At 34.9% G+C, this 72,089-nt stretch overlaps 1 protein-coding gene and 1 pseudogene across 2 annotated transcripts; both read left to right on the top strand.

Annotated features, from left to right (window-relative positions):
* The first annotated feature begins 7,962 nt into the window (after positions 1-7,962).
* On the top strand, positions 7,963-9,237 carry LOC134700072 (N(6)-adenine-specific methyltransferase METTL4-like; annotated as a pseudogene).
* Positions 9,238-14,374: 5,137 nt separating this feature from the next.
* On the top strand, positions 14,375-42,942 carry LOC134700100 (uncharacterized). 2 transcript variants are annotated; one of them, XM_063561468.1, is made up of 4 exons: positions 14,375-14,511; positions 21,551-21,634; positions 39,377-40,275; positions 42,708-42,942. In XM_063561468.1, the coding sequence occupies exons 2-4, from the start codon at positions 21,609-21,611 to the stop codon at positions 42,887-42,889; spliced, it is 1,107 nt and encodes a 368-aa protein (XP_063417538.1). In that variant the 5' UTR covers positions 14,375-14,511; positions 21,551-21,608; the 3' UTR covers positions 42,890-42,942. The 2 variants fall into 2 exon arrangements, with proteins under 2 accessions (XP_063417538.1, XP_063417539.1); XM_063561469.1 differs by lacking the exon at positions 14,375-14,511 and adding an exon at positions 16,437-16,528.
* The last annotated feature ends 29,147 nt before the right edge of the window (positions 42,943-72,089 follow it).

Here is a 72,089-nt window from a genome sequence, read left to right as displayed (position 1 = left end):
TTCTTGACGTAAAAGATTCATCAGGCTAAAGGAACTATTGTATAGAATAGTGTTCCATCTATGTAAAAATCTGTTTGACTTATCGCCTGTTGTAAGTGGCGAAGCTTTTAAAACTAACCCTTTTGGAATAATTCCTTGGTCAATGTACGTTTCTAAATTTGAAATATGATGTTCTGTTTTGATAATTTTGATAGTAAAAGATCTTAATTTCTTAAAATAAAATTGCAAATGCATGATGGAATAAGCAGTAAGAATATCGGATCGAGTGAGCACACTCAATGCAAACTACGAAAAGGTAAAAATATTAAATGACTGAATAAATAGTCAACGATAAATCTTACGGGGCGATGGATCATATAAACATGATGCAGTACACTACATAATATAATATATAACAAGTCTAAAAGAATACAACATCGCCAAAAACACAATAAAACGAATAATATGTTAGATATTTCGGATAACAGATATCCTTCTTCGGTAATTGCACGATGAAAAATGAATCATGTCAATTCAAATTAAGACTCTATCAAAATCTTGATTTATATATATATATATATAGCAAAGTTAAAGTCTTATATATACGTCACTGAGTAATGTATATATATATACGTCCCTGAGTAATGTATAGTTATATAAATTGACAATGAGGGTCGATTGAAAACAAAACTTTACTACAAAAGAGATGATTTCAGCTTTCAAATTGTGAACTTTCCATTTATATGTAGAAACATTCCAGCAGCACCTGCGTACAAAGTATATATCTACTAGTTGATATGTTATTACAGGGCTCAGGGCTGTGTTTCCTATCAAGATATGTTACTTATAACAAGGAAACTATTAAATCAAGTGGTGAAGTTGAGGTCATCTCTTTGTAAGTTTGAGAACTCCATCACGAATTGGTTTACCGATATGCATGGAATATCTGTATCACAGATGATAGTGTATATGTTCCAAATGTCGTAAGAACAAACGCTTCTCCTTTTCCCGAATATGACCTACTGAATTAGACTTATTACCGGATGTGTACTTACTGAGCTACACTAAGGGTCCCACATGTGGAGCAGAATCTGCTTACCCTTCTGGAGCATCTGAGATCATCACCAGTTTTTGGTGTTGTTTGGGTTTCTCAATCTTTAGTTTTCTGTGTTGTATTTTGTGTTCCGTTGTTTGTCTTTTTATCTGTTTTTTTTATCCATGACTTTGTCAGTTTTGTTGTTTTTTACTTAGTGATTTATCCGAAAACAGCTTCTGAACTATTCTTTGCTGTATGGCAAAACGTTGGAGCCGTGTAAGATTGCACCATTATAAAATGCAAAGTTCTTGTTTGTCCTAAGTTTAAGATAAACTTTACATTTGTTGAAAAATATCTTAACCTAAAGCAGTTTTGAAACCTAACTCTAAACTAAAACAACCCAGTTTTAAACTAATACCGAAAACTTAAACCAGTTTTTTTATGTAACAAATACGCCTTATATATAAGTGACGAATGTTTATGGGACCATTATAAAATGCAAAGTTCTTGTTTGTCCTAATTTTAAGATAAACTTTTCATTTGTTGAAAAATATCTTAACCTAAAGCAGTTTTGAAACCTAACTCTAAACTAAAACAACCCAGTTTTAAACTAAAACCGAAAACTTAAACCAGTTTTTTTATGTAACAAATACGCCTTATATATAAGTGACGAATGTTTATGGGGCGATACTGAACACGAGATACAGCTGTTTTATGGACGCTGATTAAAGTAAATCTGGAGAAACTGGTTGAAAATAATGAATTAATGAAGTTTTCTTTGACTTGGTAGCTAGAAAATTTAATGAAGAGTTTACATGCAAATAGGCTCTGCACACTCAAGTATAATATTTAAAAAAAAATTTGCCAGATTGAAAAAATAAACAAATTTCAAAATATGTAAACAAACTATTATAAGTTTACATTTTATAAATAACCACAGTGGCTTGTTTACTGAACTTATTTATTGGTTCACATGGTTAGTTTACCCGGTAAACAGTAACAGGTCCCTGAGTAATAACCCCAAACATAAATTTTTAATTATGTTCTAAAAAACAACCCTGTACGACAAACCCTGTATAATTATTTCACTTATTTTTTAACATGTTTAAGATTTTTGTTTTCCTTTTTGAAAACTATTTATGGGCTATTGAGTGTTTTATACTATAGCACTATTTAGTTTTTGAATAGGTTGCATTTTATCAAATTGATATTTTTCAATGAAGAAGATAAAATATTTATTGATGTGATTGTTTTATATGTTTTATTAATAAAACATCAGTTAAGTTTGCAAAACCAGGATACTGATAAGAAATGTAACCAAAGTTACCGAACTTGCCAAACTGGGGTATAAACAGAAATCAGAAATGTTTGCATAACAAGAGTACTGATATGAAATGTTACCGAAGTTACCGAACCTACCGAACCGGGGTATAGATCAGGATCAGCAATGTTATCAATCATGCAAAACAATAGAACTGATTTGAAATGTTACCGAAGTTACCGAACCTGCGGAACTGGGGTATAGTTCAGATATCAGAAATATATGTAAAACAAGAGTACTGATATGAAATGTTACCGAAGTTACCGAACCTGCCGAACTGGGGTATAGATCAGGATCAGCAATGTTATCAAAAATGCAAATCAAGGGTACTGATAAGAAATGTTATCGAAGTTACCGACCCTGCCGAACTTGGGTAGAGTTCAGAAATCAGAAATGTTTGCATAACAAGAGTAATATGAAATGTTACCGAAGTTACCGAACCTACCGAACAGGGGTATAGTTCAGAAATCAGAAATGTTTGCATACCAAGAGTACTGATATGAAATGTTACCGAAGTTACCGAACCTGCCAAACTGGGGTAGTGATCAGAAATCAGAAATGTAATGAAACATGCAGACAGGAGTACTGATAAGAAATGTTACCGAAGTTACCGAACCTGCCGAACTGGGGTATAGTTCAGAAATCAGAAATGTTTGCATAACAAGAGTACTGATATGAAATGTTACCGAAGTTACCGAACCTGCCGAACTGGGGAAGTGATCAGAAATCAGAAATGTAATGAAACATGCAGACAGGAGTACTGATAAGAAATGTTACCGAAGTTACCGAACCTGCTGAACTGGGGTATAGTTCAGAAATCAGAAATGTTTGCATAACAAGGGTACTGATATAAAATGTTACCGAAGTTACCGAACCTGCCGAACTAGGGTAGTGATCAGAAATCAGAAATGTAATGAATCATGCAGACAGGAGAACTGATAAGAAATGTTACCGAAGTTACCGAACCTGCCGGACAGGGGTAGGGATCAGAAATGTTACCGAAGTTACCGAACCTGCCGAACAGGGGTTAGGACCAGAAATGTTACCGAAGTTACCGAACCTGCCGAACAGGGGTAGGGATCAGAAATGTTACCGAATTTACCGAACCTGCCGAACAGGGGTTAGGATCAGTAATGTTCCCGAAGTTACCGAACCTGACGAACATGGGTAAGGATCAGAAATGTTACCGAAGTTACCGAACCTGCCGAACAGGGGAAGGGATTAGAAATGCTACCGAAGTTACCGAACTTGCCGAACAGGGGTAGGGATCAATCAGAAATGATACTGAAGTTACCGAACCTGCCGAACAGGGGTAGGGATCAGAAATGTTACCAAAGTTTCCGAACCTGCCGAACAGGGTTAGGGATCAGAAATGTTACCGAACTCGGCGAACTTCGGCGAACGTTACCGAACTTTTCCCCAATCCTGTACCTGCCTGTCTTTTCATGCTTTAGTGGACCGCAGACTTTCTTTATTTCTATTGGTCATAATATTTTGGCGCTATATTTCTTTTGTTCTTTTATGCTGGTCATCACTTTCTATATACTGGTTGACATATTGATTTGTGCTTGATGTAATTCTAAGTTTGAACTTGTATTCTTTCTTAGTTTTCTATATTCTGTATTCAGGTCAGTTATATTTCTCTATTACTAATTGTACGTTAATAGTCCAGATATTTATTATTTTACCTAGAATGACTGTTTAGAATGAAAGGGCCGATGTGTAAATGTTGAATGCGAGATGAATGCTTTCAAACGATAAAAAAATATTAAGTACAGTACAGTATTATCTGTTTGATAACATTGTTTAAGAGACTTTTTTTCATATTTTCATAAATAAAGTACTTTTAACTAATTTTGGAAATTATTAATTTGTATCAGAATTCGAGTGTTCTGGAATGAATGTGTTAAATACTTTCAAAGGTAAAGATATAAACATAATAACAGTTACGTGTATTGATTGATTATTTCAGCTAAGAGTACAAATCGTAAACAGGTGGTTTATTACAGTAACACATGGATTACAATTTGTGTATTTGTTATTCATGTATATTTTAAGTAATCCTGGGAAGATGTGAATATTTCTAATAGATAAATCAGGAGGCCTTTGCACCTTATGCGAGGTAAGCTAAGAGTGATTTTTGTAATGTTCGTATTTTTGTTTGTTGCTATTTTTTGCCTACGGCATTCATACAGCATGCAGCTATTGATTTTAGTCTTGTTAATTTGCTTATGTTAAAGTTCGTGTTAACCGCATTAGTTATTTTCGTATATAAGACTTTCTTATTTAATACAAGTCGTTAAGTGCATATGTATTAGACTGCCAATCACGCTGTCAGTAACGCTCAACAATATAAGCATATTGTTGTAAATACATGCAGAACAGTTATTATTTATATGTATAATAGTTAAAAAATTGTTTATCATAACACATGGATAGAAACCTATGTACCAGATTATTTATTTGATGAACAGTCAGAATCTTACTATTGAATTTATTTTGGGGGTATTGTCATATATATTTGTTATTATCCAGAAATAAAAGGAACCACCTTTAACAAAAGTATTGTGTTTTAATAAGCCATAGAAAGTGCTACTACATTTGTATACCATCTGTTTTTATGATTAATTTTGATATGGGCGGAAACGGAGTGATAATAATTTACACTATTTCCTTTACATTGTGTCCTTCAGGAGTGTATGATGAAGAACTTATCTCAAATTAACTTAAGAACAAAATAATTGTCAGAAAAATACATAAACTCATTTTCTTACGGTAGGGTCTTCTAATCGTAGAGAAATCTTAGTCCGCCATATTGGTTCTATGAACGAGAAACATCATGGTTACAACTGGGTTTGAATATAGCCATTGTATAGTAAGGGTAAAAACCTTAAAAGACTCGGACTAACAGGTGCCATACGAGCTCCACCAGCTGTTCACTGGGGCCAAGTTCGGATGGAACTCGAGTTCTGACTAGAGTTTCATATGAACGGTACATAATTTTGAAGAGTAAGGTCTCTGGATTACCGGAAGTACACGCCCTTAATCTGAATATGTTTTCATTCAAATTTAATTGGATTGACGTCATAACATCCGGGATATCGAGTCGATCTCTAGGACCCCTGTCGCAACCCAGGGCTCCGCAAACTCCCTGCAATCTAAAATGTACGTCATTCAGAGTTTGAGGCGAGACAACTTTCACTTTCGCTCCCTACACATTCGCCCTCAACACTTTTGCACGTAAACGTTCGCCCCATTGGTCCTTCGCCCCCTATATTAATCCAAATGTCATTTATATTTAAAGATATCTTTATGTGTATATGAATATATATGTATTCCTGATAAAAAATTGTTGATTAAAAATCAGTATTATATGATTTATTTTTATTAATTTTATGATTATAGTTATTAAACATGTTAAATGTTAATTATGTATGATTTAACTGTTAATTGGTATGTGTTTGAAAATCATGATTGTTGTTAAAACAAGCTTTAATGTATATTTATACTGCATGTAGTTCGCTTGGTGTGAGTAAACATGTTAAAAACAGTGGACTTTAAATGAAAAACATGAAAAATATATTGATTCACACAAAAAACGTTTTCAGAATGCGAACAAACTCGTGTTTTTTTTTGGCAAACACACCTGGAGTCAGTTTCACAAAAAAAGTCATGGACGATTCAGTAATATTTACAATCAATCTTAATCGCAAGCTTTTTTGGGGGAATCGACTCCTGCATTCCTAGACAAATCACATAAAGAAAACTCAGACCGTCTTAAACATGTTAGTGTTTAAAGACAATTTAGACTATCTAACTGATATTATGTAGTTGTCGTTTGTTAATGTGGTTCATAAGTGTTTATTGTTTGTTTGTTTTTTATATAAATTATAGCCTTGGTTTTGCTGATTGAACGGTTTTAAGCTAGTCATTTTCTGGGTTCCTTATAGCTTGCTGTTAAGTGTGAGACAAGGCTCCGTGTTGAAAGCCTTACTTTGACCTATTATGGTTAACTTTCACAAATTATCTTTGATAAAGTGTTGTCTCATTTGAATTCATACCACATCTTCTCATATCTAATAAATCATTTAATAAACGAATTTTACTTTTCATTTAAGACTGGAAAAAGACAAATAACTGCCAATGAGAACCCAAAAGTACATATTCTGAGTTTTGAACAAATGTTTTATCACAGATAGACATTCTTTTAATTAGCTTGTACTGTGAAGTGATGAGCGATCATTAGCCAATTGTTCCCTAGGCTTCATATTGTTATTAGCAGGGCACTCAGGATTGTTTTAAATAACAATTTGTATATGACAGCAAAACATTTATATGATATAATATGCTATCATGTCGTCTGCGTCGTCGTAGTTGTCTGCGTCGTCATTCGAAGATACATTTAGTGTCCAGACAATTACTTTAGTTCTAGTGAATGGATCTCTAAAAAAATTAACCAAAAGGTTCAATACTACTCAATCTTATTAAAATAAGTTCTCATCTATTGTAATAAATTGAATACCACTTAATGAAGGTTGTGATTGATTTTGGGGTTATGGTTCTAGAAGTTTAGGAATTAGGGGCCAAAAAGGGGGTCCAAAATAAGCAATTTTGTAGTTTTCAAACAAATGTTTTGGAATTCGGGGCAAACATAGGGGGAAAACTAGTGTTTTCTGGTCAATGGACAATTAAGACTATTTAATAGTAGTGTTAGGAAGGTAGTACAAAAACATTTAACATACAATGTTGGGTATGTTCGGATTTACCTCTCTTACACTACTTGTAAATTATGAATAAAGAAATGTTAGGTTTTGACTAATTTCCAAATTTTTGAAAAGTTTAAAGAAGAAATCTTTAAATGCACTTTGCGCAATAGATTTGTAAGATCTTGACATTTGTTTTGTGTCAGAAACTCATATTATGTCAAAAACTTGATCACAATCCAAATGTAGAGCTGTATCAAGCTTGAATGTTGTATCCATACTTGCCCGAACTGTTCAGGGTTCGACCTATGCAGTCGTATAAAGCTGAGCCCTGCAGAGCACCTGGTTTAGTTTAGAACAAACAGCTTTCAGTTTAAGACTTCACTTGCAAATGTGACTGTTTTAAGATCCTTGCTTGGTATGTGTTTCCCATGTTTACAACCAAATACTTTATTTGCCTATTAAGTCGATCAAAGCTGAATAATTACAATTATAATTTTCAAACATTAATATTAAATAAAAAGAAGAAAATAATGCACTTAAATAAAGTTCTGTATTTACAATTAACTTATTCATGTTATCAGACGATCACTAAGACATGGCATTTAACTAATTAGATTTGACTCATAATTTGATATCTTTATATATTTATTTTCAGATATGGTTGACAGTTTGATGTAAGGCACATGCATTGACTTTCAAGTCCATAACTTCATAAAGAAACCTCATGTGGAAGTTAACTTTCAGAAAGTGACATACAATTGTCCAGAATATGTTATGATTTATAAGAATGGCCATTATATATGAGAATATGTATGGCTGGATACTTGATCATTGTCAGCTTACATGTTGATTCTCTAGACGGTACTGTGACAGATTTATAATACAAAGAGGAAATGTTTGAAATTAATGGCCAATTTATCATGGATAGCCAGTTTGAAAGTAAAATCATGGTACAGGAAAGGGTTGAAGATATATTTGCCAAGCGTAAAAAGAGAAAAAGAAAAAGAAAATCTGATTTAAATGAAGGAGAAATTAAAGCTAAAACATATCATGATAAAATTATAGAAGTTATTTTACGTTCCTATAAATCTTTACTCGATGGTTCCAAAGATTCGAAGCTTTTTAGAGATCTTGGTAAATCATTATATAATAATGTTGCTGCAAGGAAGATTGCTACCAACTCTGGACCGGGAGGCAAACTGACGGAATTGTGTTATACCGACATCAACGACCTTGACATTGACACTGTGACTTTGAAACCGCAAGGTGTTTATGATAATTTGTGTAATAAACTAGTGAAAAATTGCAGCAACTCTCCCATAAAAGTAAAAATTAAGTATGACTTTTACATTTTACCTGCTGAATGTTCTTTCATTATGGGTGACACTGTTAATTTAAACTATTTTTCTACAATTTTAGGCAGAAATGAATTTGACTTTATTTTACTTGATCCCCCATGGGAGAACAAGTCTGTTAAAAGAAAGAAACAATATTGGACTTTGGATAACAAAGAATTGTTTAAAATCCCAGTTCCTGAGTTATCTGCCCCTGGTTGTGTTATTGGTGTGTGGGTTACAAACAAAATGAAACATAAGGATTTTGTTATACAAGAGTTATTTCCACTTGGAATGTAGATTTTATAACAACATGGTATTGGATTAAAGTCACAAAGACTGGCAGCTCAGTATTAGACATAATGTCCGAACATAAAAAAACCATATGAAATTCTTATATTAGGAAAATGTAAACACACAGAAATGAGGGATGTATCCGATGAAAAGATAGACTTTAACACAGAAGAAGAACATACGAAAAATGACATTTGTAAAAATATGAAATGCAAAGAAAACTTAAGTGAAAAGATAAGTTCTAAATCTTTAGATGGCATTTGTAATGAGAGAACTATCCTACCTGCTTCGTTAAACAATGACAATCTACCGATAGACATGACAATGATGAGCGTGCCTAGTAGTATTCATTCTATGAAAATTCCATTACAAGATATCATGAAACCTTATCTTCCAGAAACTCCAAATTGTTTGGAAATATTTGCCAGGAACTTGACGCCAGGTTGGTGTTGCTATGGTAATGAGGTGTTTAAACATCAGCATATGGATTATTTTGAAGTTTTTACCAAAGATACTAGAAGAATTCCATTAGACTCTGATGTGAAATAAATAAATGTTTAAAGCAGGCATCCGACACTTTTTAAATATTTAAGGTGCATTGTTCATGCTTTTGTGCACACATTTAAGTACCAATTCCAAAAATATTTGTACACATTGTACAACCATCATTGTTGTTATATATATTATATTTTAATACTACTAGAAATGGTATTACGTAATAAAAATTATCTTATCTTATCTATATATTGATATTTTTTGTCTGTCACTGAAACCAGTTGAAACTGTGATATATGACATGTATGATGTTCAGTAGTTTTTCAGGAATCTAATGTTTTAAGAGAAGTTGTCGTTTGTTGATATGGTTCATAAGTGTTTTTCATTTCTCGTTATTATATAGATTAGATTTTTTTTCCATTTGAAATGTTTAACATTTTTTTTGTTTTTTTTTTGTTTTAATAATTATTCAGTTTATAGTCAATTTTAGGGTTCTTTATAGCTTGCTGTGGTGAGCTAAGGCCCTGTGTTGAAGGCTGCTCTTTGACCTATAATGGTTAACTATTATAAATTCAGTGGCGGATCCAGGAGGGGGGAGGGGGTAGGTGAGGTTGGAACCACCCTTTTTTGGGGCCGATCAATGCATTTGAATGGGAGCATATAGTCAGAATCCCCCTTTTTACGATGGGTTGGGAAGCCCCCCTTTTTAAAATGGCTGGATCTTCGCCTGTTAATTATGACTTGGATGGAGTGTTGTCTCATTGGCACTCATATGAAATCTTCGTATATCTATTTAAATTGTGAGTTCAGTTGGACCTATAGGTACATTTTGTCCTGATGCTTTTTAAACCCCTACTTGACAGAAGAAGTATAAAGGAATACTAGTACTTTATGATAAATAATATTCTACCGGTATATCATATGTGATTTTTTTGTTCGAACTTTTTGAACAGTTGAGCAAAGATGGACACAACATTTTAGCCTAAAACCGCTCTAGCTCTAAATTTGATTTGTGATTGATAATTGATACAGCATGTAGATTTGTTACCCAAAATGAATGTGGTGAAAGGACAGAAGACATTGAAATTTTACATTTACCTATTATGGTCCAATATCAAAAATCTTTTTAAATACATTTTTAGAATCAGCATGTCAAAGAACCCCCAATTTTTATGCCCCACCTACGATAGTAGAGGGGCATTATGTTTTCTGGTCTGTGGCTCCGTTCGTTTGTTCGATCGTTCGTCTGTCCGTCTGTCCATTCGTTCGTCCGCAGGTTAAAGTTTTTGGTCAAGGTAGTTTTTGATGAAGCTAAAGTCCAATCCACTTGAAACTTAGTACACTTGTTGCTTATGATATGATCTTTCTAATTTTAAAGCAAAATTAGACTTTTGACTCCAATTTCATGGTTAACTGAACATAGAAAATAAAAATGGGAGTTTCAGGTTAAAATTTTTGGTCGAGGTAGTTTTTGATGAAGCTAAAGTCCAATCCACTTGAAACTTAGTACACTTGTTGCTTATGATACGATCTTTCTAATGTTAAAGCAAAATTAGACTTTGACCCCAATTTCACGGTCCATGGAACATGGAAAATGATAGTGCCAGTGGGGCAGCCGTGCACTTTGGACACATTCTTGTTGTTTCTAAATTAAACTATTTTTGTTCAAAGGGAAATAACTCAAACTTATTTACCTGAACCAGTTATGTGATGAAACCACTTCTCTAAATATTAGATAATTATGATATTTACAAATTATAATCAAATAAAATTAACAGTTCACAATATTTTTCTTTCAATTATCACAAACTAATTTAGATCTGCAACTTATCTTTCAATGTCAACAATTTTATCTACACAATGTACTGTTATGAAATATAAATCCTTTAATAAAAATAGTATCTTATGAAAATGATATTTGCAAATCTGAACCCACAAACAGGATCAAGTCAAAATAAATATCAACACACAACAACATTAATACATTACAAAATAACAACTATGAAACCACCTTTAAAACGCAAATGACTTTAAAAAACCCAGTTAATAATGGTTTTAACTTTTACAAATTATGACTTGGATTGTCGGAGAGTTGTCTCATTGACACTCATACCACATCTTGTTATATCTATAAAATTATTTTTTTAATAAAATTATTTTTTTAACAACTCCTGACTAATCAATCAAAGAGAAATAATCTATCTATACAAAAACTTATTACTTTCTGCTCAAAAAGTAATAACTCAATCATGCATAAATATAGTAGGAAATAAAGAATTAGAATAACTTATTACTCCAAAAGGGTCCAAATTTTAAGAAGGTGAAAAGGCAAAAAAAACTTGCATGTTGCACCTAAAAATCTACTTTTGATCAAACTTTTAAATTATTACATTCTACACGACACCAGGTAACTAAATTTGCGATAGTAAAACTACCGATGAATGTTCTTAAAACAAATACAATACAGTTATCTCTTAATTGATCTTCATTAATTGTAGTCACAGGAAACAATATTTTTAAATTTAAAAAAAATAGTTTTCATGTAAATGACAAGGTTTGCCAGCTCATCACCAGTATTTCACCTAATCAATTACTGATCATGTCCCTTAAAAATAATTGATTTAAAGTCTCGTGCAAACAGGATATCACTTAAATTAAGGATGAAGAAGATACAAAGGGAGCAATTAAAAAACAAAAGTCAAACGGAACGTGCATTTTGACATTTATTTTCTCCGGAATGTTGGATGATACCCCCCCCCCCCCCCCCCTTTTCCCCACTTTATTCAAACCTTTCTGTTTCCTGTATCATCGGAGTAGTATGCATTCATAAACGGACATAATTTGATAACTGAGACACTGCATTTCCTCTGACTGAAGCTTCGTGATAAAAAGCAAGCTGAGTTAAGAATATTGTACTGCCTTTTCCTTTTTTTGCAAATTTATGTTTAATCAAAATCTTTGCTACATGTAAACGAGCTAAAATCCCACTCATACCAGTTTTTCAAATGGAACTCCTTAGATATTTCAGATTGAAGAAGACCTGGCTGATTTATACCTTGTATGCATATACCTAATTTTCAAATACATGTTTTTTGTCTGTCATATTTCCATTGCCCTTGACCTCATTGTAATGGTTCGGAATTGCTTTAAAAATTTAGTTTTTCTTTGTCTTCTGATATACTCACTTTTTATGAGTGATAGCTATATTTTATATATGAGAGCATTTGCAAGGTTTACATGTCCGCTGAGACTGTAGTCTCAGATGTCCGTAAGATAGGTTTCATCTGACCTTGACCCTTTCCGTTGTTAAATGTAACTTTATATATTTCTCAGATGCTATAAGCAATAGGTCATATATATTTGATCAGAGACATATGATACACTACTGGTTCAATGTGTGGAATCGGAAAGATTGCCCACGTGTTCATGGCGTCTGGCAGGATTCACCTGACCTTGACTTTATATGTTTCTCAGATAATATAAGCAATAGGTCATCTATAACTGACCAGAGACATAAGATACAATACTGGTTCGATGTGTGGATTGATTGCACATGTTTTCGTGGTATCTGGCATGATTCATCTGTCCTTGAACTTATTCATTGGTAGATGTAAGATACTATAAGCAATAGGTCATCTATATTTGATCAGAGACATATGCTACACTACTGGTTCAAAGTGTAGGGTCCGAAAGATTGCACATGTGTTCATGGTGTCTGGCAGGTTTCATACGACCTTGACCTTTTTCATTGGCAAATGTAACTTTATATGTTTCATATATACTATAAGCAATAGGTCATCTATATTTGATCAGAGACATATGATACACTATTGGTTCGATGTGTTGAATGATTGCACGTGTGTTCATGGTGTCTGGCAGGTTTCATATGACCTTGACTTTAAACGTTGGTAAATGTAACTTTGTATGTTTCATAGATACTTTAAGCAATACTTTATAGGCCATCTATATTTGATCCAAGACATATGATACACTATTGGTTCGATGTGTTGAATGATTGCACGTGTGTTCATGGTGTCTGGCAGGTTTCATATGACCTTGACTTTAAACGTTGGTAAATGTAACTTTATATGTTTCATAGATACTATAAGCAATAGGCCATCTATATTTGATCAGAGACATATGATACACTATTGGTTGAACCATTCGATATGTGGAATGATTGCACATGTGTTCATGGTGTCTGACAGGTTTGACCTTGATCTTATTCATTTGTGAATGTAACTTTATATGTTTCATAGATACTATAAGCAATAGCCTTTAGGCCATCTATATTTGATCCGAGACATATGATACAATACTGGTTAGATGTGTTCATGGTGTCTGGCAGGATTCATTTGACCTTGACTTCTGGTTATTATTCTTTGGTCAATGGTCAGTTTTCGTAATTATGTCTGTTTCTCGGATTCACTAATCAACAATCTAACTATAGCCGGTGTATGGCATATTTATGTTGCTAGTAAAGGACTTACAGTAAGAAACGGTTAGGGGTAATTTTATTTTTTGAGTCTTCAAAACTTTTCGAACTTTTATGTAATATACTCATCTTTGACGGAAGCTTCGTCGTGTGATAGACAGATAAAAAAGCCATAAAAAACATGATTTAATGATTTAATAGTCTAAGATTAATTTTTCAAAAAAGGGAAAATGGGGGGGGGGGGGGGGGGGGGGGGGGCGTGCTTCTACTCCAACTGAATCTGCCACTTGTAGAACTGCAGCAATATTTATTTAGTTTGTTTTCGATATTCTTAGTTACCGTGACGATTTAGTTTCATGGCTCCAGTTAAAAAATGAATTGATATAGGACAACTTTTTTTATCCAATGGGAACATGTATTTTTTATTTATTTTTCTGTATTTTAATTTACGACCGACAGACAGTGTGCACTAGACCTTTTTAATTTACACTTTTACACTAACAACGAGTTGTCGCAGCGAGACACATGACTTCGCGGAACTCAAATATTTTTGTTGAAGAGTAAATTTATGGATTTTAACACAACATTGAACCTACTGACACATACAGCTTCAAAAATCACTCTCAAAAATATGTCGCAACTTATAAAAAACATATCGGAAGAGAGATAAAAACTTAAAATAGGATGTGAAGCTAAGTGTATAAGATATTTTATAAATATCGGAAACATCAATAATTGTGTTTACATCCTTGTTTTGTAGGATTAAATATTTTAAATCATTTTACAACTGACTGCGCTCAAGTAACTTTACAAACTAATAGTTAAAATCAATACATAGATATCTTCCATTCCATAATATTAAATATCGAGATAAAACATACTAACAGATCAATAGTGACGTACTAAAGAAGGTAAGTAAGATTTATTTTGTGTGATTGTCCCCTTCAATCGATCGAATGTCGTGACTAGACATGGCCACCATTCTCAGGTCGTACTTTTACAGAGATTATTTTTAGAAATATTGTCAGCCTTTTTATACCGTACTTAGCTTGTACACAGTCTGTTCATAATCTGTTCAATACCCTTAGACCGTACTTATACGCTGTCTGCAGGGACGGATCCAGCCAGTCTTACCCTTAGCACGTACTTATACGCTGTCTGCACGGACAGATCAAGCCATTCTTACCCTTAGCACGTACTTATACGCTGTCTGCACGGACGGATCAAGCCATTCTTACACTTAGCACGTACTTATACGCTGTCTGCACGGACGGATCAAGCCATTCTTACACTTAGCACGTACTTATACGCTGCCTGCACGGACGGATCCAGCCATTCTTACCCTTAGCACGTACTTATACGCTGTCTGCACGGACAGATCCAGTCATTCTTACTCTTAGACCGTACTTATACGCTGTTTGCAGGTACTGATCCAGCCATTCTTACTCTTAGACCGTATTTATAAACTGTCTGCACTCATACGCTGTCTGGAGGGACGGATCCAGCCATTCCTACTCTTAGACCGTATTTATACGCTGTCTCTAGGGACGGATCTAGTCATTCTTACTCTTAGACCGTACTTATACGCTGTCTGTAGGGACAGATCCAGCCATTCTTATCCTTAGACCGTACTAATTACGCTGTTTGCAGGGATGGATCCAGCCATTCTTACTCTTAGACCTAGACCGTACTTATACGCTGTCTGTAGGGACGGATCCAGCCATTCCTACTCTTAGCCCGTACTTATAAATACGCTGTCTGTAGGGACGGACACAGTCATTCTTACTCTGAGCCCGTACTTATACGCTGTCTGTAAGGACGTCTTCATCCGTTCCTACCTTTTGACCGTACTTATACGCTGTCTGCATGGACGGATTACGAGCGGGGCCCAACCTAGGAGAAAGAGGGTTTTCAACTACCGTACCCCCCCCCCCCCCCCCCTCCCACTCACACACAAAACTGGAACCGCCACTTTAGAAATCCGGCCAGTATTCTAAAACCGTACGTATACGCCAGTTTGTAAAATATCTTGTCCGTATTCTCAGACGGTACTTATACACCAGTCTGTTCATAATCGGACCACTACTCTTACACCGTACGTATGCTGTCTGTTATTGAGAAATCTGATTAGTTTGTTATTATAATACCGTACTTATACAAGTCTTTAACCGTATGTATACACAGTATGTTCGAAATATTGTCTGTATATATATGAGGTCATATATAGTCTGTTCAAAATCGGGTCATTACATTCAGACCGTATACTTATTTATAGTCTGTTCGAAATCTAGCCAGTCAGTTTTTTCAGACCATGTTAAAAAAGATAAGTCGTGAATATTGCAAGTTGTTGTCCCCCCTTTTTTGTCTTTCTCTCCCTTTCTTTTTCTTTCATTGACAAATATCTTTATATAGTATTTTGTCAATTCACATGACATGCTTTCTGTTGTTTCATTAGATTAACCGAAAGTCTATTTTTATTCCGGAAACACACTACTATGGGTTTGTAACACCTCTCATTGGTTTGAAGATGAACTTTTACAAGGCTATTTCTGTCCCTATCATTTTTACTGTGACAGTTTTATCTTTCGAATGGTTTTAGAATGTAACAACACATAAGTATAGACGACTCACAATATTTCTATTTAGAGTTTTAAAAACCAACAGACTTCGATTAATTTGATCTGCCCCTGATATAGATATCATATTAGATATTTCAAATAATTAAAAAACAAAAAGATTTGAACAACATATTTCGATCGATTGATTTTTCTTGTTGAAGATGATCGTCAATCTTTTGTAAATAAATCAACATGACAATCACGTGACATAGATTGACGTCTTCATCATCTGTTACAGTGACATCAAATAATGTTTCACGATCATTTGTGTTTGTCATGGATAAATACGTGTAAGATTCGATTATAACATGTGAGTTATTTTAAACTACTGTTTTTCTTAATTAAGACACCGTCGAGCTATTTATCTTTTTTTTATAGGTCTTGTTCGCTATTGAAAATATCTTCTTTTTTTTTATTGATAAAGATAAAAAAAAATGTTTTGTTCCGAGAAATATTTCATACTTTTCCCCTCCGCATCTCCCAACAAATGAATGGTTGGTGCATCTTATTCCCCCTCCCGATCCCACAACAAATGAATGATCGGGGCATCTTTCTTTAGCGCCGGCCTGGGCGAATGAGGACGTTAAAAAACCAGTTGACCTCCTGCACCCCCCATCCCACAACAAATGAATGGTTGGTGCATCTTTAATATAATTTTAAAGCGTCTGGACGAATGAGGACTTTAGAAACGAGTTGACCTCCTGTCCTCCATCCCACAACAAATGAATGGTTGGTGCATCTTATAATTAAGCGTCTGAACGAATGAGGACGTTAAAAACGAGTTGACCTCCTGTCCCCCATCCTACAACAAATGAATGGTTGGTGCATCTTATAATTAAGCGTCTGGACGAATGAGGACGTTAAAAACGAGTTGACCTCCTATCCCCCAGCCCACAACAAATGAATGGTTGGTGCATCTTATAATTAAGCGTCTGGACGAATAAGGACGTTAAAAACGAGTTGACCTCCTGTCCCCCATCCCACAACAAATGAATGTTTGGTGCATCTTATAATTAAACGGCTGGACGAATGAGGACATTAAAAACGAGTTGACCTCCTGTCCCCCATCCCACAACAAATGAATGGTTTGTGCATCTTATAATTTAACGTCTGGACGGATGAGGACGTTAAAAACGAGTTGATCTCCTGGCTTATCCCGTAAGAATACTGTCTTTATAGTACGAGGCTTCAGACGAGATCGTATACAAACTGAGTTCTTCGTTTGCTTTTTTTTTGTAAGAGCGCTGCTACTCAGTGACCGAGGAATTGGTCTGGTCAGTACTATCCATATCCATGTGTTTTCACAATAAAACGGTGTCACATAGAGCTACTCGTCCTGCACTCCAAGACAAATCCCCCCCCGTCTCACCCCCTCAAAACATGCATGCACCTTCATTTTTCAGTAGCAGTCCACATTTCCTAACTTCCTTTATCTCTGTCTCATTGCAACCTTACTTATGCAATGGCTGTAGTGTTAAGTTAATGTGTTCTTGTCCCATACTACATATGTTATAATGTAATATTTGCTACTGGACGTTGTTGAAAAACTATCAAATCTTCAAACTAAAGACCCTCAACAATTTTGGAAACTACTTAAATCTCTAAGAAATAATATGAATACCACAGAAATTAATATGAAATCAGATAACCTAACAAACCATTTTCAAAAGCAAGGTCTTTGGAACAAACCTTGCGACAAAGCAGAAGATGAAATAAACCTTTTTTTGAAAAACAAAGAGAGTGAAAATAGATTTAATGAAATAACTGATAGCCCAATAACTATATCAGAAGTAAATAAAGTTATAAAATCCCTTAAAATGAAAAAATCCCCTGGACCAGACTCCATTGTAAATGAGGTGATTAAATATTGTAGTCCAGTAACTATTAAATGCTACACAAAATTATATAACCTTGTTCTTGATTCAGGATGTTCCCCTGAAACATGGCAATATTCTCTATTAGTGCCAATATTTAAGTCGGGAGATTCCAAAGACCCAAATAACTACAGAGGAATATCTCTTATAAATGGTATTGCCAAAATATTTAGCTCAATTTTAAATAAAAGAATAATTAAATATATGGACAACAAATTTAGCCAGGAACAATTTGGATTTCTTCCTAAATTAAGAACTACAGATAGTCTATTTGTATTTAAAACTTTGATTAATAAATATTTAAATTTAAAAAAGAAACCATTATATATTTGTTTTGTTGACCTACGTAAAGCATTTGACTCCATTTGGAGAACAGCTTTATTATATAAAATTTTGTCCCAGGGTATCGGCAGTAAAATGTATCAAGTAATAAAAAATATGTATTCAACCACTAAATCTTCAATAAAGATTAATAATAAACTCACTAACTGGTTTGAAGTAACTAGAGGGGTAAGACAAGGGGATTCTTTAAGTCCCACCCTATTCAATATTTTCATAAATGATCTACCTCAAATTTTTAAACAGGATGACTGTGATCCCTTGAAAATAGAACAGACAAATATTGGAAGCCTCCTATTTGCTGATGATATTTTGATAATGTCGGAAACTAAAGAGGGTCTTCAGTCAAGTTTAAACCATTTGTCTCAATACTGTGATAAATGGCAGTTAACTGTAAATTGTAAAAAAACTAAAACTATGATTTTAAGCACAAGTAACAATAGGAAAAATCTTAACCATTCTTTTAATTATAATGGTGATAAATTAGAGCAAATGGAAAAGTTTAAATTTCTTGGTAATATCATTAGTCAGAATGGAAATCTTATTCATTCAGCACAAGAATTAGCCAAAAAATCTATGAAAGTAATGTATTCTATAAAAACATATTGTAATTCGATTCATCAGACTCCTGTAAATTTGTCAAACCATTTATTTAACTCTCTCGTAACTTATAACAGTGAAATATGGTATATGGATGCATACTCATCCTTTTATAAAGCTTCAATTAAAGGAGATAAAAATAACAAAAAAGTAGATACTCTAAATTTCATTGACAAAAGTCCACCTGATAAAGTACTAAATAAATTTAATAAGTTAACTTTAGGAGTAAAAAAAATGCTCTTGCAATATAGCTGCTCGATCTGAATTAGGCAGCTACCCTATTGATTGCTTTATAAAAAGACAAACTCTTCTTTTTCATGATAGACTATTAAGGGAAGAAACTAGTCCCTTACTAAAAGAGACACTAAATTTGGCAAAAACTTTACATAATGCAGGTATTTATTCTTGGTACTCTTATGTAAATCATGTCAGAAGTCAAAATGATTTAGAAATTGTTAACCAAAATAAGGATAAAAATAATAGGCTAATATACAAACAAAATCTAGAAAACTCCTATGAAAATTTATATAATGAAAAAATTTTAAATTTACAAGAGAATAGCAAACTCCAACTTTTTAAAAAAATAAAGAAAAGCTATAACTTTGAACCATACCTACTTTCTCAAAACTTTGAATATAGACAACTAATTTCTAAATTTCGAATAAGTGACCACTGCTTATTAATAGAAACTGGAAGATACAAGAAAATTCCCAGAGATTTAAGACTATGTACACATTGTGATGTACTAGATGATGAGTTTCATTTCTTTTTTAAATGTAAAATAAATGAACAATTAAGAAAAGAATTTTTAAATGAAAATAAATATAATAACTTAAATGATATAGATAAATTAAAACATATTCTCAATCCTGAAACAAAACAGGACACTTGCAAATTAGGCTCCTTTTTAAAAAAGTCACTAAGACTGAGGGCAGGGAGTCCTTGATATAATTTGAATCTCTTATATATATATATATATATTGATTTAAAAAAAAAAAGACAAATTATAGTTCAAAGTGTGTCCATTGTTTATTTTCATTGTTTTATGTAAACTGTATATTATGTATAATGTTTTAAGCCATTGGTCCATATGGGCGTAAAGTGCTTTTCAATAAAGAAAGTTGTTCAACAATCATTCAATAAATCTTTTAAACGTTCGACCTTGGATCTGTTGTTCATCTTGTCGTTATTTAAACGATTGATTATATGTAATGACATAACGAGTCGTTCATTTTCTGTTATTCAACACTATTTTACGACAAGTTGAACAACATGATAATCACTGGTGTTAAACTGATAACCGTGACTGGAATAACGACGATCCCAATATGGCGACAGCAGAAATAGGGTATTACTTTTAGTCATTTTTCTCAAATGTAGCATGTTTTGTCAATAGTTACTCAGTTGCAAGGGTTTTCTATACCATTACATCATATTTGAATCGTAACGGTGCACTATAATTGTCTAAGTGCCTAGAAAATTGCCGTCGAAAAATTCGGGATGATAATTGTAACTCCAAAAAATGATAATGGTTTTTTCGGTAATAGAAACTGAGAAGATAATCGTAACTGCGATAGTGGTTGATTGATATTGACACTGAACACTGTCTATCTAATACATGTTATAGCATATGTTGAAAATATAGTGATGAATTAATCACGGAAACGTTCTAACATCTTATGACATTTCTTCTTATTAGTTCTAATGTAAACAGCTACATACTTATGATGATACTAGTATATCATAATTTTGGAATGGGAAAGGAGAGACAAGCCTCTATTTGGAAATGGGGAAACACGAACTATTATACAATTATAGCCCTTGTATGAGGTCGATACGAGGTTATATCGACCTAAGAGAAGCATATTGACTGGGGACGAAGTCCAAGGTCGATATGCTTCTCTAGGTCGATATAACACCGTATTGACCTCAACCAAAGGATACAATTGTTATATTATTAATCAACAACTCTATTGCATGAACAATGTAAAATTGGGGATTTCTAGAATGTATTTTTAGTAACATGCTGTATGCCCTGTGCAAAATGCTGTTTTTGACCTACGAAAAGCTAAACACAACAGTATTGGCGTGCACTCTGCGTAAATACAAATGTACATGTGATCAAGTTTTAACGAATCACAAATCCTTAGAAATATTCGATTAATAATATATTAAAATACAGTAAACTCCAGGACCTAGGAATGATAGAAAATATGGGAATGAGCTAAACTTTTAAAGATTTGTATCCGTAATTTTGTTGATACTGGTAAAATACCATAAGAGTTTTATTTGGTCAATGTATGGTATAAATAGATGTTATGTCCAAATCAAGTTTAAATCCTTGAACATTTAACAAAGAGAATCCATTAAATAAATTGCATGTAAATCTGTTGTAATGTTTAAAGAAAATAAAATAAAATATTTAAAACCTTGTTTTACCAAAGGCATTGATCTTTATTATAATATCCACCATTTTTGTTGATAGCTATACGTCAATGTATGTATTTTATTTATTGTAGATATATGAGATCAATGGGTTTAAGCATTAATCATTTTTGTGGAAAATAAGGGAACGGTATGAAACAAGAACCAACGTTTATCATGTAAGTATTAAATTATAAACGATATCGTATTCATTCGCAGCTTTAGAGAAATGTATGGAGGGCTGATATTAGTTACCTATTTTCGAGGCCCGGAGTGATGTGAGTATCAAACTATAAACGATATCGTATACATTCGAGAATTACATTTGTATACAGAGGGCTGATATTGGTCAGCAATATGATAGTGGTGAAAGTATTAATTGATTAAAGTGGATTTGAAGGTTGACTATATTGCACACTTTTACAAATTTGTGATATGAGAATGATATATGGTAGCTAGTCATTTGGTACCATAACCATTTCGTACCATTGACATTTCGTACATAAAAATAACAATATCGCACCAGGAACTTGCAATTTCCTTCCATGACCATTGATTATTTCGTAGCGTAGGAAACTTTTTTGGCAATATATGATTTATTTATGTTCAAGTGACATATATTAAGTGACTTGTGTGGAAATATAAAAGAGTTTGTAAATAGAGATGATTTGGAATTAGATAATAGAATATATGTGTTGCAGTACATAAATAAAAAATAACAGGACACATGACGTTTGCGCTTTTTTACCTGTAAAACCATAGGACATTTGCTCTTCATATACTCTTTAAATTATTTACGTTTAGCTCTATATAATCTTTAAATATAGTATGTGCTATGACATGGATGTGCTATGAACTGTGCTATGAAGTAATTTTGTATTTGTTTTGGCTTTTTAACTATTTTGATCTGAGCGTCACTGATGAGTCTTATGTAGACGAAACGCGCGTCTGTCCAAATAAAAAAGCGCAAATGTCCTATGAAAAAGCGCAAACGTCCCGTGCCGAAATAACAATACTGACAAGATTTCCTAAAATAGAATTACATGTTCTGGTAGTAGAAAAGTTATTTGTTAAATTTACCTCCAGTACGTTTGACTGGACACATTTTGTTGTTGAGTTGTTGTTTTGTTGAATGGTACAAAACTTCTCCCTAGATTACCAGACACGCTTGAGCTGAATGAAATTTTTTAATGCTGCATAAAAACATTCCACGAGTCGTAGCGTTCACCAAGCGTATACCTTTGAATTTCGACGTATTTCAAACGTAGGCAGAGCTCGTTTAACGATTGCTTAGCGTTCGTCTGGCGTGCAACTAACGTATACCAAGTTTTAAAATTTTCTCTGTACGTTTGGTGCACGCCTGTCTATACGCCAATGTGTGAAGCCGGGATTACTGCCAAACTTATTTTGGTTTGGTGATAACACTTTACATGTTTATTTACCATATCGAAAAATACTACAATTTATATCGTTCACAGAAGAAACAAAAACGTACAGTGGCATGAAAAAGAAAAAAAAACTTGATTAAACTAACATATATAAATCACCACAAAAAAAGCTTATAGCTTGCTGTTTTGTTTAATATGAGCCAAGGCTCCCTGTTTAAGGCCGTACTTTGACCTAGTATACTGGTTTACTTTAAGAGATTGTGACTTGGATGGAGAGTTGTCTCATTGATACCCATACTATATCTTCTTACGTCTTCATACATTGAAAGTCATGGTCAATTTTAGGTTAAACTTACTACCATAATTAATCCTGTACAGACATTGTTCCGCTCGCTAACATCCACACCCACTTGTCAGGATTATGTGGGGCTCGTGTAACACATTCGTGTGTATATAGGGTTTAGTTTGTATTTTTAGCCTTTTCCTTTCGACACACACACACCGGCATATATCTATAATACTAAAATTACGAGGTCCAATTTGTCAGCCGTCATCACGTAAAAAACGACGAATCAAAGAATTCAACTTTATATATAACTTATATAGTACAAAGGTGTAGATTAAAAATTACACCACTCCAGGCCCTTTTGTTTTCCAAGTAATTAATATTGCCAATAATTAAGAAGTTCCGTGTCGAGTCCGATACCCATACCAATACTATATTCACCTGTTACCTATTACCTTATCTGTACGTTCCGCATCTGACAGGCGCACCACCAAACGGTGTATTCAGGACTATGCTATTTACACGGGTCATAATCACAGAGTTGACACTGCTAAATTCCATCAACGATTGATGTGTGTGAAGTTAGCAGCCAGTTCGTTATTCGATATTCGATATTAAATATCCAACCGGCTGCTAGCAGTCAGTTGGATATTCAAAATTAAGTTGAAAATAAAAAAAGAATAATACTTAAGTACCTAAGTACCTAATTGCTCAATCTTTTTAATATTATGCAGACATTTAGTCAATAGGTCGATACACACGTGACTAAAAGGAATTTGGGTAGACTTCCTGTCTTTAATGTTTACGGAGCGCCCAAAGTGCCAGTTGCATATTCAAAATAGATAGTGAAAAGCTACCTGAGACCGCTTAAATGAGGGTGAGACCCCCTTGGTCTTTCAATGTCAACAAAATTTAAGTAAATCATAGACTCTGTATATTAAAAGGTTGTATCAGAAGGATTGCCCAGAATAATGTAATATTCGATATCTATTGAGGGCTTGTATTGTCACTTTTCAGCTAAAAATTATCAAAATTTTAGGACAAAGGGCACAGGGCAATGGTCAGAGCCCCATAATTGCTCAATCTTTCTAATATTATGCAGACATTTAGTCAATAGGTAGAGACACACGTGACTAAAAGGAATTTGGGTAGACTTCCTGTCTTTAATGTTTACGGAGCGCCCAAAGTGCCAGTTGGATATTCAAAATAGATAGTGAAAAGCTACCTGAGACCGCTTAAATGAGGGTGAGACCCCTCTGGTCTTTCAATGTCAACAAAATTTAAGTAAATCATAGACTCTGTATATATAAAGGTTGTATCAGAAGGATTGCCCAGAATAATGTCATATTCGATATCTATGGAGGGCTTGTATTGTCACTTTTCAGCTAAAAATTATCAAAATTTTAGGACAAAGGGCACAGGGCAATGGTGAGAGCCCCCTCAATGCTCAATCTTTCTAATATTATGCAGACATTTAGTCAATAGGTATATACACACGTGACTAAAAGGAATTTGGGTAGACTTCCTGTCTTTAATGTTTACGGAGCGCCCAAAGTGCCAGTTGGATATTCAAAATAGATAGTGAAAAGCTACTTGAGACCGCTTAAATGAAGGTGAGACCCCCCTAGTCTATTAATGTCCACAAAATTTAAGTAAATCATAGACTCTGTATTTATAAAGGTTGTATCAGAAGGATTGCCCAGAATAATGTCATATTCGATATCTATGGAGGGCTTGTATTGTCACTTTTCAGCTAAAAATTATCAAAATTTTAGGACAAAGGGCACAGGGCAATGGTGAGAGCCCCCTCAATGCTCAATCTTTCTAATATTATGCAGACATTTAGTCAATAGGTAGAGACACACGTGACTAAAAGGAATTTGGGTAGACTTCCTGTCTTTAATGTTTACGGAGCGCCCAAAGTGCCAGTTGGATATTCAAAATAGATAGTGAAAAGCTACCTGAGACCGCTTAAATGAGGGTGAGACCCCTCTGGTCTTTCAATGTCAACAAAATTTAAGTAAATCATAGACTCTGTATATATAAAGGTTGTATCAGAAGGATTGCCCAGAATAATGTCATATTCGATATCTATGGAGGGCTTGTATTGTCACTTTTCAGCTAAAAATTATCAAAATTTTAGGACAAAGGGCACAGGGCAATGGTGAGAGCCCCCTCAATGCTCAATCTTTCTAATATTATGCAGACATTTAGTCAATAGGTATATACACACGTGACTAAAAGGAATTTGGGTAGACTTCCTGTCTTTAATGTTTACGGAGCGCCCAAAGTGCCAGTTGGATATTCAAAATAGATAGTGAAAAGCTACTTGAGACCGCTTAAATGAAGGTGAGACCCCCCTAGTCTATTAATGTCCACAAAATTTAAGTAAATCATAGACTCTGTATTTATAAAGGTTGTATCAGAAGGATTGCCCAGAATAATGTAATATTCGATATCTATGGAGGGCTTGTATTGTCACTTTTCAGCTAAAAATTATCAAAATTTTAGGACAAAGGGCACAGGGCAATGGTGAGAGCCCCCTCAATGCTCAATCTTTCTAATATTATGCAGACATTTAGTCAATAGGTATATACACACGTGACTAAAAGGAATTTGGGTAGACTTCCTGTCTTTAATGTTTACGGAGCGCCCAAAGTGCCAGTTGCATATTCAAAATAGATAGTGAAAAGCTACCTGAGACCGCTTAAATGAGGGTGAGACCCCCTTGGTCTTTCAATGTCAACAAAATTTAAGTAAATCATAGACTCTGTATATTAAAAGGTTGTATCAGAAGGATTGCCCAGAATAATGTAATATTCGATATCTATTGAGGGCTTGTATTGTCACTTTTCAGCTAAAAATTATCAAAATTTTAGGACAAAGGGCACAGGGCAATGGTCAGAGCCCCATAATTGCTCAATCTTTCTAATATTATGCAGACATTTAGTCAATAGGTAGAGACACACGTGACTAACAGTAATTTTGGTAGACTTCCTGTCTTTATTGTTTACGGAGCGCCCAAAGTGCCAGTGGGATATTCAAAATAGATAGTGAAAAGCTACCTGAGACCGCTTAAATGAGGGTGAGACCCCTCTGGTCTTTCAATGTCAACAAAATTTAAGTAAATCATAGACTCTGTATATATAAAGGTTGTATCAGAAGGATTGCCCAGAATAATGTCATATTCGATATCTATGGAGGGCTTGTATTGTCACTTTTCAGCTAAAAATTATCAAAATTTTAGGACAAAGGGCACAGGGCAATGGTGAGAGCCCCCTCAATGCTCAATCTTTCTAATAGTATGCAGACATTTAGTCAATAGGTATATACACACGTGACTAAAAGGAATTTGGGTAGACTTCCTGTCTTTAATGTTTACGGAGCGCCCAAAGTGCTAGTTGGATATTCAAAATAGATAGTGAAAAGCTACTTGAGACAGCTTAAATGAAGGTGAGACCCCCCTAGTCTATTAATGTCCACAAAATTTAAGTAAATCATAGACTCTGTATTTATAAAGGTTGTATCATAAGGATTGCCCAGAATAATGTCATATTCGATATCTCTGGAGGGCTTTTATTGTCATTTTTCAGCTAAAAAATTATCAAAATTTTAGGACAAAGGGCACAGGGCAATGGTGAAAGCCCCCTAATTGCTCAATCTTTCTAATATTATGCAGACATTTAGTCAATAGGTCGATACACACGTGACTAAAAGGAATTTGGGTAGACTTCCTGTCTTTAATGTTTACGGAGCGCCCAAAGTACCAGTTGCATATTCAAAATAGATAGTGAAAAGCTACCTGAGACCGCTTAAATGAGGGTGAGACCCCTTGGTCTTTCAATGTCCACAAAATTTAAGTAAATCATAGACTCTGTATATATAAAGGTTGTATCAGAAGGATTGCCCAGAATAATGTCATATTCGATATCTCTGGAGGGCTTTTATTGTCACTTTTCAGCTAAAAATTATCAAAATTTTAGGACAAAGGGCACAGGGCAATTGTGAAAGCCCCCTAATTGCTCAATCTTTCTAATATTATGCAGACATTTAGTCCATAGGTCGATACACACGTGACTAAAAGGAATTTGGGTAGACTTCCTGTCTTTAATGTTTACGGAGCGCCCAAAGTGCCAGTTGCATATTCAAAATTGATAGTGAAAAGCTACCTGAGACCGCTTAAATGAGGGTGAGACCCCCCTCGGTCTTTCAATGTCCACAAAATTTAAGTAAATCATAGACTCTGTATATATAAAGGTTGTATCAGAAGGATTGCCCAGAATAATGTAATATTCGATATCTATTGAGGGCTTGTATTGTCACTTTTCAGCTAAAAATTATCAAAATTTTGGGACAAAGGGCACAGGGCAATGGTCAGAGGCCCATAATTGCTCAATCTTTCTAATATTATGCAGACATTTAGTCAATAGGTAGAGACACACGTGACTAAAAGGAATTTGGGTAGACTTCCTGTCTTTAATGTTTACGGAGCGCCCAAAGTGCCAGTTGGATATTCAAAATAGATAGTGAAAAGCTACCTGGACCGCTTAAATGAGGGTGAGACCCCTCTGGTCTTTCAATGTCAACAAAATTTAAGTAAATCATAGACTCTGTATATATAAAGGTTGTATCAGAAGGATTGCCCAGAATAATGTAATATTCGATATCTATGGAGGGCTTGTATTGTCACTTTTCAGCTAAAAATTATGAGTAGCGTTCAGCTTTGAGGGTTACATGGATATTTTGCAATCGACAGCGATTGAACACGGAAGCATTATGGGTTTTGTCATTATCTCTGTCGGTTTGAAAGGCAACGATAATATATTTTGGCTTTTCGCGACCACTATTGGCAGCTAGGCAGCAGTAAACTTGTGAGGCTTGGGGAACGACTATGAAATCACACTGTCTCATGCGAAATCCACAGAGAATCGTGGATTTTTTCTGGATGGTTTTGTACAATTGCATCTTGTTTTCTTCTGCAGAAGTGACGCTCCAGAGTTGGTGAGTTGGGCACCGGCTTAAGGTTCGAATTCGTGAACCTAGTATTAATATTTTTGAAGACTTTCATCGAATTTCAACCCTTCTGTGATTGTAATGATGTCAGACATTATGTATTTATTTATAGCATTGGAGGAAGTTGGGATGGTACCGATGCCACGACCAGAGATGAAATTGTTTAACTGGGTTAGGTTGTTGGGCTTTCTGCGTTTAACACTGAGCTGTTGATTGGGCTTGCTGCGCTGGTCAACGTGTTTTCAATAGGAAATCATTGGAGATAAAATTTGTCTATAGGTGGTGCAATGGGTAGTGGGTAGTCAAACTTGGGCGGTGGAGGCTGGAGGGCTGTCACTGCTGCAAGAAGTTAAACGATCGTTTAGGTGATCGGTGAAGGTTCCTCTCGCTGAGCCTCAATCACAGGCTTAACACATTGGAAAGGTCAGGGTTGAGTCCAATCTTCTCGAGGCGATGCTGCATGTTACTGGCTTGAATCTTCCGCTTGATCTCTTGCAACTCCCTGGCGAGCGCCTCACACTGTTTAGGGTCTGTAATCTTTATAAACGTTCATTTATTTAAAGCGTTGTAGTGAACCTTCCTAAGTGAAGGTTTGAATACCTGTAAGCGTTAGTTTGAACGCCCCTAAGCGTTGGTTTGAACAGTTGTACCTTTCCTGAAACTATAGGCATATATCTATCGAAAGGTTAAAAAAAAACACACATGCATTTTTGCTCGTGTTTCCATAATTTGAATTGAAAAGGTCGAGCTATAAATATTTGTTGATAAACACTACAATCATTTATGGACCTATGGGTGGTACGGATAGAAAATACGGACTGTCAAACAGATACATACCATATAAAACATGCTAAAAACAATCTAAATGTTCATAAAACCCCACTAAGGAGGCTATATTATTCTTCAATTATCTAAAAATCTATTTCATTGTACAAAAACTTTCATATTTAAAAAATTCACCATGGCCATAATGCGATACTAAACTTTTATTAAACTGTGTATTGCTACAGAACCTTATCGTTTTTGATTTCAACACTACGAAAGGGACTCTCATCGGGTGGGTGTTGTTGACAAAAGTCAGCTGGTATGTCCCTTCTTTGGGCAGCTCTGATCTTGGCTGCCTTGTGGTTGACGCAACACTCTTTGTTGGTTTCCAGAACTTCCTTGCTATAAACGTGGTTCAAGCACATGTAGCCTTGGATCAGCAGTAAGTTGAGTTCTCTCTCCCGCTGTTCACCAATGTTTGAAATGTGTAGCGGGTATACTTCACTATCATCTATTATAAATACATTAACCGCCAGGGTGGAATTGGCCTTCTCAAATTAATATCCTTAAGGCTTACCAGATTGAGCTCTGTGTAACCCTGTCCGTTTGTTTTGGGTCTACCTGCAGTGCCGAAAGAATGGCCCACTTGAAACACTCCTCGACGTTATTTTTCACATTGATTACAGCCTTCTTGTATTTGATCCACGCCGGCTACTGTGACCTACCCAGCGGTCGTTGGTAATATTGACTTGAAATTTTACAATTGCTTTCGATGTCCAGTCACTTTTTTCAGAGGTCCACTTTGCAATCTTCTCTCCGATATTTTCATCCATCTTCTCAAGGGTTTCAAGCAAGTCCGTGGTTGAGGGGATAATCTGGTTTCCCGAGTGAAAGTATCCCACAATCTCATCATCCATCTTACCTGTTGGGTTAATCTTCACAGTGCAGCATCACATTGACTTGTTATCCTTTCAAGGCCCAATCGTCTATAAGTTCCACCCTTGACATCTGAGAGACCTCAAGGAAGGTCTGCACATCCATGTCAATAATATTGGTCATCTTTCAGGTAGTAAATACATCTTTAAAGGCTTTCTTCAGTGGATGTACCTCAATTTTATCCCCAATGATTTCCTATCTTCTCTGATCTGTTCCTGTAACTTATCCAGTAGTCGATCTTTCGACATCCTGCTAACCTCTATCAACTCATGCTGTTTGGCTTGGGTGATAATATCCTTCCTAGTATAGGGTTGGAACAACGCTAAAAAAATGTTGATCTTCGTTCCGATCAACTGATCCAACTGATCCTTCCTCATCCGGGAGTACCATCGGCGGTGGTTCATTTTGGCAATACCACTCAGGGCTTTGACGTTTTCAACAACTAATTCCAGCTATTAATAGCTATTGAATCGATGTCTTAATCTTTATAACAATCCAACATAAAATCAATTTGTTTCACCCAAAACCAATATCCACGATTAAATGGTTTTTAGGCCCAGTTTTTGATCTTTCGATCCTATCATCCATATCAAAATATATAAAATTCGAGGTAATCATACCCGGTGCGCCTGGTTTTTTTCATCCCATAGCTCACAATTTGCCGAGCTCAATCGGTCTCTCTCTTTGTCAAGACGGTGCACAGCTGCTTGTTTAATCTCTCACAACCCCAAGTGGGGATATGGTTGCCCCTTTCCAACATAAGGTTATAATTTCTGCCTACCTATTAACTAAATGTCTGCTTAGTAATACAAAGATTGAGAGATTAGAGGGCTATCACCATTGCCCTGTGCCCTTTGCCATAAAATTCTGATAATTTTTAGCAGAAAAATGACAATATCAGCCCTCCATATATATATCGAATATGACAATATTCTGGGAATCCTTATAATGGAACCTTCATATATACAGAGTCTATGATTTTATTAAATTTCATAGACATTGAAAGACCAGGGGGGTCTCAACCTCATTTAAGCGGTCTCAGGTATATTTCCACTATATATTTTGAATATCCAACTGGCACTTTGTGCGCTCCGTAAACATAGAAGACAGGAAGTGTACCCAAAGTCCTTTTTAGTCACGTTTGTATCTACCTATTGACTAAATGTCTGTTAAATATTAGAAAGATTGAGAGATCAGGGGGCTCTCACCATCACCCTGTGCCCTTTGTCCTAAAATTTGGACATATTTTGACTGAAAAGTGACAATCTTAGCCCTCCGTAGATATTGAAGATGACGTTTTTTTTCTGGAAACTCCATCTAATACCATCTTTATATATACAGAGTCAATGATTTGGTTGAATTTTATGGACATTGAAAGACCAGGGGGGTCTCAACCTCATTTAAGCGGTCTCGGGTAGGTTTTCGCTATATATTTTGAATATCCAACTGGCACTTTGGGCGCTCCGTAAACATAGAAGACAGGAAGTGTACCCAAAGTCCTTTAAGTCACGTTTGTATCTACCTATTGACTAAATGTCTGTTAAATATTAGAAAGATTGAGATATCAGGGGGCTCTCACCATCACCCTGTGCCCTTTGTCCTAAAATTTGGACATTTTTTGACTGAAAAGTGACAATCTTAACCCTCCGTAGATATTGAAGATGACGTTTTTTTTCTGGAAACTCCATCTAATACAATCTTTATGTATACAGAGTCAATGATTTGGTTGAATTTTATGGACATTCAAAGACCAGGGGGGTCTCAACCTCATTTAAGCGGTCTCGGGTAGGTTTTCGCTATATATTTTGAATATCCAACTGGCACTTTGGGCGCTCCGTAAACATAGAAGACAGGAAGTGTACCCGAAGTCCTTTTAGTCATGTTTGTATCTACCTATTGACTAAATGTCTGTTAAATATTAGAAAGATTGAGAGATCAGGGGGCTCTCACCATCACCCTGTGCCCTTTGTCCTAAAATTTGGACATTTTTTGACTGAAAAGTGACAATCTTAGCCCTCCGTAGATATTGAAGATGACGTTTTTTTTCTGGAAACTCCATCTAATACAATCTTTAAATATACAGAGTCAATGATTTTTCAAATGTGTATTCTGTACTTAGTTGTTTTTTGTTGATGTATAGGATAGTTGTTTTTTGTTAATGTATGGGATATACAAGTACCCGGGCACGTCCACTCTGTTAAGTATTTCTGATTGTGTCCATCTGATAAGTTAAGCTTTTTTCATTTGATTTTTATAGTTCGTTCTTATGTTGTATTGTTACATCACTGTCCCAGGAAAGGGGTGTTGGGATCCTTATAACATGTTTAACATGTTCTGTGTCATTTGGGCTTTTGTGGAGAGTTGTCTCTCTGGAAAATACATCACATCTTCTTTTTTATATTTGATTTATTTTTGAAATACAAGAAGAATTAAGACACACTACGAACGCAGAATTTCAACATAACCTCGCATGAAACATTGAGCAAATGTAGTACAATGGCTTGTTGCCTATTAAATACTGACTACTGGTGACAAAGTCGTTAAAAGCAAAAATAAAATAAAATCCTTCTACGATATTTATCTCAAAAATAAATCATGCACAAAAGTTGCATATGTATTATCATATATTTGTATTAAAGGTTAAACCTAACAGATCAAATAGTCTATTTATTTTCACAAGACAAGAAAGTATGACATCTGGAATTACAGAATAAGTTCGATCTTTTCATTTACATTTGCCTGTCGTACAACCACCCCGACAACTCTAGTGAACATGATTTTGGTCACCAGTTAAAGAAAGCACTGCTTCCATGATGTTACCCAACCTCAGTGATCTCTGGTATGTCCAACATTGTCAAATCTTTTCTTTGAATCTAACGATTTGATTTCGACTCATTAAACCAAGCGTGAGTCCAACTTTTGTTCCTATTTTTCAACTTTCGGCAAAATTCAGTACAACTCCTTTGATATTTCTACAGTCAATCACCTTTACATTGTCTCCAACTTTTAAATCTTTAAATCATCTTTTGCCATGCGCTGTTCTTATCAAATGGTAAGTTCATCAACTTCACAATAGAAACAATTTGTCTCCTTTGCGAATGTGTTTTTCAATTACTGGTACCTTCAAAACACCATTCTGTCATTATAAATATCTTTGAAGTGCTGTCTTTATAGAACTGAATTTGGTTTCCTAACATAACACATATTCTCTCTGTACTATCTTACGCGTGTGAAAGCGAATTATTAGAGTTGATTATTTCTTCATATTATTTTTCTGCACTGTTTTCCATCTATACACTTAAGTTTTGATTTGTTTTTGGAAAGTTTGCTATAGCTTGCTATAGCAATAAACTTTCTTAAGGCATCGGCCTAACCGGAAAAGAGACAGCCTAACTTATTTTGGGAAGTGTGTCCTACTTCTAGATAATGTAGTACTGGTGTTTGAAAACTAATAAAAGAAAGATGCTTTTGAAATTTTGACCTCTTTTATTTTAATAGCATACAGCTTGAATAAAAAATGTACTGAATTTTCATCGATAAATCAATCGATAGATCTGCGCTATGCGGAAAGTAAAATCAATACACACACGAGACAGCAGTTTCTACGTTATGATTTTATCGGTATTCTTCAGACATGCGTCAGATCAATATATGTGTGCCTCCAAACGGGAGTACTACAATCCCGATTTCAAAGGTTTCCTACCTTCCTCCGGTTGAAGAGAAAATTAATAGCGTGTTTAGAATATTTCATGAATGAACATTTTTCGTCGCTTTATACTACGATTTTTACAAATTTATATTCAATATGTAAAAGCCCGAGAGTATCGGAAGTATCATGGTATCTCATCTGATCTCGGCCCACAACAAACTCGGACTATAATAAACTCGACCTTTTACATATTCGGCATTAGAAATCGGACTATAACAAAAATCGTAATTATACTAATTGCTTTTAAGACTCATAAACAAAGTTTTTGCTCAGTTCTTATCATGTTCTCCTTGGGGTCTATTTAGTTGTATTTTGAGGGGCCAACAGAAGGGAGAAATTTACTAAAGAACCCTAAGGGATTTTTTTTAAATTTTCAATAAATTATAAACTTGAAGAAAACAGTAAGTGACAGACACACATGGTTTTCAGTAATGATCACAGGACCATAAAACAAATCAAATTAATTAAATTTAAGTTGAGTCCATGGTGTCACCCCACCTAAACCCTCATGTTTGAATACTTAACAACAGTCAGATCCCCACTCCTAAACATTATATGTTCTTTATACGTTACAATAAAACAAATCAGATGAAATAAAAGGCGAGTCCCCTGGGGTCACTCTCACCCCCTGGTTTTTTGAGAACTTATTAACAGTTGAGATCTCCACCCATATACCATATATATTATTGTATGGGACAATGAAATAAATCAAATGAAATATAGAGGAACTTCAGAGGGGTCAGTCACCCCAACCATAAACCATATATATTTTTGTATGTGGCAACAACACACATCAAATGAAATAAAGTGGGTGTCCCTTTGGGTCAGCCCCAACCCCTCATGTCTGGGAACTTAGAAACTGTCGAGATCTCCACCCCTAAACCATATATATTTTTGTATAGGGCAACAAAACTAATTCAATGAAATAAAGTGGGAGTCCCTTTGGGTCAGCCCCACCCCCTCATGTCTGCGAACTTGTAAACGGTCGAGATCCCCACCCCTAAACCATATATATTTTTGTATAGGGCAACAAAACAAATCAAATGAAATAAAGTGGGTGTCCCTTTGGGTCAGCCCCAACTCCTCATGTCTTGGAACTTAGAAACTGTCGAGATCCCCACCCCTAAACCATATTTATTTTTGTATAGGGCAACAAAACAAATTCAATGACATACAGTGGGAGTCCCTTTGGGTCAGCCCCACCCCCTCATGTCTGAGAACTTGTAATTGGTCGAGATCCCCACCCCTTAACCATATATATTTTTGTATAGGGCAACAAAACAAATTCAATGAAATAAAGTGGGTGTCCCTTTGGGTCAGTCCCACCCCCTCATGTCTGAGAACTTGTAAACGGTCGAGATCCCCACCCCTAAACCATATATATTTTTGTATAGGGCAACAAAACAAATTCAATGAAATAAAGTGGGAGTCCCTTTGGTTCAGCCCCACTCCCTCATGTCTGAGAACTTGTAAACGGTTGAGATCCCCACCCCTAAACCATATATATTTTTGTATAGGGCAACAAAACAAATCAAATGAAATAAAATGGGAGTCCCTTTGGGTCAGCCCCACCCCCTCATGTCTGAGAACTTGTAATTGGTCGAGATCCCACCCTAAACCATATATATTTTTGTATAGTGCAACAAAACAAATTCAATGAAATAAAGTGGGAGTCCCTTTGGGTCAGCCCCACCCCCTGTTGTTTGACAACTTGGAAATGGTCAAGATCCCCTCCCCTTAACCATATATATTCTTGTACTGGACAATAAAACAAATCAAATTCAAAAGAAGGCGAGTCCCTAGGGGTCACTCCCATCCCCTTGTTGTTTGAGAACTTGTAAACGGCTGAGAACCCCACCCACAAACCATAAATATTTTTGTATGAGAAAATAAAATAAATCAAAATGAAATATAGAAGAAGTCCACAGGGGTTACCCAACCAACTTCTTTTTGAAAATTTATACGGTTATATATATACTATTTTATGGGGCAACAAAACAAAACCAATGAAATATAGTGGGAGTACCTCTGAGTCATTCCCAACCCCTCATGTTTGAGAACTTGTAAACGGTTGAGATCCCCAAACCTTAATCATAAATATTCTTGTATTGGACAATAAATTGAATAAAGTGAAATATAATTAAGTCCCTCGGTGTAACCCCACCCCACCCTGTTTTGAGAACCTGTAAACAGTCAAGATCCACCCCCTTTTCAAAAACTTGAAAACTGTTGAAATCACCACACTTAAACAACATATATTCTTGTACGGAATAATAAAACAAATCAGATGAAATAAAAGGCTAGTCCCCTAGGGCCACTCTTACCCTACCTCCTGCCTGTTTGAGAACTTGTAAACTGTCTAGATCCCCACCCCCATATCATGAATATCACTTTACTAGACCAGACCAATTTGTATTGGACTTTGCTTAATGTCAGGCGACCTGTGGGAATGACTCATTTTGAGAACTTTGTTTGGGAGACTTCGTAGCAGCATCCTGTTACAATTATTTCTTGATAAAGTTTTTTCTTTTTTAAGTAGGAAAAAAAAGTTAACCATGCAATCTACACACTATCTATTTGATATATTACAATCTACCGTTGCAAACTTTCCACAGGTGCTATCCAGCACTTTGATTTTAAGCTTTGCTTATCTATTTGTTATTCAAAAGGCACACGCATGTTGAAAGTTTATACCTTTATGTCTCAGTAATAACAAAATTATAAGGGAACCGATCAAATATAATGATTTGTACAAGTTATTATCTTTTTCTCAGTAAAAATTGTACGAGTAATTACTTGTACATTTCTATTTGTACAGGTAATAACTTGTATGATGGCTTCATACAAGAAATTACTTGTATAAAATGTGTGTACAAGTGATAACCTGTACAAAATAATAACATGTACACGACATATAAATAATGTACACAGCCATGTATCACCATCATTGCTGGTGATCCGATGGATACATCTGTTGTAGAGTTGTCACTGACTCAGACGTACTTATATATATATATATATATTAATTTATACAACTCGTCTTAACATCAACCCAACAATGTTAGATCTGTAAATTTGCTTTCGCAAATTTTTTGTTCTTCCCTCGCGGGATTCGAACCATGCTACTGACATATCGTGATACAGTCACAGAAAATAATTATATTTATAAGTACGTCTGAGTCAGTGACAACTCTACAATAGATGTATCCATCGTATCACCAGCAATAATGGTGATACATTGCGGTGTACATAATGTATATACAACTCGTCTAAACATCAACTCAACAATGTTAGATCTGTAAATTTGCTTTCGCAAATTTTTGGTTCTTCCCTCGCGGATTCGAACCCATGCTACTGAGATATGATAAATATAACTATTTTCTGTGACTGTATCATGCATTAATTTGTAGGATCCTTTACTATAGATAATTGAGCTGATCTGTAACAATAACATCTCCATGCCTTATATAACATGAGCTGTAGTACGCCGCTAGATTAAAACTGACGAGAAAAGGTAACACACGGCCACCGAAAGCTTTATTTTTGTGAAGCCCAGGTGGTCGTGTGGTCTAGCGGGACGGCTGTAGTGCAGGCGATTTGGTGTCACGATATCTCAGTAGCATGGGTTCGAATCCCGCCAGGGAAGAACAAATTATTTGCGAAAGCAAATTTACCGATCTAACATTGTTGGGTTGATGTTTAGACGAGTTGTATATACATTATGTACACAGTCATGTATCACCATCATTGCTGGTGATCCGATGGATACATCTATTGTAGAGTTGTCACTGACTCAGACGTACTTATATATATATATATATTTATATATAAGTGCCTATAAATAGCAGCACATGACATACAAATCTATGGGAGTGTGGATTAATCAGTACAGAGATTAATTCAATTACACAAATAAAATTATAGATTGCCTAACAATGTAATTTTAACACACTATTTAATATGTAAATATAAGAATGTTTAAAATATTTACAAAATGATGAAAATAAACGCAATATTTCGCTAGACCAACTAGATGCACGCTTGATAAAGCTAGTTGGTCTAGCGAAATATTGCGTTTATTTTCATCATTTTGTAAATATTTTAAACATTCTTATATTTACATATTAAATAGTGTGTTAAAATTACATTGTTAGGCAATCTATATATTTATATATATATATACAACTCGTCTAAACATCAACCCAACAATATATATGGTCTAGCGGGACGGCTGCAGTGCAGGCGATTTGGTGACACGATATCACAGTAGCATGGGTTCGAATCCCGGCGAGGGAAGAACCAAAAATTTGCGAAAGCAAATTTACAGATCTAACATTGTTGGGTTTATGTTTAGATGTGTTGTATATACATTATGTACATAGCCATGTATCACCATCATTGATGGCTATCCGATGGATACATCTGTTGTAGGGTTGTCACTGACTCAGACGTACTTATGAATATAATTATTTTCTGTGACTGTATCTTACATTAATTTGTAGGATCCTTTACTATAGATAATTTAGCTGATCTGTAACAATAACATCTTCTTGCCTTATATATCATGTATTGTAGTACGCCGCTAGATTAAAACTGACGTGGAAAGGTAACACATGGCCAGCGAAAGCTCTTTTTTTTGAGAGCCCAGGTGGTCGTGTGGTCTAGCGGGATGGCTGCAGTGCAGGCGATTTGGTGTCACGATATCACAGTAGCATGGGTTCGAATCCCGGAGAGGGAAGAACCAAAAATTTGCGAAAGCAAATTTACAGATCTAACATTGTTGGGTTTATGTTTAGATGAGTTGTATATACATTATGTACATAGCCATGTATCACCATCATTGATGGCTATCCGATGGATACATCTGTTGTATGGTTGTCACTGACTCAGACGTACTTATGAATATAATTATTTTCTGTGACTGTATCTTACATTAATTTGTAGGATCCTTTACTATAGATAATTTAGCTGATCTGTAACAATAACATTTTCATGCCTTATATATCATGTACTGTAGTACGCCGCTAGATTAAAACTGACGTGGAAAGGTAACACATGGCCAGCGAAAGCTCTTTTTTTGAGAGCCCAGGTGGTCGTGTGGTCTAGCGGGATGGCTGCAGTGCAGGCGATTTGGTGTCACGATATCACAGTAGCATGGGTTCGAATCCCGGAGAGGGAAGAACCAAAAATTTGCGAAAGCAAATTTACAGATCTAACATTGTTGGGTTTATGTTTAGATGAGTTGTATATACATTATGTACATAGCCATATATCACCATCATTGATGGCTATCCGATGGATACATCTGTTGTAGGGTTGTCACTGACTCAGACGTACTTATGAATATAATTATTTTCTGTGACTGTATCTTACATTAATTTGTAGGATCCTTTACTATAGATAATTTAGCTGATCTGTAACAATAACATCTTCATGCCTTATATATCATGTACTGTAGTACGCCGCTTGATTAAAACTGACGTGGAAAGGTAACACATGGCCAGCGAAAGCTCTTCGTTTGAGAGCCCAGGTGGTCGTGTGGTCTAGCGGGACGGCTGTAGTGCAGGCGATTTGGTGTCACGATATCACAGTAGCATGGGTTCGAATCCCGGCGAGGGAAGAACCAAAAATTTGCGAAAGCAAATTTACAGATCTAACATTGTTGGGTTGATGTTTAGATGAGTTGTATATATATATATATATATATACAAAAAAAGTTTCTTTTCAAGCGGTGTACAGACTTATATATACTTTTTGTGCCGATGCATTAATAGGGTTAGTTATCCAAATAAATGAACTTATGTTCTTTACAATTGTTTTTCAGGAAGTTGGAACCGAAATTGAAACAACTTGCAATAATTGGACTAATATTTGGGAGTTTATTTTTACAATGGAACGGAGCTAAATGTTTGATAGAAGGAGAGGATCTGTTTGAGGACAAATGGACCATAAAAAGTCTACTGGCATCAGCCGCCATTCAACTGGTATTCATTTTAGTAGCGTTCAAAACAGAGGAGTTCCGAATGATTGTTGACAATTCCGAAGCGATTACAATTTTCTTTTTCCTCCATGTACTATCAAGTGGTCTGTTGAAATATTACGACAATGTACCTCTTGTAGACAGAGGGACGGACATATATCCACCTTTCATACCAATCATTGTACTGGTCTGTCTAGTTATTTGTAAAGGAGCTCGAATACAGCATATCACTATGGCTACCACTGGTCTGCTGTCTTTAGGCGCATTGTTTGTATCGCTTGGTGTAAATAAAGATTTCACCATGCATAGAATAGATTACTTATCGTTTTCCTCTGTTTTTGCAACTGTGTTAAAGCTGATATGCCTTAAACATTTCAAAGATCAAAATATCAAGGTCACACTACGTTTGAGAGCTATTGAAATATTCTTTGCCGGAACTATTGTTGTGATTGTGCCCGTTTTAGAATTTACGAACAAGTCTGACTTGGGGACGTTTATGCTAGTTTCATCTATGTCTGGTTTAGCTTCTGTGACAGTATTATACTTATTATATAATCACGTGATGTGTACAAAAACAGTTTTAGAGACATCCGGGTATCTTATGATGGGATACCTATTGCATCAAATATTAGAAAGTGAATCTATAAACATTCTTCCTGTTTTATTTGGTACTTGTGTTTTGATTGCTACATATATCTGGCACGTGAAGAAGCAACACGACGATTCCAAAGCACCATTTAAAGGTAAGAAACGGCACTTGTTCATCCACAATAAAAATTGAAAAATACTTTTAATTACTAGTTGATTGTCCTTTCAAGATCATGTAAAGAAATCGAAAAAACATTTCGATGTATATCAAAATTCCAAGAAATCTTTTGCTAACGTCTATTATATATATGTCGTGTACAAGTTGCGATTTTGAACAGGTTATAACATGTACAGAAATATTGTACATTTTATAATGTGTACAACGCAAAAATACAAGTTATAACTAGGCGTGTACAAAATATATACCATGTACAAAATATTGCTTAAAAATGGTTTTAACTGGTACAAAAGTTTAAGAATAAAGAAGTTTATATTATAACACATGTCATAGATATAGAATAACCATACATTGTCTCGAAATATCAATGTTATTTGTACGAGGCTTAGAAATTGGAAAAAGCGAGGCTGTGCCGAGTATTTTTACCTGTTTCGAGCCGAGTACAAATAACCGATTGATATTTTGAGACAATGTGTGCTTATTCTTTATATGCTGCAGATCTTAAAACTGTTCTAAATGAAATATTTAGGGTAAAAAACATATTTTTTTAATTTGAAGCGGACGACGTAAAATTTCCGCGAACCTGTATGTTTTATTGACGTCATAAATAAAACTCTATGGAAACGCATTGTCAACGTCATAAACAAGGTGATATACGGTCAGTGACTGTATATGACATATGAATATACGGTCAATGCAATTTGACTGCTCAAATAGCACAGCTGCAGTATATACCTCAATAACATATTTATATTTTTTGGTATTGTTTATGCATGTTATTGTGTCTTGTTCATCTTGATAAAATTAATTACCATGCAGATTGATAGTTTTAACGATTATGCATACATTTTTAATTAAGAATTGAATGCTTATTTTTGTAACTATATTTGGGTGTAAAAGCGTTGACCGAAGTACATTTTGTATGAAGCACGGTCAGCGCTTTTACAACCCCATGAAGTTACAAAAAGAAGCATTCAATACTTATACATGTAATTACTTTTTTAGCTATGATCATGAAAACACGAATTCAATATTTATTTTATTTTATTCACCTGTGCACTTTTTTGTGGAAGCACGTGTTATCATGAATGATAAGTTTTATTGAGTGATGCAATTGCTTAAAGGAATAACACGTGATATGCAGTTAGCCAATCAGAATGAAGTATTATAATGAAACATACATCTAATGTAATTATATACTTTCAAAACACACACGTCAACAAACACTATTCAACATCTCAACTGATGAATTTTGACTGTGAATTGAAAGCAATAGAACATAATGACATACTAGTTTTAAGATATAAGTGAAAATAAACCTTGATTTGCCGAGTGAAAACTCCCCAGAAAAGCAATATTCAGTTTTCAAATGAGAGGATAGAGATTTAAAACATCAAAATGACATTCGACTCATACAATGATCTTACTATTTAATCACTTTCACTGATACACTACCATAATATATCAACCTGCTACACCAGCAAGTATACACCATGTATTCTCACTAATACACATATATGAAGTATTCAAACTTCTACGATAGTACAACTAGCAACACCAGCAAGTATACACCATGTATTCTCACTAATACACATCTATGAAGTATTCAAACTTCTACAATAGTACAACTAGCGACACCAGCAAGTATACACCTTGTTTTCTCACTTATATAATAACTTATTATATATATATAAGTTTCACTTATACATTGTATCACAATCGCTATTGCAATATCCACATACAAATCCGAACGCTATTTATATATCCTTTGGAATCACTAAATTCACTCTACTTACCAGCTGGAAAATAATCCCTGATGTTATCACTGCAACGGTCCACATTAAACTGACAAAGTTTCATATATGGAAGTGTTTAACGACCTTGACTGGCTATACATCCCTCGCACGGTCGGGACAAAGTTTCTCTGTCTTGAGCTGGTTCATATTCTTACATCTGGATCAGTCTATTTTACTTAAAGGTGTGAAAATTAAGACTATACCAATTTTAGGGGTGTTTTAAGTAATAGATGGTGATCCAACTATAGCGAAAATATATACATATAGAAACACAAATAATAGGGAAAGACAACTGGTGTTTCACATCAAAACAAATAAACTATGACCGATTCTCGTTACAGACTTTTAACAACATGAACTCCACTAAAACTTGGGCTGATCTCAAAATATGTAATTGACATTGGTTTAACTGTTTTTGTTTCCTTTTGAGATATACATATATCGTCCGCGAATCATTATAAACTACCTACAAAATTCATATACATTTTGTTTGCATATCATATCTAGAGATCTTGTTTTAATTCCAAATAAATCTTATTCGTAGAACCTCACGAACTTATATCCTCCATGCCTAAATATACCTTAGTATACATATTTTATGTTCTAATTTCAGATATATCGTCCACGAGTCATGAGATGTTTACCCGGATGGAGTTTATAATATTTATGGGAGGTGTAATAGCCGTGTTGTTTTACGTGTTACAACCACGTGTTAGTAGTAGGGATATAAATAATCTTAGTTATGTTGGACTGGACAAGATTGTAAGAAAACTATTACAGAACAAAGCCAGTTGATAAATGCATAAAAGGGAGTCAGTTGATAAAAACGGTTCAGTAAAGTTTTTTTGAGGGAGTTTTATGAATTATTTTGTTTTGTGAATTATTTCATATCTTGTTTTTGTTAACGGTCAAGTGACAAATATTTCACACCTATTTAGGAGGCCGAGAGCAAATCAAACTAGAATTGTCATTGTGAGCAACAGCGGATGTCACCTGGTCTGCCATTTGCCACTTAACGGCAGCCATTTTGAAATTTGTATATTTTGAATGAAAATAATATGATATGCATCGACACAAAATTTCTCATTTGACCTGCTTCTATGCTTCTATGGCAACGGCGGTCATTTTGAAAATTCAAAAAATGGATGTCATGTCTTCACATACCAATTAATACTTACACAAAGTTTTATTAATTTGAAGGACTTTCCGATTTTTCACATTCTATCTGTTTCAATGACAACGTCAGCCATCTTTGGAATGCAAACCCTCCATTACACATTTATACAATGGGGATTAATATTACGGTAGAGTTTAATCATCATTGGTTCATATAATTCCGATAAATTTTCTGGACAAAAAATCTGTGAAACAATATGACAGATTACTAGGTTTGCCATTGCAAGCAATAGCAGATGGCACCCAAACCAGATTGTCACAAAACTTCAACCATTTTGAGAATTTTTAAGCAGTCAAAACACAAAATAAACCGATCTCAACCTATCTGTCTGTAAATTTCCTTTTGTTTGTTGCATTTTTCAATGTTTCACATTGTTGAAGTTTCCATGGCAACGGCGGCCATTTTGAAAACCCCAAGTTTGAAAGTCCAATCGTTACTTGCTTGTTTAAATTTATATCAATGTTCAATAAGATTTGAGCATTTTAACATTTTTGATATTGTTGCTGTTTCCATGGTAACTGTGTCAATTTCGAAAATTCCAACAACAGTTTCAATATTGACGTATGCCATGTCACATTTTCATGATTTTTTTATGAGTTTTATCTTATATTCCTTAAGAAAATGCTGCTTTGATGTTTTTTCCCAACGTTTACATTAATATCTTCAGTTTTCATGGCAATGGCAGCCATTTTTCAATTGCTAAGTACTGTAAGTACCTCAGGGCAATACTTCCAACATTTGTATACACTTTCATTAGGTTGGCTCTTATAATAAAAGATTCAGAATTATAATTTTTTATATATTTCCTCAGTTTCCATGGTAACAGAAGCCATTTCTAACCATTCCATTCCATTGCATAACTTCACTAAGTGGTCTGTATTATGGTCCCTGAAATTTTCTTCCCGTAACTAGAATCGAACCTGGAACTTTTGTGTTAGTAGTCCGATGCGCTAACCACAACACCACGACACTCATTAAAACAAACTGATATAGAGTACAGCACATTTAAAATGCCAGTGGAAAAAGAAGTAATGTTGAATAGAGGCAAACCATTACCATAACATAGGTTTCGATGAACACCAATAAAATCTATGCCGAGTATTATGGTTATTTTGTTACGGTGGAAAGCAAACAAAAACAGTCCTACATAAACTATTTTCTGAGCTATTTGTCAAATATAAAAGACAGTAGGTAGTAGAAGGAATTATGATATATATAGTTGATACCAATAATAATAATTGTAATTAGAACATAATATTAATAATATTGACAACAGAGCAACAAAACAACTCGCTGTTTTAGCACGACGGGTGCCACATTTGGAGCTAGATCTGATAAGCAACAGAGATCGCCCTGTTTGCATGGGGTTTGTGCTGCTCAGTGTTTAGTTTTCTTTGTTGTGTTTTGTGAACTATTATTTGTCTTTTTCTTTCTAGCCATTGGGTTGTCAGTTTAGTTTTGAATAGTTTAAACTCCTCTGATATATTTTCTTTTGTTTTCTTTTCGACTGCCTATCGCGAAACTAAGTTTTGCTATACACGATTTAGCTTACATTAATTAACAAATCAGTACTGCATTACAGAGATCCGAAATGACAGTTGTAAAACAATTGATCGAGAACACCAGACTAGAAGGTTGCACATTATACCCAGATCTGATAAAATGTTTTACCTTTGCGACTAAGTTGACATCGGTGACGAATACCATTATATTATACCATGTAAATATTTCAAAGATGGTAGAAACAAATATTTACCACAATATTGTAAATCTGATGTAAATGTAAAATATAGAATTCGAACAAACATATTCAACCCGAAATTGTGTTGATCTTGTTAAACTCTGAAGACTTATTAAATTAGTTCTGTGAAAGTCTATCCTCTTGGTTAAACAACTATTGTATATATGTGTATTTATCTTTTCCCAAAATGTTTGAGGAATTACTTTTATAATTATAATAAAACTGAGAATGGAAATGAGGAATGCGTCCAAGTGAAAAGAACCCGACCATAACGCAGACAAGAGCCGAAGGGAACATATGGGCCTTTAATACAGCGGGAAACTCCCACACACTGAGGTGTCCTTCAGCTTGACCCTACACAAAAAATGTATACCAATTCAGTGATAATAGACGTCAAAATAAAGCCCGAATTATACACAAGAAACTAGAATTAAAATCGATGCAAGGCTAACAAAGGCCAAAGGCTCCTGACTTGGAACAATCAAACAAATCAATGCGGCGGGGTTAAACACAGTAAAACTCAGTTCAAGAGAAGTCCGAGTCCAATGTCAGAATGGGATATAAAAGAAATAAACGAAATAACAATCCTACATAAATAACAACAGACTACTAGCAGTTACTGACATGGCAGCTCCAGACTTCAATTAAACTGATTGAAAGATAAACATATATCAAGTATAATCATTGAATATATTAAAAATATATTACTTAAAAACCAAGTTACAATGAATCATTGCTGTGTGTGTACATATCCCTTTGAATCATGTGTTCATCAGAAAGTGTGTTTTATAAATTTACTGTTTGCAAAGGTAAGAATTATCCTAAATACTAAGGATTTTCTTATCACAGGCAAAGTTAACCTTAGCACAACTTTTTGAATCATCAATGTACTTCGACTTTGTACTTGTTTGGCCTAATTACTATTTTGATCAGTGCGTCACTGGGAAGTCTTATGAAGACGAAAAACACGTATGGTGTATTAAATTACAGCCTATTACCTTTGATAACTATCAGCATATGGAAATATCCTATTGTAATGTGTATTTGTTTATTTCTCTATCCTGAATGTTCTTGCGTTTATTTGTACTGTAGCCCTGTCATGTAATGTTGTCGTTTTTTTGTGTTATATTTAACATTAGTTTGTAAACCGGATTTGTTTTTTTCTCTATCGATTGATGAATTTCGAACAGCGGTATACTACGGTTGCCTTTATTCATATTTAACATTGCCATAAAAGCGCGAGGTTTGGCTAGCTGTAAAACCAGGTTCAACCCATCATTTTTTTCTTTAAATGTCATGTACCAAGTCAAATGGCAGTTGTTATCTTATAGTTCGTTTCTGTTTGTGTTGCTAAATGTGAAAACAGTTACTTTTTTATAAAATAATATCTGTATTTTTGTTGCAGTCACAAACTTCTGGCTACTGTTCAAATCGTAACATACAAGGCTCCTTAATACTTGAATACGCTTGTATTACGCTACACTCGAATTACCAATAAGGCCTAATATTGTAGGGCAAAATTACTTTGTTGCATAGCAACGTACAATATCAAAACATGTAAACAAACAGAACAGTGTGTGTCCCTGTGCATAGAAAAGCATTTATTTTAATTAATGCCTAAAATAAATTCCTATTCTAAATTCAAATAATAAATTGCATTACTATAAGGAAACAAATTATCGAAAAACGTATCAATTGTACATAAAACAAATTCCGCTGAACTTTTGAATGATGTTGGCACATAAACGTGACGTCATACAAATTAGAAACTAATGAACTGATCGTTATGGTTTTGACAGCACATTTCAGCCTGTAAAAAAAAATGTTCCATAAAATTGCTGGGTGGGAAAAGTTATATATTCCTTCTGATTTGCGATAACATTTCATGGATTGTTGCATTAAATAAAACTTCATGTTTACAATGTGAAGTACAGTTTAATACAAGTAATTTGAGTGGACGACTAATCAGATTGTACAATCAATCAGATCTCACCGGCTGTCTATTAACAAAGTGTAGTAGTCAGCCGCAAACCAGCTTAACAAGGCTCCGTGTTGAAGGCTGTTCTTTAAGCTATAAATGTTTACTTTTACAAAAGTGTGACTTGGATAAAGAGTTGTTTCATTTGCACTCATTTGCACTCATACCACATCTTCTTATATCTTAATAGAAATCTCAAAATGAACGTACTACTATTATTGTAAAACCGAGTTACATTGAATCATTTGTGTGTGTGTACATATCCCTTTGAATCATGCATTCATTTATTACGTGGTATTTTTAACAATATTAAAATTTCGTGTATATATAAATTGTTTCAGTTCTTTCCGGATGATATCCTTTTCGGCTCCTTTTTATTGTTGATTCTTTTCTGTTTGCTAATCGTCGCTCTTTTCTGTTCGACCGTCAAAACAGTGGTGCACACGTGTTATTAAAAAGTGACAGAAACAATGTTTATGTTTGTCCTTTTTATGTAATTCTACAAAGGAGTAAATAATGATACAAACGTTGATGACGTCGAGGTCCCATGACACACATATGTCAATGGGCTGATAGACAGAGCACTTTTAGCCAATCAGAAAGTGTGTTTTATAAATTTACTGTTTGAAAAGGTAAGAATTATCATAAATACTAAGGATTTTCTTATCCCAGACATAGTTAACCTTAGTACAACGTTTTGGAATTTTGGGTCATCAATGTACTTCGACTTTGTACTTGTTTGGCTTAATTACTATTTTGATTAGTGCGTCAAGTCTTATGTAGACGAAACACACGTATGGTGTATTAAATTATAAGCCTATCACATTCGATAACTATCAGCATATGGAAATATCCTATTGTAATGTGTATTTGCTTTTTTCTCTGTCCTGAATGTTCTTGCATTTATTTGTACTGTAGTCCTGTCATGTAATGTTGTCATTTTTGTGTTATAATTAAATATTAGTTTGTAAACCGGATTTGGTTTTTTTACTCTATCGATTTATGAATGTTGAACAGCGGTATACTACGGTTGCCTTTATTCATATTTAACATTGCCATAAATGCGGGAGGTTTGGCTAGCTGCAAAACCAGGTTCAACCCATCAATTTTTTCTTTAAATGTCCTGTACCAAATCAATTGGCAGTTGTTATCTTATATTTCGTTTTTGTTTGTGTTGCTAAATGTGAAAACACTTACTTTTTATATAAAATAATATCCGTATTTTTGTTTCAGTCACAAACTACTGGCTGCTGTTCAAATCGTAACATACAAGGCTCCTTAACTTGAATACGCTTGTATTACGCTACAATCGAATAACCGATAAGGCCTAATATTGTAGGGCAACATTTTGTCATAGTGATTTAAACGAGATTGAACGTTACTTTGTTACATAACAACGTACAATATCAGAACATGATAACAAACAGAACAGTGTGTGTCCCTATGCATAGAAAAGCATTTATTTAATTAATGCTTAAGATAAATCCCTATTCTTAATTCAAATAATATATTGCATTACTTAAAGGGAAAAAAATATCGAAAAACTTATCAATTTGACATAAAACAAATTCCGCTTAACTTATACATGTTATAAATGATGTTGGCACCTAAACGTGACGTCATACAAAATGGAAACTTTTGAACTGATCGTAATGGTTTCGACAATACATTTCAACCTCTAAAAAAATTGTTCCATAAAATTGCTGGATGGAAAAAGTATATTTTTGATTTTCTGATTTGCGATAACATTTCATGGATTGTTGCATTATATGAAACTTCATGTTTACAATGTGAAGTACGGTATAATATACGTAATTTGATTCAACGACTAATCAGATTGATACATTCCCCATTTCCATTCTCAATTTTATTATAACTTATAAAAATCTAGATTTATAAAACCTGAAATTTTCGTACTTCCAAACAAAGTAAAGGTGATAATATCTATTAAATCAAATTTGTTCCACATAAAAAAATGCCTGTATCAAGGCATGAACATGATATTTGTTTTTCATTCGTTTGATGTGTTGGATCTTTTGTCTTTTTAGTTGATAAGTGAGTTTCAATTTATAATTTTTTGTTATTCGACATTTTACGAAAGTTAATATTTGGTTTATGGATAAGTATAAGGCCATTCAAGGTCCGTTCTTGTAATTAACAAACAGGTAAAGTAAATATCATCAGCAGGAATACTGGTTGTGTTGGAGTATCATCAGCAGGAATATTGGTTGTATTGGTGTATCATCAGCAGGAATACTGGTTGTATTGGTGTATAATCAGCAGGAATACTGGTTGTGTTGGTGTATCAACAGCAGGAATACTGGTTGTGTTGGTGTATCAACAGCAGGTATACTGGTTGTGTTGGTGTATCATCAGCAGGAATATTGGTTGTATTGGTGTATCATCAGCAGGAATACTGGTTGTGTCGGTGTATCATCAGCAGGAATACTGGTTGCGTTGGTGTATCAACAGCAGGTATACTGGTTGTGTTGGTGTATCAACAGCAGGTATACTGGTTGTGTTGGTGTATCATCAGCAGGAATACTGGTTGTGTTGGTGTATCAACAGTAGGTATACTGGTTGTGTTGGTGTATCATCAGCAGGACTACTGGTTGTGTTGGTGTATCATCAGCAGGAATACTGGTTGTGTTGGTGTATCATCAGCAGGAATACTGGTTGTGTTGGTGTATCAACAGCAGGTATACTGGTTGCATTGGTGTATCATCAGCAGGAATATTGGTTGTATTGGTGTATCAACAGCAGGTATACTGGTTGTGTTGGTGTATCATCAGAAGGAATAATGGTTGTGTTGGTGTATCATCAGCAGGTATACTGGTTGTGTTGGTGTATTATCAGCAGGAATACTGATAGTGTTGGTGTATCATCAGCAGGAATACTGGTTGTGTTGGTGTATCATCAGCAGGAACACTGGTTGTATTGGTGTATCATCAGCAGGAATACTGGTTGTGTTGGTGTATCAACAGCAGGTATACTGGTTGTGTTGGTGTATCATCAGCAGGTATACTGGTTGTGTTGGTGTATCATCAGCAGTAATACTGGTTGTATTGGTGTATCATCAGCAGGAATACTGATTGTGTTGGTGTATCAACATCAGGTATACTGGTTGTGTTGGTGTATCATCAGCAGGAATACTGGTTGTGTTGGTGTATCATTACCAGGAATACTGGCTGTGTCGGTGTATCAACAGCAGGTATACTGGTTGTGTTGGTGTATCATCAGCAGGAATACTGGTTGTGTTGGTGTATCAACAGCAGGAATACTGGTTGTGTTGGTGTATCATCAGCAGGAATACTGGTTGTGTTGGTGTATCATCAGCAGGAATACTGATAGTGTTGGTGTATCATCAGCAGGAATACTGGTTGTGTTGGTGTATAAACAGCAGGTATACTGGTTGTGTTGGTGTATCATCAGCAGGAATACTGGTTGTGTTGGTGTATCAACAGCAGGAATACTGGTTGTGTTGGTGTATCAACAGCAGGTATACTGGTTGTGTTGGTGTATCATCAGCAGGAGTATTGGTTGTATTGGTGTATCATCAGCAGGAATACTGGTTGTGTCGGTGTATCATCAGCAGAAATACTGGTTGCGTTGGTGTATCAACAGCAGGTATACTGGTTGTGTTGGTGTATCAACAGCAGGTATACTGGTTGTGTTGGTGTATCATCAGCAGGAATACTGGTTGTGTTGGTGTATCAACAGCAGGTATACTGGTTGTGTTGGTGTATCATCAGCAGGAATACTGGTTGTGTTGGTGTATCATCAGCAGGAATACTGGTTGTGTTGGTGTATCATCAGCAGGAATACTGGTTGTGTTGGTGTATCAACAGCAGGTATACTGGTTGCATTGGTGTATCATCAGCAGGAATATTGGTTGTATTGGTGTATCAACAGCAGGTATACTGGTTGTGTTGGTGTATCATCAGAAGGAATAATGGTTGTGTTGGTGTATTATCAGCAGGAATACTGATAGTGTTGGTGTATCATCAGCAGGAATACTGGTTGTGTTGGTGTATCATCAGCAGGAACACTGGTTGTATTGGTGTATCATCAGCAGGAATACTGGTTGTGTTGGTGTATCAACAGCAGGTATACTGGTTGTGTTGGTGTATCATCAGCAGGTATACTGGTTGTGTTGGTGTATCATCAGCAGTAATACTGGTTGTATTGGTGTATCATCAGCAGGAATACTGATTGTGTTGGTGTATCAACAGCAGGTATACTGGTTGTGTTGGTGTATCATCAGCAGGAATACTGGTTGTGTTGGTGTATCATTACCAGGAATACTGGCTGTGTCGGTGTATCAACAGCAGGTATACTGGTTGTGTTGGTGTATCATCAGCAGGAATACTGGTTGTGTTGGTGTATCAACAGCAGGAATACTGGTTGTGTTGGTGTATCATCAGCAGGAATACTGGTTGTGTTGGTGTATCATCAGCAGGAATACTGATAGTGTTGGTGTATCATCAGCAGGAATACTGGTTGTGTTGGTGTATCAATAGCAGGTATACTGGTTGTGTTGGTGTATCATCAGCAGGAATACTGGTTGTTTTGGTGTATCATCAGCAGGAATACTGGTTGTGTTGGTGTATCAACAGCAGGTATACTGGTTGTGTTGGTGTATCAACAGCAGGAATACTGGTTGTGTTAGTGTATCATCAGCAGGAATACTGGTTGTATTGGTGTATCATCAGCAGGAATACTAGTTGTGTTGGTGTATCAACAGCAGGTATACTGGTTGTGTTGGTGTATCAACAGCAGGAATACTGGTTGTGTTGGTGTATCATCAGCAGGAATACTGGTTGTGTTGGTGTATCATTACCAGGAATACTGGCTGTGTCGGTGTATCAACAGCAGGTATACTGGTTGTGTTGGTGTATCATCAGCAGGAATACTGATAGTGTTGGTGTATCATCAGCAGGAATACTGGTTGTATTGGTGTATCAACAGCAGGTATACTGGTTGTATTGGTGTATCAACAGCAGGAATACTGGTTGTGTTAGTGTATTATCATCAGGAATACTGGTTGTGTTGGTGTATCATTACCAGGAATACTGGCTGTGTCGGTGTATCAACAGCAGGTATACTGGTTGTGTTGGTGTATCATCAGCAGGAATACTGGTTGTGTCGGTGTATCAACAGCAGGTATACTGGTTGTGTTGGTGTATCATCAGCAGGAATACTGGTTGTATTGGTGTATCATCAGCAGGAATACTGGTTGTGTTGGTGTATCATCAGCAGGAATACTGGTTGTGTTGGTGTATCATCAGCAGGAATACTGATAGTGTTGGTGTATCATCAGCAGGAATACTGGTTGTGTTGGTGTATCAACAGCAGGTATACTGGTTGTGTTGGTGTATCATCAGCAGGAATACTGGTTGTTTTGGTGTATCATCAGCAGGAATACTGGTTGTGTTGGTGTATCAACAGCAGGTATACTGGTTGTGTTGGTGTATCAACAGCAGGAATACTGGTTGTGTTAGTGTATCATCAGCAGGAATACTGGTTGTATTGGTGTATCATCAGCAGGAATACTAGTTGTGTTGGTGTATCAACAGCAGGTATACTGGTTGTGTTGGTGTATCAACAGCAGGAATACTGGTTGTGTTGGTGTATCATCAGCAGGAATACTGATAGTGTTGGTGTATCATCAGCAGGAATACTGGTTGTATTGGTGTATCAACAGCAGGTATACTGGTTGTATTGGTGTATCAACAGCAGGAATACTGGTTGTGTTAGTGTATCATCATCAGGAATACTGGTTGTATTGGTGTATTAACAGCAGGAATACTGGTTGTGTTGGTGTATCAACAGCAGGTATACTGGTTGTGTTGGTGTATCATCAGCAGGTATACTGGTTGTGTTGGTGTATCATCAGCAGTAATACTGGTTGTATTGGTGTATCATCAGCAGGAATACTGATTGTGTTGGTGTATCAACAGCAGGTATACTGGTTGTGTTGGTGTATCATCAGCAGGAATACTGGTTGTGTTGGTGTATCATTACCAGGAATACTGGCTGTGTCGGTGTATCAACAGCAGGTATACTGGTTGTGTTGGTGTATCATCAGCAGGAATACTGGTTGTGTTGGTGTATCAACAGCAGGAATACTGGTTGTGTTGGTGTATCATCAGCAGGAATACTGGTTGTGTTGGTGTATCATCAGCAGGAATACTGATAGTGTTGGTGTATCATCAGCAGGAATACTGGTTGTGTTGGTGTATCAATAGCAGGTATACTGGTTGTGTTGGTGTATCATCAGCAGGAATACTGGTTGTTTTGGTGTATCATCAGCAGGAATACTGGTTGTGTTGGTGTATCAACAGCAGGTATACTGGTTGTGTTGGTGTATCAACAGCAGGAATACTGGTTGTGTTAGTGTATCATCAGCAGGAATACTGGTTGTATTGGTGTATCATCAGCAGGAATACTAGTTGTGTTGGTGTATCAACAGCAGGTATACTGGTTGTGTTGGTGTATCAACAGCAGGAATACTGGTTGTGTTGGTGTATCATCAGCAGGAATACTGGTTGTGTTGGTGTATCATTACCAGGAATACTGGCTGTGTCGGTGTATCAACAGCAGGTATACTGGTTGTGTTGGTGTATCATCAGCAGGAATACTGATAGTGTTGGTGTATCATCAGCAGGAATACTGGTTGTATTGGTGTATCAACAGCAGGTATACTGGTTGTATTGGTGTATCAACAGCAGGAATACTGGTTGTGTTAGTGTATCATCATCAGGAATACTGGTTGTATTGGTGTATCAACAGCAGGAATACTGGTTGTGTTGGTGTATCAACAGCAGGTATACTGGTTGTGTTGGTGTATCAACAGCAGGAATACTGGTTGTGTTAGTGTATCATCAGCAGGAATACTGGTTGTATTGGTGTATCATCAGCAGGAATACTGGTTGTGTTGGTGTATCAACAGCAGGTATAATGGTTGTGTTGGTGTATCAACAGCAGGAATACTGGTTGTGTTGGTGTATCATCAGCAGGAATACTGGTTGTGTTGGTGTATCATTACCAGGAATACTGGCTGTGTCGGTGTATCAACAGCAGGTATACTGGTTGTGTTGGTGTATCATCAGCAGGAATACTGGTTGTGTCGGTGTATCAACAGCAGGTATACTGGTTGTGTTGGTGTATCATCAGCAGGAATACTGGTTGTATTGGTGTATCATCAGCAGGAATACTGGTTGTGTTGGTGTATCATCAGCAGGAATACTGGTTGTGTTGGTGTATCATCAGCAGGAATACTGATAGTGTTGGTGTATCATCAGCAGGAATACTGGTTGTGTTGGTGTATCAACAGCAGGTATACTGGTTGTGTTGGTGTATCATCAGCAGGAATACTGGTTGTTTTGGTGTATCATCAGCAGGAATACTGGTTGTGTTGGTGTATCAACAGCAGGTATACTGGTTGTGTTGGTGTATCAACAGCAGGAATACTGGTTGTGTTAGTGTATCATCAGCAGGAATACTGGTTGTATTGGTGTATCATCAGCAGGAATACTAGTTGTGTTGGTGTATCAACAGCAGGTATACTGGTTGTGTTGGTGTATCAGCAGCAGGTATACTGGTTGTGTTGGTGTATCATCACTAGGAATACTGGTTGTGTTGGTGTATCATCAGCAGGAATACTGGTTGTGTTGGTGTATCAACAGCAGGTATACTGGTTGTGTTGGTGTATCAACAGGAGGTATACTGGTTGTGTTGGTGTATCAACAGCAGGTATACTGGTTGTGTTGGTGTATCAACATCAGGTATACTGGTTGTGTTGGTGTATCAACAGCAGGTATACTGGTTGTGTTGGTGTATCATCAGCAGGAATACTGGTTGTGTTGGTGTATCAACAGCAGGAATACTGGTTGTGTTAGTGTATCAACAGCAGGAATACTGGTTGTATTGGTGTATCATCAGCAGGAATACTGGTTGTGTTGGTGTATCATCAGCAGGAATACTGGTTGTGTTGGTGTATCATCAGCAGGAATACTGGTTGTGTTGGTGTATCATCAGCAGGAATACTGGTTGTGTTGGTGTATCAACAGCAGGTATACTGGTTGTGTTGGTGTATCATCAGCAGGAATACTGGTTGTGTTGGTGTATCAACAGCAGGTATACTGGTTGTGTTGGTGTATCATCAGCAGGTATACTGGTTGTGTTGGTGTATCATCACTAGGAATACTGGTTGTGTTGGTGTATCATCAGCAGGAATACTGGTTGTGTTGGTGTATCAACAGCATGTATACTGGTTGTGTTGGTGTATCAACAGGAGGTATACTGGTTGTGTTGGTGTATCAACAGCAGGTATACTGGTTGTGTTGGTGTATCAACATCAGGTATACTGGTTGTGTTGGTGTATCAACAGCAGGTATACTGGTTGTGTTGGTGTATCAACAGGAGGTATACTGGTTGTGTTGGTGTATCAACAGCAGGTATACTGGTTGTGTTGGTGTATCAACATCAGGTATACTGGTTGTGTTGGTGTATCAACAGCAGGTATACTGGTTGTGTTGGTGTATCATCAGCAGGAATACTGGTTGTGTTGGTGTATCAACAGCAGGTATACTGGTTGTGTTGGTGTATCAACAGCAGGAATACTGGTTGTGTTAGTGTATCATCAGCAGGAATACTGGTTGTATTGGTGTATCATCAGCAGGAATACTTGTTGTGTTGGTGTATCAACAGCAGGTATACTGGTTGTGTTGGTGTATCATCAGCAGGAATACTGGTTGTGTTGGTGTATCATCAGCAGGAATACTGGTTGTGTTGGTGTATCATCAGCAGGAATACTGGTTGTGTTGGTGTATCAACATCAGGTATACTGGTTGTGTTGGTGTATCATCAGCAGGAATATTGGTTGTGTTGGTGTATCATCAGCAGGAATACTGGTTGTGTTGGTGTATCAGCAGCAGGTATACTGGTTGTGTTGGTGTATCATCACTAGGAATACTGGTTGTGTTGGTGTATCATCAGCAGGAATACTGGTTGTGTTGGTGTATCAACAGCAGGTATACTGGTTGTGTTGGTGTATCAACAGGAGGTATACTGGTTGTGTTGGTGTATCAACAGCAGGTATACTGGTTGTGTTGGTGTATCAACATCAGGTATACTGGTTGTGTTGGTGTATCAACAGCAGGTATACTGGTTGTGTTGGTGTATCATCAGCAGGAATACTGGTTGTGTTGGTGTATCATCAGCAGGAATACTGGTTGTGTTGGTGTATCAACAGCAGGTATACTGGTTGTGTTGGTGTATCAACAGCAGGTATACTGGTTGTGTTGGTGTATCAACAGCAGGTATACTGGTTGTGTTGGTGTATCAACAGCAGGTATACTGGTTGTGTTGGTGTATCCTCAGCAGGAATACTGATTGTGTTGGTGTATCATCAGCAGGAATACTGGTTGTGTTGGTGTATCCTCAGCAGGAATACTGGTTGTGTTGGTGTATCAACAGCAGGTATACTGGTTGTGTTGGTGTATCATCAGCAGGAATACTGGTTCTGTTGGTGTATCATCAGCAGGAATACTGGTTGTGTTAGTGTATCATCAGCAGATATACTGGTTGTGTTGGTGTTTTTTGCTTTGCATGTATTACCAGCCATGGAAATTAAAAATCGATCAAAATAACGCGATCAGATTTTTATGACTCAATTGACTAACTTATCAGACGACTATAACTGATATATCGAGTAGAGGTTCTAAAAAGTATGTGTCGCTCACCGTGTTCGATGTTGTGCAGTGCAAACTCCAATTATACTGGTATACAGAGTAAAGGCTCTAAAAGAGCATGTGTTGCTCCCCTTGATATATGTGCTGCAGTGCATAGTAAACACTCTACAGCATTACAGACAAGAGTATAGTTCACGACACAACTCTCTGTTTTATTGATGGTGACTTGTTTGTACATCTTACTTTACTAAACACTCTACAGCATTAAAGACAAAAGTATAGTTCACCACATAACTCTCTGTTTTATTGATGGTGACTTGTTTGTACATCTTACTTTACTAAACACTCTACAGCATTAAAGACAAGAGTATAGTTCACCACACAACTCTCTGTTTTATTGATGGTGACTTGTTGGTACATCTTACTTTACTAAACACTCTACAACATTAAAGACAAGAGTATATTTCACCACACAACTCTCTGTTTTATTGATGGTGACTTGTTTGTACATGTACATCTTACTTTACTAAACACTCTACAACATTAAAGACAAGAGTATAGTTCACGACACAACTCTCTGTTTTATTGATGGTGACTTGTTTGTACATCTTACTTTACTAAACACTCTACAGCATTAAAGACAAGAGTATATTTCACCACACAACTCTCTGTTTTATTGATGGTGACTTGTTTGTACATCTTACTTTACTAAACACTCTACAGCATTAAAGACAATAGTATAGTTCACTACACAACTCTCTGTTTTATTGATGGTGACTTGTTGGTACATCTTACTTTACTAAACACTCTACAACATTAAAGACAAGAGTATAGTTCACGACACAACTCTCTGTTTTATTGATGGTGACTTGTTTGTACATTTTACTTTACTAAACACTCTACAACATTAAAGACAAAAGTATAGTTCACCACACAACTCTCTGTTTTATTGATGGTGACGTGTTGGTACATCTTACTTTACTAAACACTCTACAACATTAAAGACAAGAGTATAGTTCACCACACAACTCTCTGTTTTATTGATGGTGACTTGCTGTTTACAGTTATCTTTATGTATTATTCAAAGTGATAACAAAAAAATGCAAACGATTCTTAAAAATACCAATTTAGGGGCAACAAACAATATATTTTTGTGATTTAACATTTTACTGTTTTTGTTATTTTTATTTAGAGCTTTTATTGGCACTACATTTTTGCTCGTGATTATTCAAAATAATCCCGTTTATTTATCATCTTCAAAAACTATAACAAAACATATATACTCATTAAAGAGTGGTCCATTAATCATAATGAAATGATTTGTTCTCAATTCAGGACAAGATATGTCAGCCAAGCATTGCTCCTTCAATAATCATTATTGCATAAATGCTAATGTTAGGATAGATACACCTCAAAATGAGAACAACCATAAAACATCACATCAAGCCAAAGAGATTGTGATGTAATAATAACATCTTAAAGGAAAACCAAGTGTATCTCCAATTTCCTTTTTTTATTGGCTTTGTCTATTTACCACTGTTGGGCGGCCATCCTTTATTTACGAAATCATAAATACCCACAAACCAGAAATTAAAGAAACACCAATATTTATTTCAAAGTGTTTATTATAAAGCAAATGGATATATATGATATTAATACGAGCTATATTTATATAATAAGTCAAATAATATAATATTACAGGTAATCAGTTATAGTTCTTTATATTTCGACAGAAAAAAAAGGCACACAACTGTCTAAACAATTATACAAAATCCTTATCATGAGATCCAGGGGTTGATCTTGCCATTTTGAAAGGGGGTCCTAACCCAGGACAAAAAGGGGGGTCCAACTACATGTCCCCACTCAAATGCTTTGATCGTCCAAAAAAAGTGGGTTCCAACACCCGGAACCAACCCCCTCGATCCGCTTCTGAGGTCTGTTACACAATGATAATACAGGTACTATTCGATGCATTGATTAATATTCATTTAATTATTAATAGAATTTACGCTATCCAGCCACTAAATTTATGCAATGGCACAATTTGCTGTATTAAGATATGATGTTTGAAAATGTGTTTTTCAATTTTAAATATAAAAAATATAAATCACAAATTATGATATTGTCATGGCATCTTAATTTGGTTGACTGCATTGATTAGTTTTGCAACAGATGAGTTAAAATATATAATTCAAATTTCGTATTCACAATCTTTTTTATCTCTTCCCTCTGTATCATCACTTAGGTGCTGACGCTTATCATCACCTAGGTACTGACGCTTATCAGCCATGGTGAAATAGCAGAAACACAAGGGCAATTTCTAGTAGCACTAGTAAAAAAAGGTAAGTCTGGAAAAGTCATATGTTTGTAAGACTATATTAACAGTTGTTTGTCATTTCGTTTTTCTGTTTGTTTTTGTCATAATGTTTTCTATGTTTACGCTTTGTCTTTTGTGTTAGTTATGATAATTTTCTTAGCCGACAAATTTGTTAACAATAAAAGTAATTAAAGCAATATGCTTAAAGTGATTACTCTAAAACTTTATATTTGTTTGGCTTTCTAACTATTTTGATATGAGCGTCACTAAAGCATAATGAGTCTAATGAAGACACAATGCGAGTCTGACGTATCAAATTATCAGACTGTTATCTTTTATAACTATTATCCCGTCAAATATACAAAAGGAGAATTACAAGGATAATTTCCCTTAGTTTGTTTCATATCACAACGTAACTCTTTTCCTTAATCATCACTTTTGACTTGTCCGTCAGTTCTGTTACTGTCACCAAAACTTCTCTCTCATACTAGATTGTCATGCAACCTTGTAGTTAATTATGAAATACATTTTAGATGATCATATCTGTTTCATTATTTTCATTTATGAGTTATGCCCATATATTGATTGGCCTAAACATACTACTGTAACAGCTAATCATCGCCATTCATCGGAAACGACACACAAGAGTTTCACGAGACTTGCAGATATTAAGTAGTTTGTAAATGTGAATATCCTGAAATAAGTTTTGGACTAGACGACTCTTCTAGGAGTTATGAGTCTTTGAACATAGGAATCTGATGATATGTTGTTTGGCAGGTGAAAACGTTGGATAATCTTTACGTATTGTGACCTTGATTTGTTATCTTCAACTATTTATGGTATTTCATTTAAACATTACGGTTGAGAATAGAAAAGGGGAATGTGCCAAAGAGACAACAACCCGACCACAGAGCAGACAACAGCAGAAGATCACCAACAGGTCTTCAATGTAACGAGAAATTTCCGCACCCGGAGGCGTCCTTCAGCTGGCCCCTAAACAAATATATACTAATTCAGTTATAATGAACGACATACTAAACTCCAAATTGTACACAAGAAACTAAAAGTAAAGGAATACAAGACTAACAAAGGCCAGAGTCTCCTGACTTGGGACAGGCGCAAAGATTATTGTCGCAATCTTGAGACCAGCAATCAATCTTTCGTTTAGAACTTTTACCAGTGTTAAAATGTTCCAGAAAAAGGTATATACATATGTACCCCCAAAACAACGATACATGGATTGTTTGCTGCCTGGTAAACCATATATTTCCGTAACACAATTAGAGCTTATTGATAAGAAGATCAAATAGTAGATATACGGATGTAACACTCAATCATGTCAATAATGAACACAAGAGCTACTACATGAGAACCAATAATTGACAAATTAACTAACAAAATACAAAGCAAAATATAATAAAAAACTATATTGTACACAACATTATATATTCCTTTGCAATAAAAACATCTCAATATGTATATACATTTACATTGCTGAATTATTGTTTCTATCATTTAAATATTCCATAGTTCTAATAATAAGCAACACAAACCCCTAAAAACAAGATCATCAAAGACAAATAAGGATGTCTTGTGTTTATGTTTCAAAGCTTGTTTTGGTATACTAACATAAAGTTACTTTGTACATGTAAGGATGCAAAGAACACGAAAAGTATAGCACAAATACTTTGGAAATTATACAAAAGTGTTGGTTGTAATTCCGTCTAAAATCTGAGTTACCTGCATGGTCATTGCTTTTTTGCGTCACGTTTACATGGACGTCTTTTTATGTGCGTTTTCTTTTGAACTTTACAGAGGGACAAGTTTAGGACCAGAATAAACGCATACCATTCCACTCTCTCATTGGGTCTAGGACACATTGATTGACAAAACACATTACAAGTGAAATGAGAATGGCCATAGTTCATTTTGATTAAGTTATTAATGAGCATATATCATATAATATATCAATGATGATAAGTAAATTAGTATTTCAAAAGTAAAGAAAATAATAAAAAGGCTTTAAGTCTATATACAAGATGAACATAATATAACAAGTAGAAAAAATGATAAACAAGGCCAATTCCAAAATTATTTACCAAACAAAAAAACTGTTATGTTAATACAAAGAAATCTATGTAAAAGAATTTTCAAATAAAAGATGAACAAAATGTTTTATAGAAACTATTTTGAACTGAGCATCACTGATGATTGTTATGTAAACGAAACGCGCGTTTGGTGTATCAAATTATAATATTGGTACAAATGATAACTAATTATAGTATACGTTAAGAAGTTAATAAGAAAAACATGGTGCCACCGAACTTGTTTTCTTACTAGAAGTAAACAATGCATTTTTCTTTCATTCATTTAAAAATTGAATATGTCTTTTTGTAACTTCATTTGGGGTGTGAAAGCGTTGACCGAAGTACATTTTGTATGTGTGCACGGTCAACGCATTTACAACCCTATGAAGGTACAAAAAGCACACAATACTTATAATTACATTTTTTAGCTGGGACCATGATAACACGATTTTTATCAAGTTTTTATTTTATTTACCTATGAACTTTATTGTGGGACATGGCGTCATCGTGAATGATAATTTTTATTGTGAAATGAAGTTGGTTAAGGAATAACGCGAGACTGCAGTGTGGTCAATCAGAAAAACGTATTGTGATGAAACATACATCTAATGTAATTATTACTGTTTGTGTTAACTCCGCTTAAATGGGTAAGTTAAAAATTGATTTAAAGAAACAAAAATATTTGGCATGTGTTGAAACAAAAATGAAATATATCACTCAATGTTTTTACATTGGTTTCAAATCTGTCTTAAAATTTAAAACGGACTAGACCGATTACGTACTGTTTTTTTTATATATATAATCAAGGACGGCGGTAAACTACATGCAGCTAATCTAAATTTATCCATACTCAGATGATTTCTATACAATGTTTTGAAAAGCGTGTTTTTAGATGCATTCAAGAGAAAATCAAGCTAAATACAAAATAAAAAAATGTTAAAATAAATCTGATAATGTGTTGTCAACGATTTTTACATTTTTTCCAATGTTACTGAATGCACGTGCGATTTCTCGCAAGGTTGGTTTCAGATTGTGCATCCTACAAAACTTGAATCTCCATTCTTCTAAGATCTCCCGGTTCAGTCTAACCAAATCTTTTTCATTTTGTCTGTGGCTGATCTGTTCCCAGATATTAAAGTCCATTCCAAGCTCTATTAGGAACGGGAGGGAGTTATTTCCTACCAATGGAGCCAATCGGTCAATGTGTTCTGCTGTAGGTACCTGATCCCACTTCTCAGGTTCCATGTCTGTGTTGGTCAAAGATAGAAAAATAAAAACATACGTGCTACATGTTAAGAATTTGAGTAGAATATTTCGAATATTTCGACAAAATAAAAAAACTATTGATGTAAACACGAATATAAGCTACTGGTCTTATTTTTGTAACAGCAATGTGTATAATAAATTGTAACGTATGACTGTTGTTTCAACTCTAAGACCAAAAAAACTCTAAAAGAGATTTATTTATTTTGAAAGTCTTATAGAAGCAAAGTACACAAATGCATTACATATGATTCTATAGAAGACTTAAATTGTAAATTATATCACCGATCAAATACCAACAGACATACCATGGCCATTTTTTAATCAGATCAGTACTGACCAGAGCTAATAATGTTGTTTGTGTAGCAGCTTGTTAAATGTATATAATGTAATTTAGAATATTATTATTTATTATTGGAAATCACTGATTACTTAAAAACTAATGTGACGAAACATCACGTCTTTAAAAAAATCTTCAATTTTTCGCATTTATCAAAATATTGTATAAATTTACAATACTGCTTGCCAAATGATCAATTTAGTAGAATGTAATATATTTCCGCTTGCTTATTGAACCTTTGTAAATGCCTTTTTTGCATCGTTGTACGTGTATTGTGAAGGTGCAATAAAGTACACGAATACATGTATCTTAACATTAGTTCTTAATATAAGGGAAACTCCATACCTACAACCATGTTACATAAAAGTTAAAGGTAAAGCTAGTTATAGAACCTGGTTTTATCAAACATTTCCGACATAAAAAAATGCCGTTGCTCAGTCAGAAATATGGCAGTTCTGATTCATTCGTTTGATGTGTTAACTCGTTTAATATTTATGGACTTTTCGTATTGAATCTTCCTCTCAGTTCTGTATTTTTGTGTTCGTTCTGTTTATTACACTTATCCTCGTCCCCGAGGGTACCACCAGCCCAGTAGTCAACACTTCGGTGTTGACATGAATATCATTTATGTGGTAATTTTTATAAATTTTCTGTATACAAAACTTAGAATTTTTCGAAAAACTAAGGATTTTCTTTTCCCAGGAATAGATTACCTTACCCGTATTTGGCACATTTTTTTGGAATTTTGGATCCTCAATGCTCTTCAACTTTGTACTTGTTTGGCTTGTTTGGCTTGATGGATATTTTGATATGAGCGTCACTGACGAGTCTTATGTAGACAAAACGTGCGTCTGGTGTATTAAATTATAATACTGGTACTTTTGATAACTATAGGAGAATGCTGTGTTCACATTACTTACCAAAATAAATAGGCGTGCCTTTCACAACCTGGAATAACAAAAAAAGATACCTTTTACACAACTTTCATTATATTATTAAACATATTTTTGATGCACAAAACAGTAAAAGTGTATGTGATATAAGCATGCCTAGTACTAATTAAAAACATAAAAGTCAAAAAATCATTAAATAATCCAATTTTTTTTATGAATGAACTACGGTAACACATCCCTTTAACAAATCGCACGTGGTAAATGATCACATGACCAGAATTTAAAGGTAATTGAAATTAACATAACAAAAGACTTGATGTACGGTAACTTTGAAACTGCTTAAAGTCATAAGAAATCTCAAGTAAAAAAAAATTAATGCATATGTTTTTTATAACTCAATGGATAGTTTTCAGTATAAAACTTATGTACATATAATTTTTTCTGAAGAAAATTCTTTAATTTATTCATATTTAGAAGAAGTTTACTTTATTTGAATTGCTTCCTTCCAGGAAGCTATTCCCCCGACATATTTTCCGTATGCAAGGTGACCTCAGTGTGACCCATCTCGTAAAAATCCGGTGACCACAATACGCATGGATGTCCTTAAAATAAACTATTATCTGTATTTACATGTTAAACACGTGCTCAATTTCCATGCTTTTTGTTTATTTTTCGTCAATTGTTGACAAACAGGTGACAATCGTTAAACTTCGGCTTCTAAACACGAACTTTAATTACCTGCCATATTTTCACAACAACACTGACCGATTGAAAAAAAAATGACGATTATACGAAATTTACACAAAAAATATGATAAATTCGAGTACAGAAGACTAAGTTTATGATGTTTGTATGCGTTGGTTCAAGAATTGGAAGAACATTATTTTTCACCGGTCACTCGTTTCTTATGACTTTAATAAATACAGGTAGCTTTTGTGAGAAATAAATAAAGATACAAAAATACTTTATTTAAAAAAAATTATATATGGTGAGAGGTAAAGACATATAGATCGATAATGATAACAGGTACATGTACATTTGTACAAGGACAAATAATATTTTTAAAGGTTGATATTAATAATTTATAGTGGGATTTTTTTTTCTCATTTGATTTTTCCCGACAAATGAGACTGTAACAATTGGGGCCCCTTAGTTGCTTCCCTTTTCTCGATTACTACACTAAGTACTATTTTTATAGCACGTAAATAATTACTTGAATAATAACCCATATATACGTTTAGATACGTCAACGTATCAGATACGGATACGATACGTCTTTAAATGTCCCACTTCTACTGTAATATAAATAGCATTATTCAGAATCGGAACATAATGTATACAAACAACATAAAAGAGGGAAAACATATACATAAGTGTACAACACAATTGCTTTCAAACTTAAACTAAAATGATATATATTATCTTCCAACTAGGCAGATACATAAGAGACGGAAAGTTTTCACATATTTTTTAAATTTATCTTCACCAGTGAGAAGACAATCCCTATCAGATTGAAAGAAGGCTAATTTAGTTTTGGTCTCATTTGATCTCTTATGGAAAGTTGTCTTATTGTCAAACATATCACATCGTCTTGTTTATTTATTACCAACTATTTTTGCACCTGTTCCAAGTAAGAAGCCCCAGTTATTTGTTAGATAGCACTTGATGAGTTACAGCCTCCTACACGCCACATGACTTACCTTCATTTTGAATATTTAACTCAACATTTTGTTGGCCCAGGGCACCTTATTTTCCGAACATTTGAGAAGCTATATGACCAGTTATGTTACGCAAAAACATAGCATTTACAAAATAAGGTTTCATTTGCTTACTGGAATTGAAAGCAAAGTTTATTCAAACTTTATCATTGTTTCAATTACGAAAGTATGAAAAGTTTTTCATTTATTGGCGTCAGTACTGATGCAGAAGTTTCTTAGAAAATGCAAATCAGACTCTTCGACATTAAAGATGTTCCTTATCTCGTCACCAGAAAACAAATGTTGTGCTATCATACAAATGTTGTAGTATTTGAATAACAATTATGTCCATCGATAAATGCAATATTCATATCAAACTATGTTTTTTGGATGACAACTATAAAATGTAAATAGTTGAGAGGTTCTTAATGTGCGTAAATCAATTGAACTGAAAAAAGTTATGATATCAAACTAGAAAATAAGTCCAACAATCTAAATAAAACATGTACATACCTGTGCACCCTGGTTTACACTTCACTTCAGCCTGAGAAGAAAATGAAATTAAGTTGTTTTGCAAGATAACTATGTTTTCGTTACATACGTATAAACATATAAACAAAAAAACATTCTTTTTACCCACAACTGAATGGGATTAAAATTAAAAAAACGATCGTCAAATTTGAAAAAAACTTGTTTTGTATTAGCATATATCAGTGTATATACCGTTTGAAATTAAGAATTAATCCTTTCCGTATTTTAATTCGTTTTCGATGAAAAAAAAACATTTATAAACTTTTCATTTTTAAACTTGTATCTATTTAACAGTCATGACAGATAAAGTCAAACTTGAAGAAAACCATGGCTAGCATTTTAGTCAAACACATGTGTTTACATTGATCCTCGTCATTATCATTAAGTTATTGTTTCCTTTTGGTTAGCTGACAAACATATCATTGTTTCTCTGGCAAGACAATTTCACTCGGAGTGTAATGTTTAATATTATATAATTCTCAACAATAAGCACGTTTAACGGTGTAAAATTTAAATGTCGTATAGAACTATGAGTGTATTTATATAAGTGTGTTTCCTGTAGTTCACACTAATCGAAACTTAGAATAACATGTACTACCTTTTCGGCAATCCATGACGTGATTGTGTGTATGCTATGTTCAATGCCATGCGAAGGACATATCCACAACTGGTCTTTGTCAGTAAGATCGTTAACTTGCAGGAAGCATGGGTTATCTGGTGAGTTACAACACATTCTTGTCACAAAAGATGCATCGCTTGTTTGACTCTGATCACTACTTGTTCTAATATACAGATCACTTATTTTCTCTAAGGCTGATGTTAGACATTCACAGATGCTGGAAGCTACATCTCTCGCTATAAGTGTGTTTGAAGTGGTATGAACAAGACGAGAAATGATTATCTCATCTTCACAGGCAATATACATATCCAAACATGGATCAATGGTGAAAACCCCCGACCTATGGAATAACATGTCCTTGTTGGACTGCCCGTATGTTTTCACTGCCCAGACATATAAGCAGTAGCTTATAAATCTGAAGGATAATGCAGGAGGTATCATAAATGATGATGTTTGAAAAGCTAGGGCAATACTCCTGTGCGTGAAGCCAGCTGACTGCAGGTATCCAGAATCATCTTCAGCTCGTACCATACTAGCAACATAGTAAAAATCAGCAGGGATACGCATTCGGTTAGAATTGTATCTCATCGGTTCAACCAATATATCCAGATGGGTCATAACATTTAATAGATAATCTTTGTCTTGGTAAAATTTTACATATTTCTTTCCCTTCCAAACGCCTTCTATTGCTTGTTTTGATACCACCCCTGTCTTGCCCATTGCATCCCATATTTCTTCTCTTTTCTTGTCGCCTTCACAAAATTGCCTATCTGTAACAATTGATTTAAATGCTTCGATGAGAAGGGTGGGAGACAAAATAATTCGGTCGTCCAATTTATGTTCATCGAAATATAATAACTTGCCAATTGAATGTTGAAATTTCAGAAACACCTTCAACTCAACGTCTGACAATGGTCTAATAGGTTGCAATGAGTTTATTTTCTCTAGATGCTTTAGTGTAATTAGATGGATGTTGCGTTTGATCAACGATGCAAATTCTAACTCTAACGGGATAAAGCATTTTGGAAGGGGTTCTCCCCATGTTGGTTGCCTCTCTGATTCCCTGATGATAGCGACCTTTATCTTCGCCATTTCTGGGTCATGTTTGTCTTTAGCATTTACAAATATTTTATCACTAATAACCAATTGTTGCATTAATTGATTTTCGTGGAACATCTTGTAGATTTCTTCAAATATGTCATTTCGTCTTTGTTCAACTTCATTCTAAACATACAATACAATATGTTTTAACCTTTATTTATAACTTTATTATCATAAAACTATTCATTGAAGGTATGTTTATATCGTATATATTAAAAAGTTCCATTTTAGCAAAGTTATAAAGTTATATTTTGATTTAAACGTTATGCTTCTTTAAAGGACACCTACATGGCAAAGCATTGCATTGACAAACTACAGTACGATAAGTAATGTAATAAAAAAACATTTATCCTGCAATTGTGTGTCCTATATACTTTAACAACCCAACAGATATCGCTAGCTTGTATATGTATACTTTACAGATACCGCTTAAAATGTCCGTCAACTGCCCAACTACCTTGTGTATTGTTGTTGAGTGTTGTATTAACCTCTTTGGCCTCATAATAAGTACATTACAGTTGCATTCCAATGACTTATCGCTTCCCCCACTTGTGCTACTGTAACTTTAAATAAATTAACGTTTTGTTTGTTTTTCTAGCAAATCAGTAATTCGAATTTTCTGACAAACATGAGCAGCAGGATGAACTCCATTTTCTACGGCGCCAATCTAAACTTGGATATGTATATGTAATTAACCATAAAACAACGACAATACATCATGTGCAAGTTATGTTACGTTAGCTCATAGCTCTGAAGTGAAAGACAAGAAAAATACTTTTGTTTTTAATATTATTTGTTTTTATTGTTGAAATTATTTGTTATGTTAAAATAAATAATTATCTACTTGAGCGTGTAATATTTTTGCTCATTCAAGATTTTTTTCTGTGAACAACGACTTTAATTTCTATGAAAACGTGGGTTTTTGTTTTTGTTTCTAAGCAAACACATGGAAAACATTTATAGCAGGATCAAGACAATATCTGTTTAGTACTTTGCTTACTGAAATCGCGTGACTTATGTTTCTTAGCCTCGTACAATAACAGGTGATATTTAAAGACACTAAACAGTTATTGTCTATTGATTCTTCCCTTTTATATTAGATTTATAAACATTCTGAAAAATTCCATCGTTTTAATCGTAAGGAAATGTTTACATCATACTTACAGCGTTTACCTGATCTTTGTGCGTTAAAACCACCAGAATTTTAGGAAACCCCTGGATACTTCCTTTACAGTACGTTACAATGGTGTTGATCCAGAATAGGAGATAATCTGTAATGTTTGAAAACAAATAAACCCGAAAATACACAAGGGAAAAGTATTTAAATCATTTGAATGTAAACGTTTTCCGAAATATACTTTTAATACTATTGTTATATACCACAATTGATTTCCCCTAAAAGTCTTTGTTAAATTTGCACTTTTGAAAAAAAGTATGCACACTTTTGTCATTGACTCAAATACAAAAACACTTGGCATGAGCAACGTTACATGAGCAAATATCTGAAAAAGTATAATTTCCATGTTCCATTTTTCACCAGCATTTTCTATTTTATTAAGGCACCTTTATAAAAAATGTATGTTTCAGTATTAACTATAGTATATAATGCACTAATTATTGCCAATTAAACACCATTTCTTATATTTCTTCTAATAAGTTTTATAAATCAAATGTTCAACCCCCAAGCGTTCTCTAACCCCCAAACAAAACCATGTTGTCCGGTGTAGTTTTCTGACAACTTAATCATTCAAAAGATATCTAAATTAAGTAAACAGGCTTCCGATTGTTTCACAAATATGACATATTATATAGAAAACTTGTCCCTTACTGGTCTGATTTTATAATAACTAATACATGTGATATGTAAGGGTCTTGTAAATTGTGTGACAAGAGTTAATTTTCCTCCTGTCACTTCTTTTTTTCACCTGTTGGTACGTTTGGAAAACAGCAATTGATTTCTTGTCATGCAATGAGAAGATAATTTACTGAATGTATGACTCCATATGTATAGGTGAAAGGCAGCCATTTTGAAAAATCCGAACTCCTCTGAGATCAGAATTTAGAGAAGAAAAGTTGTGTTGTTCTCTCCTGTTAAAACCTTTTGGTGTACCTTCTGAGAATATTGCATTGTCAGCACTATAACAGTAAATGTGTTTTATAGAATCTTATTGAATCGATATGTAAATGGAACTAAACTTCTACACAATTTGAAAATAATGATAAAAAGGACTGTGTATTTCCTTTCTGTTTCGTTCTGTCATGTTACCTGATAAATAGTAACAGCATAGCCCTATTCAGCAACGGGAAGGAAGTTTAAGACAATTTCACCGATGAATCACAATGTTAATCTACGCACACCATTTCATTTCATATAAATTATGATCATCATATTAAAATAATCTCAACATAAAATGCACTATATTGAATTAAAAGACAGGTATTTTTACTTGAGAATTGTTCATTAACTGGGCAGATTTTTCGTCTTGCAATTAAAGTTTAAAAAGATAAATGACATTACTTGCTGTTATCTTCCAAATATGACCAATTTGAAATGTTGTATTTAACTATATGAGGCAATTGTTTTGAAAAATAATTCCTTCCTGTTACCGACATAGCGGACTACATTTCAGTATATTACTTAACCTTCTATATTGAAAATGCTAAAATAAATAATTGGCATTTGAAAAAAATATAGTAGGATTTACTAGATATAGTATTGTTGTCTTATTATTTATATCCATTAGAAACTATTTTAAATTGATTCACTGTGGTAACAGGTAAGAGCCGGAATTTGTTTGTACAATTTTTAAGATTGCAATTATTATCAAATTGAACAATTGTTTGAATTACAGAAAAACGTTCCCAGATCATCGTTGTACGTTCTTCCATTTGTGCTATTAAATTACCGATTCTAAAGACATTTCTTTTTGGTTATTTCTATTGTCAGAAATTAAACATGTTCAGACATTGTCTCATATCCCGTCCAGTTCTACAGACAGACATGACACATCATTACACATTTTCTCTTTTTTATTTGTATAGAAGGTCAAGTAACCATTTTACCTCAAATTTGCAAAATATTGTATAGAAACTACAAATAAAACAAAATAACGGTGCGTTGAGTTTCCCAAGATGTTTGTTTATGACCCAGAATTATCTTACTGCAATGAAATGTCATTATCATGTGCATAGTTTTTCAACCCCTTTTTCTATGCAACTTTGATTTCACTTGGTGATATCAAAAGTTACTTGACTGCTAACCTCAACAATAATTGCCAAATTGTGTTGATGTTTAATTTGATAAGGCCTTTTTTAAACATTTACAAAATATATATATATATAGGTTAAAATTGTTTTAAAAGCTACTGTCAGTTTATAAATACCTCTTGAGGTTTTATGTCCACTTTTCCCTGGAAGGTATTGTTCATACGGACAGGGGTCATCAAGTTGTCTATTCCCATCCAATACAAGTATGTATATAGCTCTGTATGTTAGAAATGTCTGATGAGTTGAATAGAAAACATCTTGCCCTCCAAAATCCCAGATAATTATAGGTGCTATCTTTCTGTAGTGTAGCTTTTTTTTTCCAACTTTAGAAGACTTCTCTAAGAAGCTTTCCTTTGTGATTGACACTTTAACTTCTTTGACTTGTTTGGTAATGCCAAACACACGTTTCAGATGTGCTATAATTCCAGGTTTAGTAACAGTTTCAATATGCAAATCACCAGTGAACCCTGACTTCAGAGAAGCATCAAGAGAATCTTCCATTGGTTTGTATTCATCAAACGAAGCTTCATGGATTTCTCTGTATTTTGTAACATCCGAAGTTTGGTTTTCAGGTGTATAATCTAGGTCGAGTAGATCGGTCCTTGTGTCTGAACTTTCCCCATCAAAATCAAATATAACTGATTGCCTTTCTGAACTACGGAGTACGCCTTGTTCATTTGCCTCGTATATGTAATCGGTGTCTACTTTTTCTGATTTCTGACCTGCAACATGACCTGGTAGTTTCTTTTCCATACTAATTGCCAAACTTTTAGCACAACCAGGTACAGTTTGAAACTGAGGCTCGGGCAGTTTTTTTACTTTCACAGATTCTGTCACAAAGCGTTCAGTAGATAATGTGTCTTCGCATGATTGTGATTCATTTGATTTATGTTTCAGCTCTACTTCGTTGGTCGACAATGATGCGTCCTTTGTCTCATCTGATAGATTTGGTTTGGTTGATATAGTATCTGATAAAGGAACATTTTGTTCTTGTTTTGTTTTGTCTCCTCGTAAAAGGGATCTGCAAACTGTGATTTCTTCCAGGGAAAAATCTAAATAAGAGATGATCTAAAACTATGCATACTACATAAGATGGTTTTGGCAAATTTCAATATAAAAGAACCATTTGATTTTTTAAATGTTGGATATGTATATTTGTATAGTAATTATAAAAGTATATTTTTTTAAGTGACCATTTTTCCGTTTTTCGGCATTGCTGTATAGCTTTCGTTACTTTAAATTTCAATAATAAACAATGTTGATACTTATATAGGAAATCTAAATAAGAT

Source organism: Mytilus trossulus, unplaced genomic scaffold (genome assembly GCF_036588685.1).
Source record: "Mytilus trossulus isolate FHL-02 unplaced genomic scaffold, PNRI_Mtr1.1.1.hap1 h1tg000122l__unscaffolded, whole genome shotgun sequence".
Classification (NCBI taxonomy): domain Eukaryota; kingdom Metazoa; phylum Mollusca; class Bivalvia; order Mytilida; family Mytilidae; genus Mytilus; species Mytilus trossulus.
The sequence above is the reverse complement of the archived record's forward strand: the minus strand, read 5'-3'. Positions and strand labels throughout refer to the sequence as shown.

Excerpts from the sequence above, each read along its gene's own strand:
- LOC134700100 (XM_063561468.1), top strand. The coding sequence starts at position 21,609 with ATGAAACAAGAACCAACGTTTATCAT. Across the intron at positions 21,635-39,376 it reads CAAGAACCAACGTTTATCAT|GAAGTTGGAACCGAAATTGA; the intron begins GTAAGTATTAAA and ends ATTGTTTTTCAG. Across the intron at positions 40,276-42,707 it reads TTCCAAAGCACCATTTAAAG|ATATATCGTCCACGAGTCAT; the intron begins GTAAGAAACGGC and ends TTCTAATTTCAG.